Source organism: Dryobates pubescens, chromosome 8 (assembly GCF_014839835.1).
Source record: "Dryobates pubescens isolate bDryPub1 chromosome 8, bDryPub1.pri, whole genome shotgun sequence".
NCBI classification, from domain to species: Eukaryota; Metazoa; Chordata; class Aves; order Piciformes; family Picidae; genus Dryobates; species Dryobates pubescens.
In genome coordinates, this window is record NC_071619.1 from 1 (window position 1) to 60449 (window position 60449).

Below are 60449 nucleotides of genomic sequence, written 5' to 3' on the forward strand. Positions count from 1 at the left end.
TGAGCTTTGCTGCCTTTCTCTTCTCTCTTAAGAGCTGTTGCACAGCTCTGCATCTCCGAGAATGTCTCCCAGGACTGACAGCCCCGAGATTACTTTGCAGTCAGTGCATTTATCACTGGCAATCACCAATGTCTTCTGTCTGTTGCTCTCATCAATTAAACCCTTTGATGGTCTCAGTGTGTTCCCCCCCTTCATCCGGTGTCTTCAGTGGAATTCCGGGATCTTACATTTTGGGGTCTCGCAGCATCGGGGGGGGGTCTCACTCTGGTGTTCATTGTCCCCCCCCCCCACGTGAGGAAATGGCCTCAAGTTGTATCAGAGGATGTTCAGGTTGGCTACTAAAGAAACTTCTTCACCGAAAGCTTCTCAAACACCGGAATAGTTTCCCCAGGGAAGTGGTTGAATCCCCACCCCTGCAGCTGCTTAGAAGAGTTGTAGTGCTGAAGGACAGGGTTTGCCATGAGACTTGGTAGAGTTTGTGAGCTGTTGGACTCCAGAATCTGAAAGGCCTTTCCCAACCCAAACGGTTCTATCATTCTATAAAACACTCCCCTGCAGACAAGCTGAGGAGCAACTTCCCTCTGATGAAAAGCTTCCGGAGACGGCCACCACCCTCACTAAGTCAGCATATGAAAACCATGTCCCTGCTGAACGAGTGCTCCTGCAGCCTCACTGACACTGGCACAAAACTCTATTTATAGTGTCCGGGTACACGTGAGCAAAACCACACCAGCATGACAAAGAAATAAGAATTTCTTTCCCATTCACAGCTTCCATCAGCAGGGAAGGTGCATTCCCAGTTCCCCATTAAATGCAATCACCCTGACCAATCTTGTTTATCACAGCAGAAATGAATTATGAATTATACCCCCGGTGCCACCTCCCCTCCCACCTCCCCTCCCACCTCCCCTCCCACCTCCCCTCCCACCTCCCCCCTCTGCCCTCTCCCTTTCAGGGGTCCCTAAGGGACTGCAGGGGTCCTGAGGGGTCCCCAAGGGTCTGTAAGGGTCTGTGGGCGTCTGCAGGGTTCTGTGGAGTCCCCAGGGGGTTCCCAAGGGTCTGTAGGGGTCTGTAAGAGACCCCCTGGGGACCCCTAAGGACTCTTAGGGACCAGTGCAGACCCCTGAGGACCCCAGCAGAGCCCCACAGACCTTATGGATCCCTGCGGACCCCTACAGTCCCTTGGCGACCCCTGGGGACCCCTAAGGACCCCCACGGAGTCCTGAAGAGCTCAGCAGAGTCTGGCGAACGCCTGCAGATCCTTACGGACCCCCCCCACCCCAGGACCCCTGGGAGCCCCCCAGACCCTTCCCCCAGTTCCCATCCCATCCTTTTCTGCCCCTCTAGGATCCCCTTCAGACTCTCTCGAGACCCCTCCTGGACCCTCTCAAACCCTTTTGACCCCCCCCACACCATTACCCCTCCCCCCCCTCCCCTCGCTGGGGTCCTCAGGGGTCCCCATGGCTCAGAAGGGGTCCGCGGGGGTCTGCTGCAGCCAGCGAGCCAATGGGAGAGCTCCAGGGGCGGCACCCCTGCCCCACCCGACGGATCCCTGCCCCATAGCTCCTGGCCCCTTCCCCCTCCTAGCCCCACCCCTTCCGGCCTGGCCCCCGGTCCCCCGCCCCCCTCATTCACCAGCACCAGCCCTACTGGGAGGAGACTGCTCCGGACTGGAGCCCTACTGGTCCTTACTGTTCAAATATTCATCCTTATCGGTCCAGTACCGGCCCGTACCGGTCCATACCGGCCCTTACCGGGCCACTACCGACCCATACCGATCCTTACTGACCCTTACTGGTCCATACTGGTCCCTCAGGGCCATGCCCGATGCAGACCCCCGCCTGGACCCAGGCCGCTGGGTGGCTGCCAGCTTCCGGCCAGGTGCTGGAGAAGGAGGAGGAAGAGGCTCCAGCAGCAGGCGGCCGCGGGGGGCGCTGTGGAAGGGCCGGGGGGGGGGGGGCTGCTGCGGCTGCTGCTGGCCTGGGGCTGAGCCCAGCTGGGAACCGGCCCTGGGGGAGCTGCCGGGGGTCAGACCCCCCCCCCGCCCCAGGAGCTGCGCCCAGGTTGGGGGGGGGAAAGGGGTGTGTGGAGTCCTGGGGGGGGGTCTAGGGGGGTCCTGGGGGGGCCCTCCTGGGCCCAAGCTCAACCCTTCCCAGCCTAAGCTCAACCCTCCTGGGCTCAACCTTCCCCAGGCCCCACTGCAGCCTTTGCTTTCTCTCTCCCAGGGCCCCGCCCCCCCCGCAGGCCTATTGGTTCCCCGGGAGCTGGTGCTGGTTGGCCCGATTGGTTTTCCTTTGCAATCTGGGTCAAATTCCTCCAATTTTGGCTTAGTTTGGGTCGAATTTGTCCAAGTTTGGCTCTGCTTGAAGTTTTTACAATTTGGCTTAAATTCCAATTTTGGCTCAATTGGGGCCAAATTCCTCCCATTTTGGCCCAACTTGGTTCGTATTTCTCCTGTCCTCCCCCTTTTTGCCCCCAAACCTGTCCCTCCCCTGCCTGTGCCCCGCCCCAGAGGACCAGGTCTACATGGAGGACACCTCTGGCCTGGCCAAGTACGTCCCGAACAATCGCGGCACGATCTTCTATGGCACCGAGGAGCCGATCGCAGAGCGCTGCTGGAACTATGGACGGGTGGCACCCGAAACCGCCTCAAATCCACCCAAAACCCACCCCTGGGTGGCCTCCCCGGGGCCTTCTGCTGCTGCTGGGACCCCAAAACCCCCTCCCTTGTCCTCCAGTTTAAGCCTGGGGTCCTGGATGCCTCTCTCTACATATTGGACCAGAGGGGGATGCCCCACAGCGGCTGAGGAGACCCCGTGATGGTAGCCAGGGTGGTCTCAGCCATGGTGGGTCAGGGGGATGGCATCTTGGGGAGGGGTCCTGGGTGGTTCATGGTGGCATCTCAGCGGGGTTTGGAGGGGTCCTGGAGGTGGTTTTGGGGTCTCTGAGGCATCCTCATGGGATGTGAGGAAGGGTTGGGGCTCTGGTGGCAGCTCAGGAGGGGTCCTGAAGGTGGTTTTGGGGTCTCTGAGGGGTCCTGGGAGTATCTCAGTGGGGTTGGAGGGGTCCCAGTGGGTTCTGCTGCTCCCTACTGGTCCACACTGGTCCACATTGATCCCTGCTGCTCCCTGCTGGTTTACACTGGTCACTGCCGGTGCAAGTCCACTCCCTGGACGACAACGGGGTGCTGGTGGGCAACTGGACCGGGGACTACAGCCGTGGGACCAACCCCTCAGCCTGGGCAGGCTCCAGGGACATCCTCAAGGCCTACCACCGCCAGGGGGCACCGGTGCACTATGGCCAGTGCTGGGTGTTCGCCAGCGTTGTCACCACCGGTACTGGCAGGCGGCTGGGTCCATGCTTGCCCATTCTGGTTCCTACTGGTCCTGACTGGTCCCTATTGACCCCTACTGGTCCCTCTTAGCCCCTCTTGATCCCCACTGGTTCTGTCTGGTCCCTATCGATCCCTACTGGGCCTGACTGGCATGCAGTGGTCCTGACTGGTCCCCATCGGTCCCAACTGGTCCCTATTGATCCCTATTCAGTAAGTTTGCTGACAACACCAAGCTGGGGGCAGGAGTTGATCTGCTGGAGGGTAGAGAGGCTCTGCAGAGGGACCTCAACAGGCTGGACAGATGGGCAGAGTCCAAGGGCAGGAGATTGAACACATCCAAGTGCCGGGTTCTGCACACTTGCCACAGCAACCCCATGCAGAGCTACAGGCTGGGGTCAGAGTGGCTGGAGAGCAGTCAGGCGGAGAGGGACCTGGGCATGCTGGTTGATGGTAGGCTGAACATGAGCCTGCAGTGTGCCCAGGCAGCCAGGAGGGCCAAGGGCATCCTGGCCTGCATCAGGAACAGTGCGGCCAGCAGGAGCAAGGAGGTCATTCTGCCCCTGTACACTGCACTGGTTAGGCCACACCTTGAGTCCTGTGTCCAGTTCTGGGCCCCTCAGTTTAGGAAGGATGTTGACTTGCTGGAGCGTGTCCAGAAAAGGGCAACAAGGTTGGTGAGGGGCTTGGAGCACAAGCCCTATGAGGAGAGACTGAGCGAGCTGGGGTTGCTTAGCCTGGAGAGGAGGAGACTCAGGGGTGACCTTATTGCTCTCTACAACTACCTGAAGGGAGATTGTAGACAGGCAGAGGTTGGTCTCTTCTCCCAGGCAACCAGTACCAGAACAAGAGGACACAGTCTCAGGCTGTGCCAGGGGAGGTTTAGGCTGGAGGTTAGGAGGAAGTTTTACACAGACAGTGATTGTCCATTGGAATGGGCTGCCCGAGGAGGTGGTGCGGTCGCCGTCGCTGGGGGTGCTCAGGGCGAGGCTTGACAGGATGCTTGGTTCCATGGTTTAGTTGATTAGGTGGTGTTGGATGATAGGTTGGACACAATGATCTTGAAGGTCTCTTCCAACCTGGTCTGGTCTAGTCTAGTGGTCCCTATCGATCCCTAGTGGTCCCGACTGGTTTGTACTGGTCCTGACTGGTCCCTATCCATCCCTACTGGCCCTGACTGGTCCCTATGTGTCCCTATCGATCCCTAGTGGTCCCTATCAATCCCTACCGGTCCTGACTGGTCTGTACTGGTCAGTGCTGCGCTGTCTGGGGCTCCCCACCTGCACGGTCACCACCTACAACTCCGCCCACGACACCGACTCCTCCCTGATCACCGACATCTACTTCGATGAGAACATGAAGCCCCTGGAGCGCCTCAACACCGACTCCGTCTGGTACCGAGGTGCTGGGGGACACTGGGAGGGGATTGGGAGGGACAGGGAGGGATTCGGCTGCCTGCAGTCCCAGGTGCTGCTGCCAGAGGGAGCGGGGCAGTGGTGGGCGGGGAGTGGGCAGGGCTGGGTGGTCCACCCTGGTCAGCACTGGTGGGAACTGGCCCCCACTGGTGCCCAGGAACTTCCATGTGTGGAATGACTGCTGAATGAAGCGCCCAGACCTGCCCCAGGGCTACGACAGCTGGCAGGTGGTGGATGCCACCCCCCAGGAGACCAGCAGCGGTACTGGGCCGGGGGTTGGGGCCAGGCCTGCGTTGGGCAAGGTTGGGTTGGGCTGGGTTGGTTTGGGCCTGGTTTGGCCTGGGACTCCCTGGGCCTAAAAAAAACACAGCTGAAAAATCTCTCCTCTCTACGTAGATACTCAAGAATGCTATTAATGTGTACTTAGAAAGGCTTTATTACTCCCCTCACTCTCTTCCCTTACCTACAAACGTTTCTACAATGTGAAAACAAAGTCCAAGTAGAACAACACTGGACTCCCACTCGCTTCGTGGGTATTTTCTACATCTCAGTCATGCCCACAGTCAGCCACACACTGAAAACATCAAGAAGGCATCAAACATTGCAGGAACGACCCCTGCCTCCACACAAGCCATCCTACAATTCATTAAGCCCCTAAGGGATTCACTTCACTTCACAAACAGCACCTTCACTTCCCTTTGAACGCCATCATTTCATTTCATTTCTCACCACCATCTCATCTCGTCTCATTTCATTTCTCTCCACCATCTCGTCTCGTCTCATTTCATTTCATTTCTCTCCACCATCTCGTCTCGTCTCATTTCATTTCATTTCTCTCCACCATCTCGTCTCGTCTCATTTCATTTCATTTCTCTCCACCATCTCGTCTCGTTTCATTTCATTTCATTTCATTTCTCTCCACCATCCCGTCTCGTTTCATTTCATTTCATTTCATTTCTCTCCACCATCCCGTCTCGTTTCATTTCATTTCATTTCATTTCTCTCCACCATCCCGTCTCGTTTCATTTCATTTCATTTCATTTCTCTCCACCATCCCGTCTCGTTTCATTTCATTTCATTTCATTTCTCTCCACCATCCCGTCTCGTTTCATTTCATTTCATTTCATTTCTCTCCCCCATTTCATTTCATTTCTCTCCCCCATTTCATTTCATTTCTCTCCCCCATTTCATTTCATTTCTCTCCCCCATTTCATTTCATTTCTCTCCCCCATTTCATTTCATTTCTCTCCCCCATTTCATTTCATTTCTCTCCCCCATTTCATTTCATTTCTCTCCCCCATTTCATTTCATTTCTCTCCCCCATTTCATTTCATTTCTCTCCCCCATTTCATTTCATTTCTCTCCCCCATTTCATTTCATTTCTCTCCCCCATTTCATTTCATTTCTCTCCCCCATTTCATTTCATTTCTCTCCCCCATTTCATTTCATTTCTCTCCCCCATTTCATTTCATTTCTCTCCCCCATTTCATTTCATTTCTCTCCCCCATTTCATTTCATTTCTCTCCCCCATTTCATTTCATTTCTCTCCCCCATTTCATTTCATTTCTCTCCCCCATTTCATTTCATTTCTCTCCCCCATTTCATTTCATTTCTCTCCCCCATTTCATTTCATTTCTCTCCCCCATTTCATTTCATTTCTCTCCCCCATTTCATTTCATTTCTCTCCCCCATTTCATTTCATTTCTCTCCCCCATTTCATTTCATTTCTCTCCCCCATTTCATTTCTCTCCCCCATTTCATTTCTGTGGTGGTTTGAAAGGAAAGGCTCTACTTTCTCTCCCCCACTGAGAAAGAGACCATGGCTAAACCCAGTCGGAGAAATGAGAGTATATTTTACAAGGAAACAGATTATATGTAACACAACACAGGTATTTTACAATATATACAGGAATATACAGCAAATGAACTCAACCAGAAACCAGAGCCCCCACAGAGGGGGCTTCCCCCTGTGCCCCCTTCACCCCCCCACCTCCCTTCTCCCCCAAAAGAGGTAGAAAAGAGATGTGGACGGTTAACAGGGCAGGAAAGGAAGAAAGGCCTGGCACAGGAGTTAGTATCTTATCTTAGTTGGCCAGAATCCCAGAAGCAGATCCAGCCGAGAGGGACAGCGAAGGAAGGAAGACTGAGAGAAAGTTCCCAGCTCCCCCCGGGTCCAATCTGACCTCCCACAATCCTTGGCCAATGAAATTCGTTTAGAATACCAAAATATTTTACAAACATTTAGCCAGTGTGCCCCTTTCTTAAAGGCATAGCCTCAAACTGCCACAATTTCATTTCATTTCTCTCCCCCATTTCATTTCATTTCATTTCTCTCCCCCATTTCATTTCATTTCATTTCTCTCCCCCATTTCATTTCATTTCATTTCTCTCCCCCATTTCATTTCATTTCATTTCTCTCCCCCATTTCATTTCATTTCATTTCTCTCCCCCATTTCATTTCATTTCATTTCTTTTCATTTCTCTCCCCCATTTCATGTCATTTCATTTCTTTTCATTTCTCTCCCCCATTTCCTTTCATGTCATTTCCTTTCATTTCTTTTCATTTCTCTCCCCCATTTCATTTAATTTCTTTTCATTTCTCTCCCCCATTTCATTTAATTTCTTTTCATTTCATTTCTCTCCCCCATTTCATTTAATTTCTTTTCATTTCATTTCTCTCCCCCATTTCATTTAATTTCTTTTCATTTCATTTCTCTCCCCCATTTCATTTAATTTCTTTTCATTTCATTTCTCTCCCCCATTTCATTTCTTTTCATTTCATTTCTCTCCCCCATTTCATTTCTTTTCATTTCATTTCTCTCCCCCATTTCATTTCTTTTCATTTCATTTCATTTCTCTCCCCCATTTCATTTCTTTTCATTTCATTTCATTTCTCTCCCCCATTTCATTTCTTTTCTTTTCATTTCATTTCTCTCCCCCATTTCATTTATTTTCTTGTCATTTCATTTCTCTCCCCCATTTCATGTCATTTCATTTCTCTCCCCCATTTCATGTCATTTCATTTCTCTCCCCCATTTCATGTCATTTCATTTCTCTCCCCCATTTCATGTCATTTCATTTCTCTCCCCCATTTCATGTCATTTCATTTCTCTCCCCCATTTCATGTCATTTCATTTCTCTCCCCCATTTCATGTCATTTCATTTCTCTCCCCCATTTCATGTCATTTCATTTCTCTCCCCCATTTCATGTCATTTCATTTCTCTCCCCCATTTCATGTCATTTCTTGTCATTTCTCTCCCCCATTTCATGTCATTTCATTTCTTTTAATTTCTCTCCCCCATTTCATTTTTCTCTCCCCCATTTCATTTCATGTCTTTTCTTTTCATTTCTCTCCCCCATTTCATGTCTTTTCTTTTCATTTCTCTCCCCCATTTCATTTCATGTCTTTTCTTTTCATTTCTCTCCCCATTTCATGTCTTTTCTTTTCATTTCTCTCCCCCATTTCATTTCAATTCTTTTCTTTTCATTTCTCTCCCCCATTTCGTTTCTTTTCTTTTCATTTCTCTCCCCCATTTCGTTTCTTTTCTTTTCATTTCATTTCTCTCCCCCATTTCGTTTCTTTTCTTTTCATTTCATTTCTCTCCCCCATTTCGTTTCTTTTCTTTTCATTTCATTTCTCTCCCCCATTTCGTTTCTTTTCTTTTCATTTCTCTCCCCCATTTCGTTTCTTTTCTTTTCATTTCTCTCCCCCATTTCGTTTCATGTCATTTCATGTCACTTCATTTCATTTCTCTCCCCCATTTCATGTCATTTCATGTCACGTCATGTCATTTCTCTCCCCCATTTCATGTCACGTCCTGTCATTTCTCTCCCCCATTTCATGTCATGTCCTGTCATTTCTCTCCCCCATTTCCTTCCATGTCATGTCATGTCCTTTCATTTCTCTCCCCCATTTCCTTCCATGTCATGTCATGTCCTTTCATTTCTCTCCCCCATTTCCTTCCATGTCATGTCATGTCCTTTCATTTCTCTCCCCCATTTCCTTCCATGTCATGTCATGTCCTTTCATTTCACTTTTCACATTTCTCATTTGCCTTGTCACTTCATCTCTCCCCATTTCGCATTTCTCTCCCCATTTCGCATTTCTCTCCCCATTTCGCATTTCTCTCCCCATTTCGCATTTCTCTCCCCATTTCATCTCTTCTGCATATTGGCCACAACAACCCCATGCAGTGCTACAAGCTGGGGTCAGAGTGGCTGGAGAGCAGCCAGGCAGAGAGAGACCTGGGGGTGCTGGTTGATGGTAGACTGAACATGAGCCTGCAGTGCACCCAGGCAGCCAGGAGGGCCAATGGCATCCTGGCCTGTGTCAGGAACAGTGTGGCCAGCAGGAGCAGGGAGGTCATTCTGCCCCTGTACACTGCACTGGTTAGGCCGCACCTTGAGTCCTGTGTCCAGTTCTGGGCCCCTCAGTTTAGGAAGGAAGTTGACTTGCTGGAGCGTGTCCAGAAAAGGGCAACAAGGTTGGTGAGGGGCTTGGAGCACAAGCCCTATGAGGAGAGATTGAGGGAGCTGGGGTTGCTTAGTCTGGAGAAGAGGAGACTCAGGGGTGACCTTATTGCTCTCTACAACTACCTGAAGGGGGGTTGTAGTGAGGCGGAGGTTGGTCTCTTCTCCCAGGCAAGCAGTACCAGAACAAGAGGACACAGTCTCAGGCTGCATCAGGGGAGGTTTAGGCTGGAGGTTGGGAGGAAGTTTTACACAGAGAGAGTGATTGCCCACTGGAATGGGCTGCCTGGGGAGGTGGTGGGGTCGCCGTCGCTGGGGGTGTTCAGGGCAAGGCTTGACAGGATGGTTGTATGGTTTAGTTGATTAGGTGGTGTCGGATGATAGGTTGGACATTATGATCTCGAAGGTCTCTTCCAACCTGGTTAATTCTATTCTATTCTATCTCTTCTCATCGCATCTCATCCCATCTCTCTCCCCCATCTCTTCTCATCGCATCTCATCCCATTTCTCTCCCCCATTTCATTGCATTTCATTGCATTTCTCTCCCCCATTGCATTGCATCGCGCTGCATTTCACAGAGCGCACCATCATTGCATTGCATTTCACTGCACAGAGAGCCCCATCATTGCATTGCATCGCGTTGCACTTCACAGAGAGCCTCATCATTGCATTGCATTTCACTGCACAGAGAACCCCATCATTGCATGGCATCGCATTTCACTTCACAGAGAGCCCGATCTATTCACAAAGAGCCCCATCATTGCCTGCTGCCAGCCAACACCACCTAACCCTATCCATCCCACTCAGATACCCACAGGAGACCCTCCATTGGCCCCCACATGCCCCTAAATTCCCTATGGATAGCCCAAACACCAAACCAATCAGTATTAAATTAATTTTCTTTGGTTTTAATTTGAATGGAAAACCCTCTCAGAGCCTAGCAAAGCTGCTTCCCCCATGCACAAGGGCAAGAGAGGCCCCTAACAGGGCTGTGAGCACACCTTTTAAGGGGTTCTGATGACATCCGAGGTGGGTCTGGGGGTTATCAGAGGAGAATAGGGGGCATATGGAGGGATGCGGGGAGCCTCTACAGGGCCCCAAACGGATCTTTTAGTTGGACGCTTAGGGTTAGTTGGAGCCAACAACTACTATGGCACCCGCCACCAGCCACCACCGCCAACTACTACCGTGCCTGCCACCAGCCACGCACAACTAACCCTAACCGTCCAACTAAAACACCGAGAGGAGACCCTCCATTGGCATCCACACGCCCCTAAGTTCCCTTTGGGTGGTCCCACGCCCATCACAGATGCAAACACAGCCCCTTAGGAGGGGTGGCAACACTGACCAGTTAGGGGGGTGTCTCCTACCACTGTGCATGGGAAGGAGCTCAGCCAGTGGCTGGTCAGGTTTTCCATTCAAATTTGAAAACAAACATATACACACCCCCAAACCAATGATTATTTTAAAATGGCACAACACACAAAAAGTCAAATCCACTCTTTGTGTATTACAGATACATACCGTAAGTTTACATATTTCAGAACCCCATGTAGCTCAAAGCCTCTTTTTAGAGAGATTAAAACCACACTTCTACACCTAGTTAAACAGGAGAGCTATGGAGTTGGAGGGGAGGGGGGGTGTCAGGGTTTTCCTGCCTCCTAGGGGTCTTAATCCCCCCCCAAGAACAGGCAGGCATTTCAAACGTTCCCAGCTGATACAGAGGAACCCCAGAGAGCAGAAAAGGCTGGCACTTACCTGGAGAGGAGCCCAAGGAAACCAGAAAAAAGCTGAGCAAAGCACCAACCTCAGCAGAGCCGGGCACCACTGAGGGGATCTGAGCCCCACCAAGCCCAGTCTGAAGTAGCCCAGCTTGACAGAGCCACCATCCTTTTAGGGAAAGGAAATTCTCTCGCTTAGCTGACCAGTTCTAAACATACAGTTACTAGCCACACTCCCATTCGCAACATTCGCTTCGTCCGTCTCTGGCCACGCTCCTCGCGGAGCCGTGGAACCACAGATTGGGACTCCCGCTCACTTCATAGGTGTTTTCTACGTCTCAGTCATGCCCATGCTCCCCACACACTCAGATGATCAGCAAGGTTTCTAGCATTTTCAATTCTTGCAGGAGCTTCCCCTGCTTCCACACAGACAATACTACATTTTCTAAGTTCTTAAGTGATCCCACTCATCATTTTACATGTTGCCACTTTTTCCCCTTTTACATTTCATGTAATACAACATCGTACCACTTTTTTGCAAGGTACAGAACACAAAACAAATGTAATTACAATAACAATTACCGGTTCTAAACATTCCATGACTGGCCACACTCCCATTCACAACATTCGCTTCGTCCGTCTCTGGCCATGCTCCTCACGGAGGGATGGAACCGCAGATCGGGACTCCCGCTCGCTTTGTAGACATTTTCTACGTCTCAGTCGTGCCACACCCACCCGCACACTCAAAACATCAAGAGGGTGTCAAACATTTAAAGTTCTGTGAGGAACTTCCCCCGATCCCACACAAACCATCCAACAATTCATTAAGTTTAAGGGGCACCGTTATTTCACAGAGAGCACGTTATTTCACAGAGAGCACATTATTTCACGAAGCCAGCCAACAACAATGCCTGCTGCCAGCCAACACCACCTAACCCTATCCATCCCACTCAGATACCCACAGGAGACCCTCCATTGACCCCCACATGCCCCTAAATTCCCTATGGATAGCCCAAACACCAAACCAATCAGTATTAAAAAACCCTACCCCACACACAAAGGAAAAATCCATTCTTTGTGTATTACAGCTACACATTAAGTTTACATATTTCAGAACCCCATATAGGTCATCTCAAAGCCTTTCTTTTCAGACAAATTAATACCATGCTTCTACACCTAGTTAAACAGGAAAGCTATGGAGTTGGAGGAGGGGGGTCAGGGTTAGCTGTTCTCTTAGTAGCTTTAATCCTCTCCAAGAGCAGTCAGGCATTTCAAACATTCCAAGCTGATACAGAACACCCCCAGAGCCACGCCACCGAAGGGAGCCGAGCTGCCCCGCCCTGCCCTTTCACGGGAAGGAAACCCTCTCGGTTCGCTGAGAGAGCTAAGCCAACTCACCCTAAGACTAAAAATCCAACTAAAAATCTGTCCTGGTAACCTAGATATTGAAGAACAGTATTAATTCGTAAGTCAAAATGCTTTGAAGTCACCCCTACTGTATCTCTTCTGTTACATGCAAAGGCTTCTAGAATGCAAAAGCAAACTCTAGGTACAGCGAAACAGGGTTTGAAAGCATAAATACAAAATCTATATCACTTACTTAAAACCAGTTGTCCTTCTTTAGGATTTGTTGTTTCTCTTGCAGTGTGATGGTTTAACGCACGGACATCAACAAGAACTCGGCTGACTCCAGTCAGAGAAGCGAATGAAGCTGTATTTTACAAGCAAAAATGGAATGCAATGAATATGTACAGAATATACAGTATTATACAAGTATTTACAAAGGGGGACAAAAGCACCTTGCCTCTCCCACCACCCCCCCCCTCCCTTTTCCCTCTAGTTAATTAGAGGAAAAGAGAAGAGAAGAAGTGTTAGGGGAAATTTCAGTTCGCTCAAAGTGTTGTTAAGAAGTTAGTTTTGCTTATCTCAAGTCTGCTGATGAGCGGCGTCTGTCCAAGGGCAGCATGCGTGCGTTCCAGCAGAAAGAGACACCGTGAGAGTTTGAGTTTAGGATTGTAAAACTACATCCCACTCACCTACCAGTGAAATTTGTCTGGAGTTATTGCTCACTTGATTTCCCTTTTACACCAACTGTAGCTCCTAGCCTAAAGGCACAGCCTCAACTGTCACAGTTTCATCTGGGGCTTTTTGTTTCTTTGTTTTCAACACACATGGCAAAACCTCTGAAGAGAGCCCAGCTAAACTGCTTCCCATGCACAGAGAAGCCCCTGACTGGTCACTGTTGAGAGAGCAAAACAGATTTTGAAAACAAACCTATAGAGAGTATATCAATTACAAACAGGTTATCTTCCGTTGTGTGTATCAGGAAACATTTATCATCCTTTGATTGTTTAATTTGTTGTGGAATTATTTGGTCTTTGTTTCTTTGGTTTTAATTTGAATGGAAAACCCTCTCAGAGCCTAGCAAAGCTGCTTCCCCCATGCACAAGGGCAAGAGAGGCCCCTAACAGGGCTGTGAGCACACCTTTTAAGGGGTTCTGATGACATCCGAGGTGGGTCTGGGGGTTATCAGAGGAGAATAGGGGGCATATGGAGGGATGCGGGGAGCCTCTACAGGGCCCCAAACGGATCTTTTAGTTGGACGCTTAGGGTTAGTTGGAGCCAACAACTACTATGGCACCCGCCACCAGCCACCACCGCCAACTACTACCGTGCCTGCCACCAGCCACCCACAACTAACCCTAACCGTCCAACTAAAACACCGAGAGGAGACCCTCCGTTGGCATCCGCACGCCCCTAAATTCCCTTTGGGTGGTCCCACGCCCATCACAGATGCAAACACAGCCCCTTAGGAGGGGTGGCAACACTGACCAGTTAGGGGGGTGTCTCTTACCGCTGTGCATGGGAAGGAGCTCAGCCAGCCTCTGTTCAGGTTTCCCATTCAAATTAAATTAAAAAAGACCACCACAACACCCCAAAACCCCCCTACCCCCCCCCCCCCCCATCAATGAATATTTAAAAACCCTAGAACACACACAAAGGAAAAACCATTCTTCGTGTATCAGATATACACACTGTAAGTTTACATATTTCAGAACCCCATGTAGCTCATTTCAAAGCCTTTTTTCAGTCAGACGAATACCACACTTCTACACCTAGTTAAACAAGAGAGCTATGGTGTTGGAGGAGAGGGGTCAGGGTTAGCTGGCCTTCTAGGGGTTCTTGATCCTCCCCAAGAACATGCCGGCATTTCAAACGTTCCAAGCTGATACGGAAGAACCCCAGACAGCAGAAGAGGCTGGCACTTACCTGGAGGGGAGCCCAAGGAAGCCAGAAAAAAGCTGAGCAAAGAGCCATCCTCGGCAGAGCCGGGCACCGCCGAGCCCGGTCTTAAGTAGCCTGGCTTGATGGAGCCACCATCCCTTTAGGGAAAGAAAACTCTCGCTTTGCGGACCGGTCCTAAACATTCGGTTACTGGCCACGCTCACATTTACAATTTTCACTTCGTGCGTCTCTGGCCATGCTTGTCACAGAACCACAGATCAGGACTCCGACTCACTTCATGGATTTTTTTCCTACATCTCAATCGTGCCCACGCTCAGCTGCACGCTCCAAACAAACTATGTTTCTAACGTTTGAAGGTCTTTGAGGAACTTCCCCTGGTTCTACACAGACAACGCTGCAATACCTGAAGTTCTTGGGGGATCCCCCCGATCCCATACGCTTGGCCCCAGTTTCCATTTTCTGTAATGCAACACCGTACCGCCTTCTCACCGTACAGAATACGCCACAAAAAACCCCATTACACACACAAAGGAAAATCCACTCTGTGTTACAGAAGCACACTGTATACTTATATATTTCAGAACCCCACATAGCTCATTTCAAAGCCTTCTTTCATACAGATTAATACTATTCTTCTACATCTACTTGAACAGGAGCGCTATGGAGTTGGATTGAGACTCCCTCTCGCTTCATAGATTTTTTTTTCTCCTGTGTCTCAATCGTGCGCGCTCAGCCACACACTCTAAACAAACAAGGTTTCTAACATTAAGTTCCTTTGGGGACTATCCCGGGTTCCCCATAGACAACGCCTACAATACCTTAAGTTCTTAGAGGATCCCCCTGACCCCATACACTTCAAACAGAAATAACACCTGTAATACTTCAAGGTAAGCAGTACCTGTAATAAAAGAAACAATGCCTCTAATACTTTTGGCTCCTGAAGCCCTGTGTGCCAAACAACTTCACAAACTCAGTTTATTTCCGTAATACAGGAAGAGGCACTGTTTTAGTGCCAGAAATCTATTGCCTTTTTTCCCCATTTTCTGTGGGTTACTGCATATGTTTTTCATCCTTTTTTTTTTTTAAATCAGCCACTTAGCTATCCATTGTGGTTATTTTGCTCCTTTGACACTCACAGTTTAACATTCTTATTTCATATAAAAGGTTCATCTTTTCCCATGTTAATTCTTATTTTATACAAAAAGGTTAATTTTTCCCATATCAGGCTCAGCCAGCCTATGTTCAGAGGGTTTCCATTCAGATAAAAAACAACCAATCAACAAAATCAATACATTTTAAAAAGCCGCTCTTTGCATATTATAGATACACACTGTACATTTATATATTTGAGAACCCCATGTACCCCATTTCAAAGCCTCCTTTCATACAAATAATACTGTTGTAGTATAGATGTTTTAATTACTTCGAGCAGCACTTTCTGGACCAGAGGTAAGCAGCTGAAGACATTTATTACATTATACAGCAAAGTTATACAGTCTATCAGAAGGCACACATGGCACATCTCAATTGGCCATTTTCTACTGGCGTACGTGTAATTTAGGCATAAATAGATCGTAATAACAAAACTATTTTAACACATCCAACCAAATTCTGCCCGGTTTCTCTCCTTCGGTTCCCAAGTGTTTACATTACGTAAAAGCATAAAATCGCAATCACAAAAAAGGTAACACCTTAGGCCAATATCCCTGTGACTCTCAAACCAGCAGCACCTGAGAGAAAAAGGGAACTGCAGAACACTGCACAACACTGCACAACTGCTAGATGACATCAAGCCCTCTATTTGTCCTCCTTCATTGAAAAGACATCTTGTTACTTCATAGGATAGGGTACCTCTTTATCTCTGCTTGGTGATTTCACTAAGCTGTACTCCTGAGATCATGCTCTCAAAGACAAAACATAGCTTTCTCTAACTCGAGCAAAGGCAAATCTTCCCCATAGTCTAAAGCTATCCGAAAACACCCTCTTCCCACATCTCCTCCTTTCTGTGTACTAATAGAACAAGGCTTTTGATGGACCTTTCTAAAATTCTTTGCATACATAGAAGCAAGTTAAAAACCGTATAGCAAAAGCTACAGTTCTATGAACACGGCCTGTCTAATGGACTGATGTAACCCATAAAAGACACAATGCTCAGCTAATCAGAACATTCTAACAGAACTGGCATAACATATGGTTAAAGATAAAAAAACTCCCACCTACACCTCAGCAATTAGTTCACATTCTTTTCCATTTCTCTTACAAGGTCAGAACACAAACAGAACAGTTGCTTTTTTCAGACAAAGTTGCATCCTACTTACTCCCTTACTTCAAAGAACTCAATTCTTTGTCACCTGCTTAATCTGTAAAAGAACTTAGATCTTACTAGGTCAAGTTCTCACACTTCATTCCTCTTACCAACAGAGATGACTTGATTAGGCCTGAATACATCATACACATCGAGACACAATGACTTAAAAACACAGCAAACCCTATCCTCACCCCTGTCTTTGACAATATGCTTTAAAGGTACGTTACATCTTCTCTTGTCTAAGATGCTCAAAAATCGTAAGTTGTTTTATGTTAGCAAGATTCTCCTTGATCCGTAAAGATAAAGCTGGCCAGGCTCCATCTCCATACGTAAAGAAGAATCTTGCAGGTAAACAGCAAAAGTGAAAAGGCTTCTTTGCCGGGTCAAAGATGACACCTTGAATATTCACGGTTCTGCCTGATATAAAATTGACCGTAACGTAACAATCCATCCTTACTCATCCTAACAACGCTGATCTTCTGATACTTTGTTTTCGCTAAGGCACTGAGCCCTATTGATACTATCTGTGGCCTAATGTTGTTTGTTCTTCTTTCAAATTTCTCCTAGCTAAAACTTCAGAATTCTTATATCCTCCATAAACTTTGTTAAATCGCACTTGAAACCACACATAAAATGAAAGTTTGAAAATGTAATACACTTTAGCCTTTTTTTTGGTGATGTAACACCTGAATTATCCCTTTTTTTTTTTTAATAACCCAAAATGCAAATGTATTTTGTGTTACGATCAAACTTTAACTATTTAAAATTATGACAAACTGGTGAGTTAACATACAAGTCCGTGTCAACGTATTCTCTAATCACACAGCAATTAAGCAATCGTGATATTCAGTCCTAATAGACATAGATTTTTGGTACATTCTTCTGATTGACGCTTTTGATCTCAGATTATCTTAACAGACATTGTGATCGGTGTCAGGCAGATCTGCTGATTTTCAGCTTCATGTGAAATGCTCTTTGTCCCATCCTCTTGATTCTTGTGCTGCTGTTTGTTGAGATGATTGCAGTACTGCATTGCAGAAGTGATGTTTCCAGGTGTTGACATGGGTTAGCTATTTCTTGCTGGTATTACTAAAAACCTTCATTACAAGATATGCATCCTTTTTGTTTTTTAGTATATATAATCCCTATCTTAAAAGAATTTTGAATACAAAGAAAACAAAAAAATCATTCTATAATATCCCTATATCAAACTCTTATGCTAGCACCAAAAATCTCTACAGAACTGAAAGAACCGTGTTAAAATTAAATTATCAAATCAATGTCTAAAAAGAAACAAATAAAAACTTAGAGCTCTTTCAAAATGCCATGGCACCAAAAAAAAAAAGTTTGAAGCAAAAGAAAAAGTTAAAATTTGAACTCAGAAAAATGAAAGTTTGAACTCATTACTAAATGGTTATACCTAACTATAATTACTAAATACTTAAACACTAAATACTTACTATTCATTATGCTTACTGGTAAAACTTAACTATTGAAAACATGAAAAAAAAACCAAATCTCTAAAACATCACAATCTGAAATAATGAAATAATCATTGCTGCTTTAAATCGGAACACAACTTTCATAGACTAGAGAGGTTATCAGAAGAGGGGCGGGGAGGGGAGGTGGCTGGCCAGCAAAGGCACCATAGGTACAGAGAGGGGCAGGGGGAAAAAGGAGGGTGGGGAGAAGGCCACCGAATTCACAGCAGCTGCCCTTCCAGGCAGCCTCCAGGTCAAATGTAGGATCCCCTGAAGGCACGGAGAGTTCCATGGGAGGTGATAGCAGCAGTTTTGAGCTTAACTGATGTTTTTGAGCCTAAAACTCAAGGTGCCGGATGCCATTGTTTCTTCTCCACTCCGTATCGCTGGATGTTAGTGCATACAACTTACAGCACCCGTTCCTAAAGTACACAAAAGTTATCTGCCAATCAGTGTTTCTTACAGGCTTCTAGGACAGTCATCCTCTCCCAAGTCATGCTTTTTGCCTAAAGTGTCCCTTCTGTCCACAATTAAAACACATGGAAGAACTTTTAAGAGTTAGTGGGGGGGTGTCCGGGGGGGGGGGGGGGAGTGGGCTGCTGTTGCTATTGGCCAGGAGACAGTGACTGCAGCTCCAAGGGTGCGGGTGAGCTTAGTGGCCATGGTAGGGGAGGGGGGCTGGGGGGGCGTAGAAGTCAAAGAACAGCTTTGTTCTGGTGAAATGGCATTGATTACTATTGTAACAGCTTTATAAGGCTCTGCTAATTGATCTAAAGAATCTTTAATTAGTCCCCACGCTGTAAGGGAAGATGGAACAATTTTGTTTACTTTTGTTGCCACCCTGAACGACGCCATCCCTCCCCGCTCCCGTGTCTTCTCATCCTACGTTGTTGCCCTTTTTTTCCCTCCCAGATGTAAGTAATGACTCCCAGTATCAAGTTATCTTTTGTTATTTGATTACCCATACGTGCTCATCAAAAGGAGGCACCGACCCTCAGTTTCCCCAGTCGCTTACCTCTGGCCGGAGTGACCATTTGTTGAGGTATCGACGTTTTAATTACTTCGAGCAGCGCTTTCTGGGCCAGATGTAAGCAGCTGAAGACATTTATTACATTAAACAGCAAAGTTATATAGTCTATCAGAAGGCACATGTGGCACATCTCAATTGGGCATTTTCTACTGGCATACATGTAATTAAGGCATACAATAGGTCATAATAACTATTTTAACACATCCAACCAAATTCTGCCCAGTTTCTCTCCTTCAGTTCCCAAGGGTTTACACTACTCTCAGAGTCAAAGACAAAACACAGCTTTCTCTAACTCGAGCAAAGGCAAATCTTCCCTATAGTCTTCCAAAGCTATGCCAAAACAACTTCCCACATAATACTATTCCTCTACATCCAGTTAAACAGGAGAGCTTCTGGAATGTAAAAGCAAATTCTAGGGAGAGCAAAAGAGGGTTTCAAAGCATAAATATAACATGTGCATCAAGTAAAAACAGTGGACCTTCTTTTTTGTCTGCCATGGGAGGGGGGGTTGCCCTTCTTGGTTTCTTTGTTGTTTTTTTCTTTTTGTTTCTTTGTTTTAAATACAAATGGAAAAACCTTCAAAGAGGGCCCCACTCAGCTGCTCCCCACACACAGGGGCAAGAGAAGCCCATAACTGGTCAGCGGTGCCATCCCTCTTAAGGGGATCGGTTGACACCCAAGGTGCACCTGGGGGTATTCCAAGGGGAATTTGGGGGCACATAGAGGGATCAGGAGGGCCCCTGGAGAGTCTCCCAAAGGATCTTTTAGTTGGATATTTAGGGTTATTTGGACACACCACCCACCCCCCCCCCCCCCCAAAGGCCACTACTGCAAAGCTTACCACCACCACCACAACTAACCCTTACCATCCAACTAAAATACCCACAGGAGACCCTCCATTGGCCCCCACAAGCCTCTAAATTCCCCTTGACTTCTCATTCAAATTAAATAATTAAAAATAAAACCAGGGATGGTTCCTTTGTGTGTGTCTTGTGGGGGGTTTTAAATTTATAAATAAGAGTAATTTCAAAGCCTTTTTGCATCCACATTACTACTGCTCTGCAATCTCTCAATTAAGAGCACAGCTTTTTCTCTGCTGGAATACCTCACACTAATACTTTTTCCCATGGGTTTTCATCCCCTCTGAGAACATTAAGGCCTTCAAACAGCTTTTCTGGGCAGCTTCCCCCACCCCTCGCTCACCTACTCCTCTCCTGCATCACCCACCCCCATCGTGGAAGGAAGGAGAGACAGCTGAGGGGCTGCCCTGCTTTTTATCACCCCGACCCACGGGCGCCCTTCTCAGTAGGATTTGCGCCTTCGGCACACAGCTGAGTTTTTGCTGCGCTTCTCTGAGCGCTGCTGTGCGGGTCTGCGTCTCCAAGCGTGTTACGTGTTCTGGGATTTACTACCCCAAAAGTCACCTTGCAGTTGGTGCATTTCTTGCTGGCAATCAACCCATCTCTTCCATCTGTTGCTCTCATTGTTTTGTTTCAGCTTTCTGAGCCTGTGTTGGTACAAGTGCTTCTCAGGGCACCACAAACAGAGAGAGACAAAGCCTCCTATTCTCCAATAGTTCCAGGAAGATTTCCAGCAGCCCTAGACAAGCAGCAACAGAGTGACAGCTGTGAGGTGACATCAGCCTGGCACTGGAACTGGGCATTCTGAGCAGATGAGGCACCCTGGGGAACACCTGCAGAGAAATCTTGGTTCCTCTGTGGAGAAGCACTGGCCTTGGAGACAAAGCCGTCTTTGATCTGGGCACCAGCTGCAGCTCTCAGCAGTACCCAGCTGCAAAGCAACGCCCTGCACCTTCGTCCTGATCCAGGTGGAGAGAGAACTGCCAGGAACACAACTTCTCTGCTCTTGTTGCAGCATCCCCAGGAGCCGAGCGCAGCCTCGCTGTTAGCCTGTTGGAGTGGAACGCAGCCCCTGTGAGAAGCTCCTGGGGTCAGGGGACAAACAAGAGGTTTTCCACAATGGAAACAAGGGAAGTCTCTTTGCCACCCCCATTATACCCATCAGAGGACCTCTGCTTACCTACCTGTTTGGTTGGAGTCTACACTGGCAGAAATTTCATCTCCTCGGTCAAAGCGTGGACTGAACAATTTCCTTTTCAGCCTTTCCCTCCTGACTGACAGAGATCAAACCCTACCTGGAGCCCACACAAGCCAAGCAGAAGGAAATCCCCTGCTAGGCTGCAGGGCAAGGCTGCACCATCGCGACAGCCACAGCCCTTGTGCCAACCGTGTCGCTGCTGCACGTCTTGCTTGCTCGGTCAATGAAGTGGAAAGCAAAGTATCAATCTGTAAAGAGTAAAGCAAAAAGCAAAGAACAGATCTCAGTTGCTCTCAGTTGCTCACATTGTAAAGCAGTGAGGAGGTTGGCGTGCATCCAATAAAAATACTGCAAAATCATTTGTTTTTCATTCAGTGTTCATTTAACTCACAGAGCTGAGAACTGATGCCGTCCCAAAACACACAGTCAGCATCTGGTGGTACTTGGAGCACCAGATGCTGGGAGGACACTTCCCCACTGGGGGATAGATCTGGGGCCCCACTGGGAGAATATCTGGAGGTTACTGGGAGCACTGGGAGACTTAGAAAGGCACTAGGAGCACTAGAAAAGGATTTTGGAGTTACTGGGAGGAACAGGGAAAACACAGGGGCCATGCTGGGAAAGCAGAATAGAATACAGATTTAACCAGGCTGGAAAAGACCTTCAAGATCACTGAGCCCAACCTATCACCCACCACCATCTAATCAACCAAACCATGGTATTAAGTGCCTCATCCAGTCTTAGTTTAAATACTTACAGCCATGGCGACTCCATCACCTCCCAGGGCAGCCCATTCCTCATGAGTGTAACAAAAGGAGACTTACTTGTGGTCTTGTTCTCCAAAGCACAACGTACAGGCTGCCACTGATGTAGACATACACACAAATACAACATGTATAGAACAGCAAGAGTCCTGCAGACAAAACTCCTAAAAGGAGGGGGGAAACACTGGGTGTACCAGAAAGCAGGCAGAGACCCAACCCCCGAGCCGCCAGCCCCGGCAGCGGCGACCGCCAGCCCCGGCAGCGGCTCTAGAGAAACCCCAGAAAGCAGCAGAGGCTAGCACTCACCGGGCACACAGCAGAGAAGCGAAGAGCTGCACCAGCCATAGCCCTGCACTCACGCGTTTTAAGGCACCCGGCGCCATGTTGTTGAGGGCGGTGCCACCCTGGAGAGGGCGGTGCGTGCTTGGGTAGGGCGGTGCCAGCTCGGGTAGGGCGGTGCCGGCTCGGGAGGGCGGTGCCGGCTCGGGAGGGCGGTGCCGGCTCGGGAGGGCGGTGCCGGCTCGGGAGGGCGGTGCCGGCTCGGGGAGGGCGGTGCCGATCTTGGGCAGGGCAGCTGGGATAGGAAGGTCGCCGTCGTGCGGAGGGCAGCGCTGTCTTGGTGCCCCCCGACCCGTTTACGTGTCTCCAGACCCCCTCTGTCACCTCACAGGCTCAGCTTCCCATGGGTTTTATTCCTCTCCAAGACTGTTGAGTTCTGAGCAGCTGAGCCCTGGGGAACACCTGTACAGAAATGTGCCTCCAAGAGCTGTCAGAAAAACGTTCATGCCCCCAGCAGGCAGCTCTGGCTTCAGAGCAAAAGCCTTCTGTGATCATTCTGTTTAGCTCAGCACCAGCTGCAGCTGTCAGCATTACCAAACTACACAGGAATGGCCTCCTCCCAGTGCCCTCCCAGTCCCAACAGTTTCCTCCCACCAAAGGACTGGGAGAGAACTGGAAGCGACTGGGAAGAAACTGGGAGTGACTGGGAGGGCGCTAGGTGGAATCTGGGAGGGAAGGAGGAGGAAACTGTCAGAGACTGAAAGAAAACCGGGAGGAAACTGGCAGAGACTAAGAGGTAGTGGAGGCTCAGGTAGGAGGCACTGGGGAGAACTGTGAGAGAGCTCAGAGGGAACTGGAAGGGACTGGGAACAACTGGGAAAAAAGTCCCAAACAGGACCCTAAATTGGCCCAAATGGCCCCAAAGTAAACAGAGCCCAAACTGGGGTGATCTGGACCAATGGAGCCAGTGGAAGCACTTCCCACCTAAACTGCACTGATTGAAGAGAGCACAGCTCTGCTTTCCCACTCCAGGAAATCTGCCACGCTGCAAGATGAGAAGGAGACTGGGAGGGATTGAGAGGAACTGGGAAAGGACTAGGAGAGACTGGGAGGGGACCGGGAGGAACTGGGAGTGACTGGGAGTGACTGGGAGAGACTGGAAGAGGATTGGGAGGGATGGGGATGGGACTGGGAAGGGACTGGAAGGAGATTAGGAAGGACTGGGAGAGGAATGGGAGGGACTGCGCGGAACTGCAAAGAGAATGGGAGGAACTGGGATGGAAATTAGAGGGACTAGGACGGACTGGGGGTGACTGAGAAGAGCTGGGAAAGAACTGGGAGGGACTGGGATACCACTGGGACCCTCACAAGTCTATGGGACCAGATGGGATCCATCCCAGGGCAGAGAGCTCTGGCAGATGAGCTCCAAGCCACCGTCCAACAGTTGCCACCGGTCCTGCAGAGGTCCCAGGTGGCTGGAAGCTGCCAGTGTGATGCCATTCACAAGAAGGGCCGGAGGGAAGAACCTGGGAAGTCCAGGCCTGTAAGCCTGACCTCAGTGCCTGGCAAGACTATGGAGCAGATCATCCTGAGGGCAATCGCAGCAAACCTGCAGGATGGGCAAGGGCTCAGGCCCAGCCAGCAAAGATTTGGGAGGGGCAGGTCCTGCCTCACCAACCTGATCTCCTTCTATGCCCAGGTGACCGCCTGGTAGGTGTGGGGAAGGCTGTGGGTGTAGCCTGCCTGGACTTCAGCAAAGCCTTTGACACTGTCTGCCACAACAAACTGCTGGCCAAGCTGACACATCCTGGACAGGAGCACTCTGTGCTGGGTTAGGAACTGGCTGGAAGCTGAGCCCAGAAAGTGGCGGTGAATGGTGCCACATGCAGCTGGCAGCCAGGCGCTAGTGGTGTGCCCCAGGGATCAGTGCTGGGCCCCATCCTGTTCAATATCTTTATTGATGATCTGGATGAGGGCATTGAGTCCATCATCAATAACTTTACAGATGACACCAAGCTGGGGGCAGGAGCTGATCTGTTAGAGGGTGGGAGAGCTCTGCAGAGGGACCCTGACAGGCTGGGCAGATGGGCAGATTTTGGAAAGCACGCACGGACTCCCTGGTTGGTGAAGCAGGAAGTGTTTATTGGTACAGAACGAGCAGTTTATGTAGGAAAAATCAAGCAGGCTAAGCAATTCCCTGACATTCTTGCACCATTGCTGCTCATTGAGTTTTCTCCTTTGATATGCAGCTGTTCGTTATTATCTTCATCCCATATCAGGTTGAGCTTCTCCGGCGTGGAGGCAAGCGTCCTCCTGTCTCGCGCTTCAGGCTGGTTACTGCGGTCGGCTCTTCTTCGTCATCAGACCGTTCTTCTGTTGTCGGCAGCCTGTTGTTCTTTCCTGTCCTGAAGCCTTCCATAGATACTTTCTGCTTTCCTACAGGCAGAGTCCAAGGGGATGATACTTAACACATCCAAGTGCCAGGCTCTACACATTGGCCACAACAACCCCAGGCAGTGCTACAGGCTGGGGTCAGACTGGCTGGAGAGCAACCAGGCAGAAAGGGACCTGAGGATACTGGTTGATAGTAGGCTGAACATGAGACAGCAGTGTGCCCAGGTGGCCAAGAAGGCCAATGGCATCCTGGCTTGCCTCAGGAACAGTGTGGCCAGCAGGAGCAGGGAAGTCATTCTGACCCTGGACTCAGCACTGGTCAGGCCACACCTTGAATCCTGTGTCCAGTTCTGGGCCCCTCAGTTTAGGAAAGATGTTGAGATGCTGGAAGGTGTCCAGAGAAGGGCAACAAAGCTGGGGAGGGGTCTGGAGCATAGCCCTGGGAGGAGAGGCCGAGGGAGCTGGGCTTGCTTAGCCTGGAGAAGAGGAGGCTCAGGGGAGACCTTTTTGCTCTCCACAACTACCCGAGGGCAGGTTGTAGCCAGGTGGGGGTTCGTCTCTTCACCCAGGCAAGCAGCACCAGAACAAGAGGACACAGTCTCAAGCTGTGCCAGGAGAGGTTTAGGCTGGAGGTGAGGACAAAGTTCTTCCCAGAAAGAGTAATTGGCCATTGGAATGTGCTGCCCAGGGAGGTGGTGGAGTCACCATCCCTGGAGGTGTTCAAAAAAAGAACTGGATGTGGCACCTGGAGCCATGGTTTAATTCTCAGGAGGGATTAGGGGTGCAGTAATAGGTGGGAATTGATGAGCTCTGAGGTCTCTTCAAACCTGGGTGATTATGTGATTATGTGAGACTGGGAGGTACTAGGAGAAACTGGGGGGTACTGGGAAGTACTAGAAGGTACTGGGAAGTACTGGGAAGCTGTGGAAGGACTCGGGAGGGGGGGGGAGGAAGTGGGGAGGGATCAGGGGAGCACTGGGGCTTACTGGGAGGTAGTGGGCGGTACTGGGAGGCTGTGGAAGGACTCTGGGGGGGGGAGGGTTACTGGGGGGGGAGTGAGGGGGCACTGGTGAACTATAAGGGTTAACTGGGAGGTACTGGGAAGGGCTCTGAATGGCACTGGGAAGAACCCGGAGACTGTGGAAAGACTTTGGGGTGGTCTGGAGAGGCTCAGGGGGGGCACTGGGGGTTATGGGGAGATACTCCCAGTGCTCCCAGTGCTCTCCCAGTTGTCTCCCAGTTCCTCCCGGTGACATCTAGTGCTCCCAGTCGGGTTTCTGCTGCTTCCAGTTGTCTCCCAGGGCTCCAGAACTGACACCGCGTAATGCAGGTATGGCTCCCAGTCCCTCCCGGTGCTTCTCAGTCCCTACCAGCCTCCTCCCAGACTGGGAAAGGACTGGGAGGCACTGGGAAGGGCTCAGGACAGTACTGGGAAGGACTGGGAGGCTGTGGATGGACTCTGGGGGGAAGGGGGGGGGGGGGCAGGGTGCACTGGGGGTCACTGGCAGGTACTGGGTGGGCTCTGGGTGAAACCTTCTATGTTCAAGTTTGTCTCCATTGGTCCTTATTATTGTGCACCACTGAAAAGAGTTTGGCCCCCTCCACTTGACCCACACCCCTCACATATCGGTAGACATCGATCACATCTCCTCTCGGCCTTCTCCAGTCTGAACAGCCCCAGGACTCTCTCTCTCTCTCTCTCCAGGTGAGATGCTCAAGTCTCAAAATCATCCTTGTGGCTCTCTGTTGGACTCTCTACAGCAGGTCTCTGTCTCTTGAACTAGGGATTCCAAAGTACTGCAGGTGTGGTCTCAGCAGGGCAGAGCAAAGGGGGAGAAGAACTTCCCTAGCCCTGCTGGCCACACTTTTCTTGCTGTACTCCAGGATGCCATTGGCTCTCTTGGCCACAGGGGCACATGGCTGTCCCACGCAGAACTTGCTGTCCCCCAGCACTCCAAGGTCTTTCTCCGTGGAGCTGCTTTCCAGCAGGGCAGCCTCTAACCTGTCTTGGTGCCTGTTGTTATTCCTCCCCAGGTACAGAAAGCTGCACTTGTCATTTTTGAACTCCATGAGGTTTGCCTGCACCCAGCTCTCAGCCTGTCCAGGTCTCACTGGCTGTCAGCCACCCTCCCAGTTTTGTATCATCAGTAACTCGCTGAGGGTACTCTCAATCCCCTCATTCGGACCGTTGATAAAGATATTGAAGAAAACTGGGCCCTGTACTCCCCAGTTTCCCCTGGGGAACACCACTGGCCAAAGGCCTCCCAGTTCACTCTGTGCCACTGATGACAACCCTCTGAACTCTGTTGTGGAGCCAGTTTCCAATCCACCTCACTGACCAATCATCTATGCCACATTTCCTGAGCTTTTCTATGAGGATGTCAAGGGAAACTATGAAAAGCTTACTGAAGTCAAGGTAGAGGACATCCACTGCCCTTCGTCTACCTATTTGGTCATAATTTCATAGAAGGCCGGAGTGACATTTGCTTTGTTCCAGTCGTCAGGCACCCCTCCTGTTTTCCATGACTTTCCAAAGGTGATGGAGAGGCGCTCAGCAACATGTGCCAGCTCTCTCAGCACTTGTGGATGCACCCGCCCCGGGGCCCATGGATTGTGTTCACTTGCTACGAGTGATCTCTGACCCAGTCCTGACTCCCTTCACGGATGTATCATTTTGTGGACAAGGGTTCAATACTCAGTAAGAAACAGAAGAGGCTTCTGTACAGCTCAAGGAACAGCAACAGAGTACCAGATGAATGTTGTGGTGCTAGACCCTGCCATGTCCAGCAGGTCTACAGGGTGCTCAGGGAGCACCAGGCCACCCGCTGCACCTTGCTGGTTGGAGGCAGAGCCTCCCTTGCTGCTGTGCACCAAGGAAAGCTCTCTTCACATTCTCAGATTTATTTGGGAAAAGCCAAAGCAATACTACTTTAAGAGGAGGGATTATGGAAGGTTATGTTTTATATAAAACCAAAGAAAAATAAACCTTTGGTACAAGTAACAAAATTTATACAGTATACAGTTCTGTTATTTATCTACACTAGTCAGCAGTACAAAGACATGAAGATAGAAAAGGTTTCTTAATCAAAAGCTTACGAGGCGTTTTGAACATCTGTTCTCTTATCAAAAGTGATCAAATACAAAGAAAGTGTAAAGCTTTCCTGCTTTTAAGAGCTGCCCTGATCGCGACCGAAAGACACACGCACACAAAAAAAGCAACTATCAAGTTTGTTCCCCAAAACAGGTATTTGAATAAAACACTTAACAAGAAAAAAGAAAGCTCCGTGTCAGAGCATATCTGCTATAGGAAGCATTTTGGGGAAAAAAAAAAATTAAAATGCAGCAGATATCTAAGTCTTTAATTTTTTACCTTTATGTTTTGAAGAGGCCTGGAATCCTCTGGGAAAAGTGAGGTCAGTTTACAGGTATTAAGGAAACAAAGAAGGGGCGGGGGTAAACATCTTGGAAATGGGTTAATTTGGTATTCCTTGTACTGCGCAGTGACTGAGTTTCCTGAGGATGAAAACCAAACTCCCTGCCCAGAGAGTGCCCTATAGCCGGAACATCTTCAGAAACTACTTATACCCCAGTGTTCTTAGTTGGTATTTCTCTGAGGGAGGGGGAGGCTCTCATGAAGATACTTCATGGTCCCGTGCTCCGAGAAGTCAGAAACAACATGATTGTCCCCTCTCAGCAGCCACTTTGTCGTCAGGAGTCCTTCAATTCCCACTGGTCCACGGGCATGGATACGAGAAGTACTAATTCCCACTTCAGCACCTGCAGGAAACACAAGATAAAGGTAGTTTATCCTCAGAAGACATTCACTTCATACTAAGGAGCTTTGCACTTCGATGTGAGAACAGCTGCCTGCCTTTCAGTGAGCTGCCTTCCTCTGCTCCTCCCCACAAGCCAGAAGTCATGTTTACTTGATTTAAGAAGTTAGAGGACCCTAACTATGAATTGTAATGCTCAATACTTGTGGCTGCTCCATTTATTTTTAGAGAGAAAGAGAGGTGGGTATCTCTTAGATTTGTTTCCTGAGAGTTTCATGCTTACAAAAGGCAGCTGAACAAGCCAATTGTGATCTTATGTCCTTCCGTCTTTCTTTTTTTCCCCCCAATCACATTGAAGAGCTGCAGTTTTTAATCACATGGAACACTGAATGTTTCAGATGATACAGTAATAGCCTGCTGCAGAGATTTCCGAGTTTCAGGAAACAATGTTTCCCTCGTTTTCTGCAGTTCACAGCAGGTGTACCTGTTCATTTAAGTATGTGACATCCCATTTATTTCCTGCCTTTCATTCCTCAGCGCTGCAGGGCTGGCACACGTCGGCTCAGTGTGCCCCGCAGCAATAAAGCAGGGCACTCTTTATAGCATCAGCGGAAAGACAAAAGACAAACCGTTCACCAGAGCTGGGTGCCGAGTTGCATTTCCTATCATTACATGCATGCAGCATTTATTTCAACTGACTAGATCTGCAGAGGATTCAAACCATCTTTGCTCGCTGCTGTTAACCTGGGCAGTCTGAGCAGCAGCATTAGCTGCCTCTGCAGAGGAGCTATGCTGGACGGTCTGCTGACCTATGCGGATGGCATGTCTTGGCTTCAACTTCTACAATACCTTTCCTGAAAACCTTAGACAGTGAGATCAGAGATGAGCGTTGTCTTCCAGGGTTCAGAGTGCCACAGATCGCACACAACAGCAAATCCCGCAGTCATATCCCTGCAGTATTTTCTCTCTTACCAAGTCCAAATCTGTAGCCGTCAGAGAACCGGGTACTGGCATTCCAGAAAACACAAGCGCTATCCACATGCTGGAGGAAGAACTCTGCTGTTTCCTCTGGGGAAGAGGCAGAGAGAAAAATAAAATCTAGTGCATACAGAACAGTCAGGTGCTCCAATAATACATAGAATACATAGAATACATAGAATAAACCAGGTTGGAAGAGACCTTCAAGATCATCGCATCCAACCCATCAACCAATCCAACACTGCCCAAGCAACTAACTCACGGCACCAAGCACCCCGTCAAGTCTTCTCCTAAAAACCTCCAGTGATGGCGACTCCACCACCTCCCCAGGCAGCCCATTCCAATGTGCAATCACTCTTTCTGTATAGAACTTTTTTCTAACATCCAGCCTGAACCTCCCCTGGCGCAGCCTGAGACTGTGTCCTCTTGTTCTGGTACTGCTTGCCTGGGAGAAGAGACCAACATCCGCCTCACTACAACCTCCCTTCAGGTAGTTGTAGAGAGTAATAAGGTCACCCCTGAGTCTCCTCTTCTCCAGGCTAAGCAACCCCAGCTCCCTCAGCCTCTCCTCGTAGGGCTTATGTTCCAAACCCCTCACCAACTTTGTTGCTCTTCTCTGGACTCGTTCCAGCAAGTCAACCTCCTTCCTAAACTGAGGGGCCCAGAACTGGACACAGGACTCGAGGTGCGGCCTAACCAGTGCAGTGTACAGGGGCAGAATGACCTCCCTGCTCCTGCTGGCCACACTGTTCCTGATGCAGGCCAGGATGCCATTGGCCCTCTTAGCTGCCTGGGCACACTGCAGGCTCATGTTCAGTCTACCGTCGACCAGCACCCCCAGGTCCCTCTCAGCCTGACTGCTCTCCAGCCACTCTGACCCCAGCCTGTAGCTCTGCATGGGGTTGCTGTGGCCAATGTGCAGAACCCGGCACTTGGATGTGTTAAATCTCCTGCCCTTGGACTCTGCCCATCTGCCCAGCCTGTCCAGGTCCCTCTGCAGAGCCTCTCTACCCTCCAGCAGATCAACTCCTGCCCCCAGCTTGGTGTCATCAGCAAATTTACTGATGATGGACTCGATGCCCTCGTCCAGATCATCAATAAAGATGTTAAAGAGCAAGGGGCCCAGCACTGATCCCTGGGGCACACCACTGGTGACTGGCTGCCAGCTGGATGTGGCACCATTCACCACCACTCTCTGGGCTCGGCCCTCCAGCCAGTTCCTAACCCATCGCAGTGTGCTCCCATCCAAGCCATGGGCTGACAGCTTGGCCAGGAGTTTGCTATGGGGAACGGTGTCAAAGGCCTTGCTGAGGTCCAGGTAGACTACATCCACAGGCCTCCCCACATCCACCAGGCGGGTCACCTGATCATAGAAGGAGATCAGGTTGGTCAGGCAGGACCTGCCCTTCCTAAACCCATGCTGGCTGGGCCTGATCCCTTGGCCATCCTCTAAGTGTTGCGTGATTGCACTCAGGATGACCTGTTCCATGATCTTTCCTGGCACTGAGGTCAGGCTGACAGGCCTGTAATTCCCTGGCTCATCCAACCGGCCCTTCTTGTGGATGGGTACCACGTTGGCCAGCTTCCAGTCAGCTGGGATCTCTCCAGTGAGCCAGGACTGATGAAAAATAATGGAGAGTGGCTTGGCCAGCTCATCTGCCAGCTCTCTCAGCAAACACTACATAATACAGTGAGCAAACAGAACAACACAACTTTGACATGCAGAGTCATCAGACAGTACTTGTGAACAGTCTAGGTTACTGCTCACTCGTATCTTCTTCCCAGCACACTTATCATGTAGATGCAACTGCAAATGGTACAAGAAGCTTGCAAAGATTAGCATAGAGCAGAAAGCTCTCCTAATTCTAAATACATCCAAGGCTAACCTAGGAACAGGGATAGTTGCATGGCTAGGAAGAAAAGACAGCTCTCTCATGCAACATTTTGCAATCGGAGACTTAAACTACAGAGTCAGCTCTCTATTCATCTCAAACATGGAACTATTCCAGACAATTAAAAATTCTGAACCAAGCTGCTATTGCAGGTGATATTTGGGAAACACCATGCAGAAAAATACTACATGTGTCAGCTGACTCACCCAGTGTAACACAGAACATGAGAGACCTGAGCATGCTCAAGCAGTGATGCAAGTGTTAGTCCTCTGGAGGACTCCGTTCCCTGCAAGGCTGTGAGCTGCAGGTTACTCACTCTCAGCGGCAAGACGAACATTAAGTATCAGCTCTGTTTCCACTGAGGTACTATAGAAGCTCACTTCATCAGTCTTCAGTGGCCTAAACACATCTTCAGGAGATGTTCCTGCAAAACCCTCTGATGCACTAAGTCTGAAGAACAGAAGCAGACAGCAATTTGCCTGACAAGGGCCTGTGCTCACTTGGCTCTCAGCCAATCCCTTATGTCCATTCCTTAATCTCCTGGAACAAGGAGCCCACAGTGTGCCTTCTCTGAGGCTCCCTTGGCTCACATGCCTACTACAGACCCAAGAGAGCAACTACTGCAATGTAAGCAGTTACACTAACAAGAATCAGCAGCGAAACCAAAGCAGTAGCTTAAGGAGGCAGACTGATCACTAACCGTTCTCTGTGATGATAACATCCGTGTGAGAACTTCCATACTTATGGATATGTTCAATGGCTTCTTGGACACCATCCACCACCTCAATGCAGCACTCCAGGTCCCCATACTCTGTGCGCAGTGATTTCACTTCTGAAGGGCTGAATGTCAAGTAAGATGCAAACTTTGGGCCAGCATGAATCTTCACCTGTAATACCAGAAACATTTTATGCTGCTGACCATACCAAACCCTTCCAGGTGAGAGTAAAGCTTTCTGTGGCCTATGTGGGATGATGTTAATTTTCTTCACATCAGTCCCTACGATGCTGTGTCTTGGACTTGTGACTAAATGAGTTTTGAAAACAGACTAGTGTTTAGCCTGTTGCTGAACACAACTGGCAGCATGTCAAGGCTTTTCTCTTTTCCCCCAACTCTGTTCTGCTAGTGAGAAGGCTCACAGTGTGCCGGAAGCTGGTAGGGGACACAGCCATGACAGCAGACACAAACTGCCCAAAGGGATGTTCAATGTGCAACACCACTACCTGAGACAAGGTGGGTTTTGTAGAACACAGGCATCACTCAGGGACCGGCTGGGCACTGCTCTGCTTGTGACAGATGGTAAGCAATCAGCTTTGGCTCATTTGCAAAGGGTTTTAGGGCTTGAGTTTGGTTTTGGTGCAGTTGGGTTTTTTTAGTTTTTGTTGTTGTTGTTTTCTTGGTTTTGTGTGAGAGTGTGTGTGTGTGTGTTGTTTTTTCTTCCCTTTTTTCATTCCTCTGTCCTTCACTTAAAACTAATTTTCTTTCAACCCACAAAGTTCCTTGCTTTTGACTCCTTTTATGGTGCTTAGGGTGACTCCAATGCTCATTTTATGCAGTGTTAGGAAACATTAGCCTTTGGCAAACATTAGGCTTTGGCAAACTCAGCAGGTCGGTGAACTAGCAACGGCGTACAATAGCTGACATGCCAGCTCAGCTGCCTGCTATAACGCGCCCCTCGGTCAGGACTCACCGAAAAAGCGTCATGCAATCACATCACTTCATCATCCCGATGCAGCTCCTGCTACCTTTCCTGACAAAGCACGACCCATGTCAAGACAAGTAACTAGTGCACTGGCCATCCACTGTTCCTTTCATGTACCAGGAGGGAAAATGAGTGGGGAAAAAGGCCATACAAGGTTTTAAAAAAGTCACGGATGGAGTAGATTCAGAAAGGATTAAAAAAGAAGGGGAATTCACTTGGGTAAGAAGCTAAATTAATAGACTCAAGAAGAAGAGGCGGCTTTGCCTCTGGGAGGTTAACAGCAGCTAAAGTCAGAATTAAGAAGGGTAAAGAAAGAGCTGTGTACGTGCTCTTCTATGGCAGAAGATGATCTCTGAAATAAAAAAGGAACTACTTGTACCCCAATAATGACATGCAGCTGTCCTGAAGAAGCTGCCTTCAGATAATTTCTATGGAGCTTGTGATTGTGTGGATAAGTCGAGAAAGTTCTCTGTAAGTTCATTTACATGTACAAAGAAACACGGATAAGTTAAGTGTTATGCCATCATAAGCTTGCACCACCCAGACCAAATGCTTCTAAACACGCTAGGCAAAAACCCTCAAACGAAAACACGAGCAACTAACCTGTTCTACCCTCAACATGTCAATGATCTGATCGAATAGTGGGCTCCTCAGCAAGTCTCGGTGAATTAAGAGAGTTTCCAGAGCATTACAGGCAGCAGGATATTCACACTTGGAGTCTCTGACTGAGGTTTAAGAGTAGATAATTGGTTACTTAACATTCACGACCGAGATTTTGAACAGCATATGATTTATCAATTACCACAACCATATCGTTATATTCCGAAGATGAGAAATGGAAGTTGCAATTACACCGGTGAAATTCCAGACACCCTCTCCCAGCTTACTTATTCGTGTGACCTTCTCAACGCTGGCATCTGCGTCCACGTACACATGACAGATTCCTTCACTATGTCCCATCACTGGGATTCCCTTTGCAGCTTTCTGGATGTTCCTGACTAGCTGTGAGGAACCACGTGGAATGATTAGGTCTATCAGCTTATCCAAACGGCAGAGATCTTCTACATCCTCCCTTGTGTTCACCTGTGAGGGGTTGCAATACAAACAGTCTATGTTTTGAGCTCAGGTTCTGCCTGTGCTTTTTACATAAACCACAGCAAGGCAATTGCTGATTTCCTTCTAGGCACCTACTAGTTGCACCGCATCTTTTATTCCGTGAGTGGAGAGCGCTTCCTGTGTCAGATGATGAAGGATTTGATTGCTGTGTGCTGCCTCCTTCCCTCCTTTAAGCAGCAAGCCGTTTCCACTGGCTATGGCCAAAGCAGACACCTGTCACAGAAGGATTTCTTTTTAAAAATAGTTTTTAAAGAGCAGAGAAGTGTCATCTGTCTCGTCTGTCAGAGTAGCAACACCAGAGAGATTAAGAACAGGGTTTTTAATCTTACCAATGCACTCGGTGTCACTTACTAGTTTTTATGTTACAGCACCATAAACATCATGACAACGACGCAGCAGCACACCGAGCTCCAGTGATGCCAGGTGTTAGAGCTTCAGGAACAAACGTGTGTTCAGAGGAAACTGCAGTGGACAAGTCAGAGCAAACCCTGGACATAGGCTCTAGGATGAACTGGGAAGTTGTGTGAGCAATCACCCCAAGAATAATAATTTTAGGTGCAGGAACTCTTGTCCCTAACCATTCCAGCACAAACTGGCTAATGAGCATTTCCTGCGAGCAGGAAGAACATTTTCATTGTGCAGTTTAAAACCTGATTCATAAACAGAAAACAGTGGCCTTAAGTGTGGGGGAAAAGCCTTCCAGACAACAGGCTCAGCATCATCTGCATCATTTTGCTTTCATGTTTATCAGCAGAAGCAACAAAATTATATTATTGCCTTTCTGTTTAAGATGCCAGATTTCACACATTAGAGTCTAGCAACACAGACCATACTTAAAAAAAAACACTCTAAAGAAGCCACTGCTTTCTGCAAGTCAGATTAAAAGTTACTTGTGCTGTGCAAACACATGTCCAACTTGCTTAATCTTCACACAGTAATTCTTATTAGTGTTTCCCAACTAAACTGGAAACCTCCTTAACACAGGGGTAAAACTAAGGGGTTTGCTCTTTTCCACCTAGGAGTATGTCATGGGTGAGAAAGCTCTCCTTTTACTTTCTTATTTCTGCTTTCCTCACCCCAATCCCATTCACAGTGGCCTTACAATTTGTCTATTGGAAAGAAAGGAAAAAAACAAAAAAAAGTACATCCTCCCTTAGAAAACGAAATTGCCTCCCCTCCAGAATCTTTAAAACAAGTGAATTAAGCATTTTAAGTAGTTTCTGGGTTTGGTTGCGGTTTGTTTTTTAACACTGTACTACCATCCCCTGGGAAAGCTTGCACGCATCACTATCATCATCTGTATGCATCATCGCCAAACCTGCACTCAGTGTGTACCAGTGTGGATGCTGTCAGGATGTGGTCTCCGGAATCAGCTAGGCTCACGCCTATCGAGCAGTTATTTAGTAGCACACTTCGATGTTTTTCTGTATGAATCAGCATCTACATCTCCTCAGACCACTTCCTGCCCCCTTCTAAATCAAACAGGTAACAGGGTTTGATATTCTACCTCATCCTGCTGCCAGGATTGAAAAGAGGATCGAAAAAATAAAAAATACTTCAGAAAAATACACGGAGGTGTAATAGTCCAGAAAGCCTGCCTTAGAGACATTGTGTGTCCAGCTTATGACCTGGATACTAAAAAGCAGTCCGATTGTCTTTTCAAAATACCTTATACATATCTTGCTTCTCCAAAGGTCACTTTCATGGGAGAAGGTAATTTAAATAAAGAGTTCTCTTCTACAGACATAACAGCACGATTAGGAGCTCATTTGAGAAAATGAAAAGGAAAACACTAAGCAAGAATTAAGACACAGAAACATTTGTGACTGAAAGGAGAACAGAGGGTAAGTGGTTTCAGAACGGTTGAGCCCCTTCAGAGACCTGAAGAGCAAGACTACACTTCACAGCAACAACTGGACTTGGTGGCATCTACAGGAAAGAGTCTGTGAAAGACAATTGCAATCTGGCCTTGTAAGTATTAGAGGCAAAGTTATTTGTATATGCTTTTAGGAAGCCTATTAAATCTCAACCGGTGATCTTCAACTCTTTCACCTTTAGTGCAGCTCAAGGCCAAACTCTGAGCACTGACCTAACACTGGGAAAGCTACCTCCAGAGAGCAAACTGAACATGGTCTCTTCAAAAGCAAAGTCAATTTTCCCCTGTAATTGCTTACCCAAACAATCACGAGATGAAGCAGTAAACTGAGAGGAGGCAACTGCTCCTTGCACTCAGAGATCATCCTACTGTCAGCTACACCATGGGACAGAAACCATGCAATTGAAATGCAGAAGTATCAGAGATGATCCTCTGAAGCTGCATCAGAGAACCTGGTAAGAGTGTGATGACAGGAGGCTGGCAGGAAGAAAAGGAACTACTCAGACAAGCTGTTCCATGCCTGTAAAACAAAAGCCAGGGGAAAAGCCAACCAAGAGTCAGTCTGGTGTAAGTTTCAAGAGAAGATAAAGATGGAACAGAAAGAAGGAGACATCAGCTACAGAAGGCAAGAGACCAAGGCAGAAGTTCAGGAAGACAGGCTGCAATTCAACAAGGAAACACACCGGTCGTCTATGAAGAACAGAGCTAGCAGCACTAATAATGGTGGAGAAGGCAGACCAGTGGCTTTTTGTTTCAAGGGACCTTCACCTAGAGCATACTTCCTTTTGGTACAAAATGTGGAGGGACCACTCGCAAAATTCAGGCATGAAGAGCCAATCTGTGAAGCAGCTGAGTCTCACTTCCTCTTAAATTGCCTGTACCCATCCCTTTCTCTTCAAACAACTGCTCATACGTTAGAGAACTCCTCAATCAATCTTCTTCCTAGACACCTAATGTGAATTGTGGGAGACACTGTTGATAGTGAAGGGGGTTTTGTTTTCTTATTAAAACCCACTACAGTTGCTTAGTAAAGCAGTGAGGAGTTAAAAAGTAAGATCAAGGTTGCCTCTGCAATGTTAGTTCAGTCCCCATGTTTTCATGCGTTCTAGCAGCATTTACTCACAGCAATGCTCCCATACAGTGCTGCAGATGAAGGTATTTGCCTTTAAGATGCCTGCCTCACTCCTGGCGCAAGATAAATTACATCCTCTTATAGGACATTACTTGAGATTTTTCACTAGCCTTTCCAGCAACTTCAGTTCTTAAGAATTTAGAACATCACTCTTCCTCACACCCATCCCACTACAACCAGGTAAAAGCTACCATTCTGCCTCACCGCACACAAGCAGAATCAGGACAGGAGAAACCACTCAAAGCCTGGAAGTTTTCTGCTTTCTGTGCTCAGCCTTTTTTTTTTTTTTTTTTTTTTAATTATTTTCTTCTTTGTATTTCCCCCCCATATATTCCAAACAGTTACCAATTAATTACCAGCATCTGTATGAAAGAGTTCCTATTCCATCTCAGCCTTTAGCTGGCATGCAGCATGGACAGATAAAACAAGTGCTTACTGGTAGGAGCCTCCCAAGCCAGAAGGTAGTTCCTTGAACGCACACTCATAAGACAGTGGCAGGAGCTGCACCACCTGAACCTCAGAGAAGCCCTTTTGTACCTTGAGTTTAAACAACAAACCAACCAAACAGACTGAAACACCAGGCCTGAATGACTCAGAACACTGCACGAAAAAGTCCTGAGAATCTCCCTGCAGGAAAATGGGGATGCCAACGGAATCAAATTGGGAAGAGCCTGAGCAAGGCCCCTTGCAGCCTCAACTGCTCACCAACAGAGGTGACCAAAGAGCAGCCGCAGCGCCACCCGCCCTCCCCACGTACCTGCGGCAAGCAGTCAGGCCGGGACTCAAAGATGACGAGGAGGACGCCGATGGGCACTGTCACCTGCTCCAGCTCCAGGTCCTTGGCCACGCGCGTCCTGCGCAGCACGCGGCCCACGCTGTCCCGCGAGGAGGCTGCGATCTGCCGCAGGCCGATGGCCAGGCTGTTCAGCTTGGACGTGGACAGGCTCAGGCGTTTCAGCAACGGCAGCGCCAGCCTCCCTAGGAGACACAACGACTGCTGCAGACTGGCCTGGACAGGCTCAAGTAAAAGCTACTGAAGTGGTGAACCAAAGGTAAACTCAACTATTTCCCATTTGCCTCAGCAAATGAAAAATGCAGTCCAGTAGCCACAATAAAACCACTCAAAGGTGACAATAATTTCACCCACCATCACATTTTCATTTAATGTGGTTTAGGTGATTTGTACATGAAGTGACATCAACACCCACGAGAGTATTTGTCCTATTTCAAGAACTGCTTACATGTCTGAATCTCTTACAAGTGTCTAACTTTGCAGTGTTTCTGGAAGGCTTGGGGAGCAATTTCATCTTTTGATGTCACAGACAGAAATCCCAAAGCACAGGCACACACACAGCCCGTCTGTTCAGAATGTGCAAGCTGCCTCAATTTTCCAGTCCAAACACATTCAGACAGCAAGTTCATCCCCCTGGCAGGAAGAGACGGTTCCTCTGGCCCTCAACACAAAGCGTGACAATCCAGGATGCCTCGTTTTCATACACTGGACATCTCCGTATGGACACATCCCAGTCCCAGTCCCAGCCTCCCCAGGAACGCAGCAGTCCAGCATGGGAGAATGGGCTTAATCCGAACCTCCCAAAGAGAACCTTCCTCAGACAGAAGGGGACGTGGGGCTTTTTGGAGCGTAAGTAGAGAGACAACAGCCTTCCCTCAGGAGCCAAACATTATCTTCAACAGCCCAGAAAACGCTCACTTTATGCATGGCACTGACAGAGGTGGTGTTTGTTACAGCACGTTAACAAAGCCAGTGGCCTCTGGCAAAACACATCACTACTTCGGGTTGCTTTGGTTTTGGTTGGCTGTTTTTGTTGTTGCGGGGAAGAGGGGCAGGTTTGGGGGGGATTTTTTTGTTGTTGTTGTTCTGTTGGGTTTTTTACAATACACTGCTTACTGTTTTGCAAAGCCTAAGGATCTTCCCTGATGAAGGCACCTGTTTTGTGTAATTACAGATGCTGCACTGCTCACCCCGACAAGCTCTCAAGGTCCTAAAATCACTAATCTATGACAGCTAATCCCAGGTGACAGAAAATTCCAGTTCTGCTCATTTCCTTCAAGGCCTGGAGAGATTAAACACATTCATGACACGGAAGAACTTGAAACACTACCTTTGTTTTCAGCCTCTTCCAAGTCCTTTTTGTTTGCCAAGAGAATTTCTTCTCTCTGGTCAGTTAGTAAGTCGGCAAGACGATAAATGATCTCTGCTCTCTGAAACAGAAAAGCTTCTGAGCTAATTTCTTACACACAGCCCCTGCCATTTGACATCTGGTCCCCGCAGTACATGTATGTTGACCAAATCTTCTCACTGTCCTGACTCCCCTGATACCTGGAGCCAGCTGAGTTTTCCAGCCTGCATCACACTGAACAATAAGGCCAAACACTGTTTGGACCTTTACTTTGTTTTTCATTATCTTGCTTTGCACAACCAGTCTTCTTCACCACACTCAAAATGTTCTTCCTTTAAGACCCTTGTCTTCCTCACAACAGACACCACATTTTACCCACCCAGCATCGGAGCGGCAATTGATAGTCTACATCTCCTCTTTTGCATAGCCTACACACACAAAGGAGGGAATGGAGCAAGTTATTCCAGGTAATTCCGCGGCAGCTCTGATCTCAGCTTATCTCTGAGTGATATCTGATGCCATTACACTTTTCTATAATCCATGGAAGAAAGCATGCATTACTTCATACTCCCTAAGTACATTTTCTTTCTGCTTTCATCACCTCTTTCAGCATGCTACAATCCAAATGATGGACTGGGCACACAAAGAACAGATTCTTGTCCCAGGGGGCACGACTGTGTTATAAATCTGCATTGTAAACAAGCCATATGCAGCTTAACAAGTGGGACCATATTGTTCTGTCACCTGCTCAGGCTGTAGAGCTGCCAGGGTCCTGCCACCAGCCCGAGCCATTTCACCCTGCTGCTCCACTGTAGGACCTGCAAAAAACCCCAAGATATGCTCAGCAGACAAAGTAACAGCACACATGGAAGTCAACACCAGCCCTCTCATCTTCCAATGCTCTGCCCGAAGCAGGAAAGCAGCAGTTCTTAAACAGACATATTCAAGAAGTCTGTTGCAGGCCAAAACTGAAAATCTGTCACAAAATACTGCTACAGCCCCAGATGTGAAAAGGCTTCTCAGGGATTCTGAAAGGCCAGCGTGTCAGAGGCAAGAGTGCACCACGCATCAGAAAGACTCACAGGGCAGACAGGAAAGGAGGCAAACTGTCAAGCTCAAATACCCAACTGAGAAAACCAGAGAGGACAACAAAATAACAAGGGGATGTACAAGAGAAGCCAAAATCCCATCTAACAGCTTGCAGAAAAATTGCTTTCCTTCTGCTTCACTCTTTATGCATTTCAGAAGGGTTCCTGTAGAAGAAAGATGGTTTATTTGTTGGGTTTTTTTTGGCAGGATCTCAAAGAATATGTCTCAAAGTGCGATGATACAGAATGGGATACTTCTGTTTCACCAGGTTCGGGTAGCATTTCCCTGCTACCTGAAGCTACCTCACAAGCAGGTCATGGATAAACTAAGTTCTGATTTTTAACTAAAATTGCCTGTAAAGCAGATGACTTGACAGTGATAAATATGACTCTCTGATTTGAGAAGGGGCCCACAGAAATTGCCAGAGCAGGAATTCCAACATTACGGAAAATATCAAGAGGCAGAGTGGGAAGGGTAAGAAAGGAACCGGTGGACACGTGATCAATTAGACTTACTTAAGAAGCGTTACAAGGGCTTTTGTGAGCAAAGTCATGCCTTACTAAGTATGGCATGTTTGGTGCTCATCCAGAAAAGTGACAGGGATGTAAGCAGATACAGCTGATCTAAAAAACGTACGTGCATTTCCCAAGTGTGTTCTTTGGAAGACAGCAGACAACAACATTTTCCACAATAGCAGAAGAGAGTCTGTAAAATTCCACGGGGACTTTTGCTGTTTGCCATAGCAGAAAGTGACTCAGAATGGGGTCACAAGATGAAAATCTTTATGGCTGATGTAGAATAGAATAGAATAGAGTAGAATAGAATAGACCAGACCAGGTTGGAAGAGACCTTCGAGATCATCGTGTCCAACCTATCATCCAACACTACCCAATCAACTAAACCATGGAACCAAGCATCCTGTCAAGCCTCGCCCTGAACACCCCCAGCGACGGCGACCCCACCACCTCCTCGGGCAGCCCATTCCAATGGGCAATCACTCTCTCTGTGTAAAACCTCCTCCTAACCTCCAGCCTAAACCTCCCCTGGCGCAGCCTGAGACTGTGTCCTCTTGTTCCGGTGCTGGTTGCCTGGGAGAAGAGACCAACCTCCGCCTCACTACAACCCCCCTTCAGGTAGTTGTAGAGAGCAATAAGGTCACCCCTGAGTCTCCTCCTCTCCAGACTAAGCAACCCCAGCTCCCTCAATCTCTCCTCATAGGGCTTGTGCTCCAAACCCCTCACCAACTTTGTTGCCCTTTTCTGGACACGCTCCAGCAAGTCAACCTCCTTCCTAAACTGAGGGGCCCAGAACTGGACACAGGACTCGAGGTGTGGCCTAACCAGTGCAGTGTACAGGGGCAGAATGACCTCCCTGCTCCTGCTGGCCACACTGTTCCCGATGCAGGCCAGGATGCCATTGGCCCTCCTGGCTGCCTGGGCACACTGCAGGCTCATGTTCAGCCTACCATCAACCAGCACCCCCAGGTCCCTTTCCACCTGGCTGCTCTCCAGCCACTCTGACCCCAGCCTGTAGCTCTGCATGGGGTTGTTGTGGCCAATGTGCAGAACCCGGCACTTGGACGTGTTAAATCTCATGCCGTTGGACTCTGCCCATCTGTCCAGCCTGTCGAGGTCCCTCTGCAGAGCCTCTCTACCCTCCAGCAGATAGACTTATCACATTGGGGCTGACAGAGAAGTCGCCATTATCACACTTCTCCTGCAAAGCAGCTTTTCAGAAGAGGATCTGGGGGTCCCGGTGGACATCAAGCTGACCACAAAGCCAGCAAGCAGCATGCCCTTGCCACAAAGGCAACTGACCGTGTCCTGGGCTGCCTTAGGAAGGATGCTGCCAGCAGGTCAAAGGACGTGATCCATGCCCTCTACTCAGCACTGGAATACTGTGCCCAGTTCTGAGCTCCCCAGTACAAGAGTGACGTGGACACTGGGGAGCGAGTCCAAGGAAAGGCCACAAAAGATGGCAAAGGAACTGCAGCATCTCTCATCTGAGGAAAGGATGGATGAGATACTTCAGACTGTTTACTCTGGAAAAGAAAGCTCAGGAGGCATCTCATCAGTATGTACATATACCTGAAGGGATGGTGTATAGAAGATGGGGACAAGCTCTTTTCAGTGGCACCCAGTGATAAGGTAAGAGACACAAGCTTGCTACATGCCTCCAACCAGGCCCTGCACCACTGATCACAACCCTCTGTGCTCTGCCATTCAGACAGTTCTCAATCCACCTCACTGTCCACTCATCTAGTCCACACTTGCTAAGCTTACTTAAGAAGATTGTTATGGCAGACAGCGTCAAAAGCCTTGCTGAAGTTGAGGCAGACAGCACCCATGGCTCTCCCCTCAGCTACCTAGCTGGTCACACCTTCATAGAATTTATACAGAGAGAGTGATTGCCCATTGGAATGGGCTGCCTGAGGAGGTGGTGGGGTTGCCGTCACTGGGGGTGTTCAGGGTGAGGCTTGACAGGATGCTTGGTTGCATGGTTTAGTTGATTAGGTGGTGTTGGATGGTAGGTTTCTACCTTGAGTGCTACATGTAATTTTGGGTTTTGCTCATCTCAAAAAGACCACAATAGAATGAAATGTTTCGAGCAAGAGAAACAGAGACAAGTAGGTTTTTGGAACAAGTGACCTTTGGTACAAATGGAAGGGAAATAATGAAGGCAGAGATAGATGTTTCATGTCTTCAGAGCTGAACAGGGGTTGACCATCCATAAAGGCAGTAGGGGCATCAACTGAAGCTATTGGGAAGAAAAGTCAAAACCTTCCCCACCCCTGAAAATCCAAATTAAAACAAGTGGTTCTTCATAGTTCCAGTGCCAAGGTTTATACCCGGTATCTAGTTAGGGCTCGTGACTATTTTGACACAGAATCCCGGGGATGCTAGGTCTTTACGTGGGTTCAAATTCATACAAGCAATCCACTGAGGGATTTTATAGATCACGAAATTCAGCTCTGCTACATTGAAATTCTGCTCTGCCGAGGCCACAGATCATTAGTCTGACCTTCTCCAGCAGCTGTAACACCATGCCCATAATGCAGCAGCAGTAAAACATTTCTGCCTACCACAACAGAAGACTGAGGCGTCAAAGGAATTTGCGCTAAGAAATTAAACGCTATCTTAGTTCAGCTGCACGTTCCATGTCCACATTTTCATATCCCTATGGCTAAAAATGGGGGAAATTCTACTTGCTGCGTTCTTCAAATGCAAGTCTGATGCAGCAGTTTATCATCTGGAGGGAACCTCAGCAGAAAATTCAATGTTTTCTATTCCTGCTTTAGAAAATACCTTCCACAATCTGTTTTTCCAGAGGAGTGTGGTTTCCCAGTTATTACACAGATCTACCCAAATTTTGACTCCCACCTTTCAAGAAATCTCTACAACTCTTCATGTACACACAGACTCTGTACTCACCTGCAGGTTTTACCTCTGAAAAAAAGGTTCCAACTTTTTTCCCTTCCACAATATCTGTAATGACATGACCTGAGATCTTTGGGTGGGTTCCATTGGCAATCACTACAGAGGTGCCTCCTTGGAGGGCCCAGAGAGCTGCTTTCACCTACAGCAAAGGACAGAGCCAGTTCTAGGAAATTCACTTCTGGTTTGAACTGCCACTCTCAACAAGACTTTTCCCACCACTCTGGTAACTTATGCTTGTAAAGAGCACTCAACAGGCCACAGGAATGCCCACAGGTAGCCCCAGATGAGCCCAGGTATGTGTGCTTTGCCCTCCCTGAGCTGGCTACCGCTTTGGAAGGGCACCGCAGCTCTTCCCAACAGGCAGCTTCTTTTGAGGGCATCTGCGAGGGTGCCTTGCTCAAATGCTCTTCATCACCACTGCCTTGTGTTACAGGTTCCTCTTGTACTGGGTTTAAGGAAACCTAGGTGTCTGGGGCTTCTTTAAGAGATTCTGTTGCCCATTTCTGACACTGAAGAGCCCCTGATAACTAATACATTTCAAGTGACCATGGGATTTCACTTGTGCTGTGGAGCACTGCTCCAGCCATTACCACATCAGGTGAGAAAATGATGCAGTATCTTTAGCTGTTTGAATTACTCATTGGAGTTTGATCAGCCCAAGCACTCATTGAGAGCCTGGTTAAGATACAGAGGTATCCTCATTGATTATAACCCTTTGGTAAAGCTATCAAACTACTGGGCTGCAGTTAGTTTTCTTTTAAACTCCTATGTAACTAAGAGAGAAGCTAAAGGGACCCATACGTTGTTCCAGGGTATTCACACAGGAGTTACAGCTCGAAAGGATCTCTGGAGCTCACGTAGTCCAACTGCCTGCTCAAACAGCATCAACTAGAGCAAGTAACTCAAGAAGGTCCAGTCAGGTTTTGAACACATCCAAACACAGATTCCACAAGTTCTCTCATCAGTGTGCTCCAGTGCTTCAGCAAGCTCACTGCAAAATTCCTGCATTCCAGTTCAATTTCTTGTATTTCAGTCTGTGCCCACTGCATCTTGTCTGTTCCCTGGACACCACTGAGAAGTGTCTGGGTCTGCATTCTCTATATCCTGCCTTCAGATATTTATACACAAACCTCCTCTTCTCAGGGGTAAGCAGCCCTAGCTCTCAACCTCTCCTAAAGACAGAGGCTCCAATTCTTTAATCATATTCATGCCTCTTGGTTGGATTCCCTGTGGTATGCCATGTCCTTCTTGTACTGCAGCATCTAGAACCAGACATAGCTCTACAGACATGGTCTCACTAGAGCTGAAGAGAAAGAAGTAGTATTTTCTCTCAGCCTGCTGGCTATGTTCTTTTCTAATACAACTCAGGATGCTGTTGGCCTGCTTTGCCTAAAGGGCATACTGCTGGCTCACATTCCACATGGTGTCCACCAGGACCCTACGTCCTTTTCAGTGAACCTGCTTTCCCAGTCAGCTCTCCAGCCCATACCAGCACACAGAGTTGGTCCTCCCCAGAGGCAGGACTCAGCATTTCCCATTAGTGAACTCTGAAAGGTTCCTGTCTGCCCATTTCTGCAGCCTGTCAAGATCCACCTGAACTGCAGCACCACTATCTTCTCCATCTCCCTTTCTCACACCTCGCTTTCCTTCAGAATAAAAACCCCATAAATGTTCCATATTTCTACCTTGGCTTCCATGCCTCCCATTCCCACTCGGGATTTGGTTCCAAATGTTACAGACTGCTGGTCTCCTGGGTAGAATATGTCAATGAGCTTCGCATCATCGGAGCCCGGAGGGCTGTCAAAGAGTCCTGAAATAAAGAAAATCCATTAGTGTCATATACCCTCATCATATATATCCTCCTCACCCATGGGACAAAAAGATAAAAAACCAATACACCCCTGAGGCTGGAAAGCTGTAAGTCCACTTTACAGGGCTGGAAGCACTCAACGAACTCTGACTTCTGTGCGAGTAGAAGCAGGAAACATGTAGCAGGCAGGCGCAAGAACTGCAGCTTTACCAAAAGCATGATGAGTAAGAAACCGCTGCATCCATTCTTGCATGCAGAATGGCAGCCTGCAAGCTGGGTAGTAGTGACATTTGGTTGAGGTTACAGAAACAGTTCAAAGCTTTTCTATGTTCAAAATAAGAACTTTGGTATGCAAGCCCACAACTGAACAGGCAAAGGACAGTCCTCACCAAAATCTCAGCTACACCAACACTGGCAAGCTATTGCAGAATATTATTTGGCTTATACTCCTTGCTCCAAACACATATCCTTTAACCTGCATAGTACTCATGGAATTCTGCATGGTTTTCTGGAACAAGTCACAGTATCACAGTACAACCAAGGTTGGAAGAGACCCCAAGGATCATCAAGTCCAACCTGTCCCAGCAGACCCCATGACTAGACCATGGCACCAAGTGCCACGTCCAATCTCCCCTTGAACACCTCCAGGGACGGTGACTCCACCACCTCCCTGGGCAGCCCATTCCAATGACAAATGACTCGCTCGGCGAAGAACTTTTTCCTCACCTCGAGTCTAAACCTCCCCTGGCACAGCTTGAGACTGCGTCCCCTTGTTCTGGTGCTGGTTGCCTGGGAGAAGAGACCACCCCCCTCCTGTCTACAACCACCTTTCAGGTAGTTGTAGAGGGCAATGAGGTCATCCCTGAGCCTTCTCTTCTCCAGGCTAAACAATCCCAGCTCCCTCAGCCTCTCCTCATAGGGCTGTGCTCAAGGCCTCTCCCCAGCTTTGTTGCCCTTCTCTGGACACGTTTAAGTGTCTCGATGTCCTTCCTAAACTGAGGGGCCCAGAACTGGACAGAGGACTCAAGGTGTGGCCTAACCAATGCAGAGTACAGGGGCACAATGACCTCCCTGCTCCTGCAGGCCACATTATTCCTAGTACAGGCCAGGATGCCATTGGCCCTCTTGGCCACCTGGGCACACTGCTGGCTTATGTTTAGGCAGGTGTCAATCAGCACCCCCAGGTCCCTCTCCGTTTGGCAGCTCTCCAGCCACTCTGACCCCAGCCTGTAGCTCTGCATGGGGTTGCCGTGGCCAAAGTGCAGCACCCAGCACTTGGACTTATTAAATGCCATCCCACTGGACTCTGCCCATCTGTCCAGTTGGTCGAGGTCCCTCTGCAGAGCCCTTCTGCCCTCTAACTGACTAACATCCGTTCCCAACTTGGTGTCATCTGCAAACTTGCTGATGACTGACTCAACCCTCTCATCCGTATCATCAATGAAGATGTTAAAGAGGATGGGGCCCAGCACTGATCCCTGGGGGACGCCACTGGTGACTGGCCGCCAGCCGGATGTGGCACCATTCACCACCACTCTCTGGGCTCGGCCCTCCAGCCAATTCCTAACCCACCCAGATTCAGCATTCTCACCCACCCAGATTCAGCAGTGGGGCAGAGAGTCTTTGGCTTCAATAACAGCATCGGCATGGGGCGCATGCCTTCTGAGGCACATGGCAAATTGTCCCTGTACGAGACAGGAACTGAGGAGCTCAGTGAAGGCCAAACATAGATTCATTTGAGTATCTGACATTGTGGCCGTTTGACGCTGTGCCTTTAAGGAAGGGGCATGCTGGCTAAATGTTTATAAAATATTTTGGTATTCTAAACAAATTTCATTGGCCAAGTTAATGTGCGAGGTGAGGTTAGTCCCAGCGCAGCTGGAACTTTCTCTCAGTCTTCCTTCCTTCGCTGCCCTTTCAGCTGGATCTGCTTCTGGGCTTCTTGCCAAGAGATAAGAACTAACTAACTCCCTGTAACAGGCCTGTCCGCTTCTTTCCCCATCCTGCTAACCATCCTCGTCTCTTCTTCTACCTCTTTGGGGGAGAAGGGAGGTAGGGGGGTGAAGGGGGCACAGGGGGAAGCCCCCTCTGTGGGGTGTCTGGTTTCTGGTTGAGTTCATTTGCTGTATATTCCTGTATATATTGTAAAATACCTGTATTTGTTGTGTTACATATAATATGTTTCCTTGTAAAATATACTCTCATTTCTCCGACTGGGTTTAGCCGTGGTCTCTTTCTCAGTGGGGGAGGGAAAGCAGAGCCTTTCCTTTCAAACCACCACAGACATGCTTCAATCCAACAAGAAAGTAAAGCAATGACTCACAAACCTTCTACATCTGAGAGAACTATCAGGAGATCGGTTTTCATTTCCACAGCAAGTCGTGCTGCCAGACTGTCATTGTCCTTCACACTTATCACCTGCAATGCACATTCGTATCAGCAACATTGAACTGCAGGAGGCACCAGCAAACATATGGCTGCAACATACCAAAGCAAGCTACTGCAGCACTACCAGGTCCTTCTGAGCTCACCTGCTCACATGCACTGGAAACTCAGAGGTGATCTTTGTGTGAAATGATTTTGTAATGCAGTAAAACTTTTGGAATATGCTTTTGGAATGCAGTAAACCAGTACTAAAATGACAAGCAGCATGATCAGCACCTGCATCCTCCACCTCAGTGTCCAGTGACAGGACAAGAGGTACTAACTGACCCTGCTTTAAACAAGGGTGCTGTACCAGATGCCCTGCACAAGTCTCTGACAATTTCAGGTGGAAACCAAACTGGGCATGCTTGCTTTTGGCACAGCAGACATCATCTGCCCTGCTTTCACCCTACATTGCTGTCTCACGTCAGAAACAGACAGGTCAGCACAGTCTGCCAGTACCCTCTGCCCACAGTATTTTGTTTTTTGTTGCAGGCATCAGAGGTCCCCAGTCATGGCATTAGTGAAGTATACAGATAGTGTTGCACCATCTATAAGCAGGACCAACTCCCTTAGAATACTTTACCCACATTTACCCCCTGCAGATCACTGTTGGGCTCTGGAGGTGGAACAACAGCATCATTAGTGTTAATTATAGGGACAATATTCATTCTTAGTAGCTCGTGCAACGTTCCATTTAAGTTCCGACGTTTCTGTTCATCATGGAAATCCAGATTGGTGACTAAGATCTGAAAGAAGGAGGAAATCAACACATATTGAGTCCACCACACAACATCATGATGAACAAATGTGTTCACCCTCAGATCAGTAGGGAAACCTAAGCCAGGCTGAAGGAGAGAGAATCCAAGAGAGAAATGCTCTTTTCACAACACTTCCAGGTTTATATGCGTTACCTTCCACCAGAGTCTACAACGGCCATTCTCAAGCTGACAGATCATAGGCTCCAGGAATCAAATTGGAAACAAAAATATAAGCAGAATGGGGATGCTGATGGAAACTACTAAGACCCTAAACAATTTGACAGATTACTCAGAATACTGCATTTCCTGCCTTCCCTCTCAATGTAATGGTTCTACTGCCACAAGCAGAGGGGGATTTTGTCTCAAGTTTTCTCAGCTCCAGAGCTCACTTGTTTTTCTGAAAGAATCTTGGTCCTAAAGCCTCCTGTATGCAGACAGCATCCCTTTTTGTTATTTTCAGACAAGAAAAAAACAATACCTCAATGCTTGCTCTGAAGATGTTTGGGGTTTTTGTTTGTGGTTTTTTTCATTTTTACTTCGGTATTGGACAGTTGAGAACTAAGCAAACGACTGCCCCGCACAAACATTACAATAGCAGTGGGAGTCAATGTGTCCACTGACTTCACTGGCATGGGCAACTAACTCTTCTAAATCATAAGAATGGTGTTGTCTGCAGACCTGAACAAGATTGTGATCTAGTGCAAACCGCAGTAACCATCAGCTATCCTGCAAACATGTTAGTGATACCAGCTACACTGTACTACAGGGAGAAGTTCCTCCAAGTGAGGTCTCATACTAGGCTCCTACACTCATTAGAAGTGTCTCAATGAGCGAAGTCTCACAGCTGATGCAATTCTGTGTTCTCAGAGTATTTAAGATAAGCAAAGCCTGTTTATTCAGCAGAGGTGGAAGACCCAAGCTATGGATACAATCACTCACAAATTAGAAAGGCTTGAGGAACAGATGGACAGCAAGTTCTGAAATGTGGATGGGTGCTTCTGTCAGCTCTACAAACTGTGCGCAAGTTCAGCCACTCCTGATTTTTAACCTCTCACTTTGGATTGCCAACTTCAGCTTTTGTGGAGTCCTTAACAGAAACCACCCCCTCCCCACACACTGGAGCAGGACACACACAAACTCCAAAATGAAAAAGCGTATTTGCTCCACCTTGACAAGAGGTCACCCCCTTTCAGAATTACTTAGCAAGCCACTCTTGCACAAGCTGCTGTGTACACTACAATAATAAGCCCCCAAAGAGAATGACAGTAGAAATGCAAGACCACAATAACAGCATATACAACCATGAAAAAGAAATCCAAGAGCAATTCCATCACTAATTGAAGTAGTAAGTCAGTCTAGGAAAGACAAAATCCCTTACCTGAGCTGCACAGATGCTGTACTGTGTAAACATGGCCTCGTAGAGAGCCATTAGTCCACTCTGGCCAGCTGCTGCACAGGCTCGGGCCTCCAAGACTGGGATAGCCTACAAAGATAAAGACCAGCTGTCAGGCAGTGGCTGTAGGAGGCATTACCCAACGTTCAAGGAGGAGCAGGGGTGCCACCAGGCACTCACCATGTCTTTAAGCTGACTCTGGCCAGAGTGCAGTGCCTGCCTCACACTCTGAGAGAGCAGGATCTCGTGGCGCAGCCGCTGCTTGCCGAAAGCCACAGCACCACTGGTGACAATCATCATCTCCCGGCCCTGGTTCTGCAGCATTGACACCTGTGAGTGCAGACACGAGAAACAGGGCCTGCAGTAAGACCATTGCCAGCACAATAGCTCTGGCTATTACAGATAACTTTATGCTCAGCAGTTCTTGCTTAAGTGACTGTTGTGTTCCATCTGAGGATGCACAAGGCAAGGTGACCACCCTCCAAGATACTTCTGCACACCTTTCTAGCCACTTTGGAGCTAGGCAACGGCCTCCATGCAATCTGTACCTTCTGCCAAATCTGCTTTCCACACTACCCGTTTTTATGAGAGAGTCATGCTGGACTTTTCACAAGCTGTATTATAAGGTAACACTTCATACTCCTCACCCCTCCACCTCCATTGCTACAGATAAGGAGAGATAAGATACAAAAAAGCTGCAAAGTAGCAGCTGGACCTTCCACAAACTTCCTTAGTCACCATCCCTTCCCAAAGCTGCCACTGTATAATAATTTGCAATTCTAGGAGTGAAGAACCTAACTCTTAAAAGTATAGATTTAACTACTTCTTCCTTACGTGAATCTGACCAGATTCTTTTCTAAGCTCCCCAGCTAAATGCCTTAAGTTCATTTATTAACTTTTCTTCCCAGAGAAGATATGTCCAATCCTCACCAAAGCAGTAACTCCCCTTTGCAGAACCAGTCCATGGTTGATCCTACCAGCTTTTCCTGCAAGTAATGAGGTTTCAAGCTTTCTCCTGGAGAAAATCTGCAAATGCTCAGATAATCAAGATGAGTCTACTTTTCCTGCAGATTTCACAAACTTCAGTGCCACCTTCCTGCTAGGTATAGTTAATGCTCCAGTCATGTTACCTAGGCATAAAAATCTCACTGTGGAAATCTCCCCCTCAATACTAGATCTGGCTGACATGAAGTTAACTTCCTTCCCCGGTGCCCGTATAATGCTGCGTTCTGGGTTTCAGGACCACCACAGTGCTGGCAACATTCTGACGTCCTGCCTGTTGCTAAACAGTGTTTGCACAGTGTCAAAGCCTTCTCTTTTTCCCACGATAAGCAGTACTTGCATAGCTTTAAGGCTTTCTTTTTCCCACTAACTCCCATCACAGTAGGTATGCTAGGGGCTGTGCGAGAAGCTTCAGGAGGATACATTTGGGACAGGTAGTAAGAACTGGTCAAAGGGACATTCCATACCATGTTCAGTAATAAAACAGGAGAATAGGAAAGGGGAGGAGGGTCATCTTCCAAGGTGGCTGCCACTCAGTGACTGGCTGGGACTTGGTCTGCTTGTTTGAGGTAGTGAGTGATCACCTTAGCATCACGTGTTTCTTTTCCCCTTTCCTTCGCTTATTAAAACTTTATTTCAACCCATGACTTCCCACTTTCGCTCCTCCTGTTTCCTTCACAATTTGACTGGTGATGGGGCAGAGGTGTGGGGAGCAAGCATCTGTGTGGCTGCTCAGCTGCTGGTCAAGACCATCCCACTGCATCCTCAGGCACCAATTTACTGAGTTGCATGATTTATGCTACCACAGCACAGGGGCACAAAGCGGGGAAATCCCAACACCGCTTTCAGTGGCCACCACTGTTGCACAAGATCTTCCTACAGTCCTGTGTGTCATCCAACAGTCACCAAGCATCTGAAGTTAAAAACGAGCATTCCACAGCAGTCCCAGAATTACCTGCTCCACAATAGATGCCAGCCGGCCGAGGGCCAAACCACACTCATCCCCTCGGGTCACAACAGCACTGCCCAGCTTCACCACGATGCGCTTGGCATGCTTCAGCTCGCTGCGGTGTGCAAAGGACTTGCCGTGCGTGCGGCTTAGCGGCACGGTGATGAAGGGGATGTTGCTCCAGCAGCGCAGGGACTCGCTCCTCACTCTCTGGCTACGGCCAGGGAGATCTGTGATTGAAGAAAGGGAGAGACACAGAGAGAAAAAGGGCAGTTTTAAGTGTTTCCTTCAGACTTTAAGCCCCGTGAAGTGGTCAGGCGGTTGGACTAGATGATGGGTGCAGGTCTCCTCCAACTGATCCAAGTCTAGTTTAGTCACTCCTAAGCAACAGCTCATCTGAAGATGCAGAGACTTCTTCACAAATCAGTAAATTGAACCCTAAGGTGTGGTCAGAGAAATCTCATTTTATGTAATCTGTTCAATCTCTCTAACCTTGATGCTCTGCAATACAAAATAGATTAATTTGTAACCTAAAGTGGGTGTAACTTCTGCTGGAGAAAGAAGAATGAACAAGGTGCTACAGAAAAAAACGTCCTTTAGCAATGTTTTGAATGAATTCTTTTGTTCAGTATACACACAGAAGAAGCTTAAATGATCAATCATAATTGAGAGGGCTGCACTAACATGTCACATACGCAGAAGTAGAAAATGGGATTTGGAAACAAGTTTCAGTTGCCCCTCATTTTCACGAGGGCATACTTGTGAACCTATATAAGGCCTACGATACATACGAAAAAGTAAGTGAAGGAGTCAAATTTAACTGCTCTTTGTAGCCTTATACATCAGTATATGGATATTTGCTTATCCCACACACTGCAACTAGAAAGGTGTAAAAGCCATTTCCAGTTCTCTTGCCTACAGCTTCAGGGTTTAGGAGTTTCCAGGGAGGCAGCTGTTGAGGCATAACCAGTATCTGAAATCACTTTTTTTCCCAGAAAAACAAGGAAAAAAACAACAGTTCTAGAACAAAAAGAGAATCTGATTCATCTCCACTGAAGTACTAATTGCTAACTTTGCTCTGTGACTGTCAAAAGCTATCTATTTTAGGTATTTTACATTGGACTGAATTCGGCTCCCACATTACATAGGCAACACACTTCAGGTGAGGAAAGCGCATTAGCTTGCTTCACAGGTGGCTAGGGAGAAACTGATCCAGCCATGCAGACTATGTTTGGGACAGAAAGGTTTCCAGGTGTTGCAGTTTTGAAATCCAGAACCTTGTCAACAGCTTTGACTCCTTAATAAAAGAATGGAAACGTATGGAAAAGACTCAAGAGTTTGGCACTGCAGACCCTTCCAAGTAACCTGGGTGAAGGTTGCTTCCCAGGATTGAAGAAGCAAAATTTCACAGTGCACAAAAGCTGAACAGGATCCCAAGAGAAGCAACGAAGAACAAAAGAAAACTGTGATAAATGCTCAATTCAGCTTCAGAACACAACTGGTGAAATAACCAGACTTGCTTCAGTACTGAATAGTGACTGCTGTCAACAGGAAGGACTAACTCTCACAGTGTTAACTGGTTTACTGACTTTGAAAAATGTGGAATATTTAGAAGCACAACAAATGCAGAAGTCAACAGAGCTAGAGTCAGGAAAAAAGGTTTTGTATTATCAAGATCTTAACATTTGTGAATTCATATAAATATTAACAGAAGAACTGCTAACACACAGAGCAATGTTAAACTAATCTTGCATGCAGCAGTAGAGAGTCAATCTCCTGATCTAAGAGAGGCTATCTATATACACCTGCTGTACCACAGACCACTAATCAAAGAGACAGGGACTGCTTCTCTCAAGTCAGGATTTCAGGGAAGAGCTATTTACTGGGCACCTATGTATATAGAGTAGAATAGACCAGGTTGGAAGAGACCTTCAAGATCATCGTGTCCAACCTATCATCCAACACCACCTAATCAACTAAACCATGGCACCAAGCACCCCATCAAGTCTCCTCCTGAACACCGCCAGTGACGGTGACTCCACCACCTCCTCGGGCAGCCCATTCCAATGGGCAATCACTCTCTCTGTGTAAAACTTCCTCCTAACCTCCAGCCTAAACCTCCCCTGGTGCAGTCTGAGACTATGTTCTCTTGTTCTGGTGCTGGCTGCCTGGGAGAAGAGACCAACCTCTGCCTGTCTACAACCTCCCTTCAGGTAGTTGTAGAGAGCAATAAGGTCACCCCTGAGTCTCCTCCAGGCTAAGCAACCCCAGCTCCCTCAGTCTCTCCTCATAGGGCTTGTGTTCCAAGCCCCTCCCCAGCTTTGTGGCCCTTCTCTGGACACACTCCAGCAAGTCAACCTCCTTCCTAAACTGAGCAGCCCAGAACTGGACACAGGACTCGAGGTGTGGCCTAACCAGTGCAGTGTACAGGGGCAGAATGACCTCCCTGCTCCTGCTGGCCACACTGTTCCCGATGCAGGCCAGGATGCCATTGGCCCTCCTGGCTGCCTGGGCACACTGCAGGCTCACATTCAGTCTACCATCGACCAGCACTCCCAGGTCCCTCTCTGCCTGGCTGCTCTCCAGCCACTCTGACCCCAGCCTGTAGCTCTGCATGGGGTTGTTGTGGCCGATGTGCAGAACCCGGCACTTGGATGTGTTCAATCTCCTGCCCTTGGCCTCTGCCCATCTGCCCAGCCTGTCCAGGTCCCTCTGCAGAGCCTCTCTACCCTCCAGCAGATCAACTCCTGCCCCCAGCTTGGTGTCGTCAGCAAATTTACTGATGATGGACTCGATGTCCTCATCCAGATCATCAATGAAGATATTGAACAGGATGGGGCCCAGCACTGATCCCTGGGGCACACCACTGGTGACTGGCTGCCAGCTGGATGTGGCACCATTCACCACCACTCTCTGGGCTCAGCCTCCAGCCAGTTCCTAACCCATCGCAGTGTGCTCCCATCCAAGCCATGGGCTGACAGCTTGGCCAGGAGTTTGCTGTGGGGGATGGTGTCAAAGGCCTTGCTGAGGTCCAGGTAGACTACATCCACAGCCTGCCCCGCATCCACCAGGCAGTCACCTGATCATAGAAGGAGATCAGGTTGGTCAGGCAGGATCTGCCCTTCCTAAACCCATGCTGGCTGGGCCTGATCCCTTGGCCATCCTCTAAGTGCTGTGTGACTGCACTCAGGATGCCCTGTTCCATGATCTTGCCTGGCACTGAGGTCAGGCTGACAGGCCTGGAATTCCCTGGCTCATCCAACCGGCCCTGCTTGTGGATGGGCACCACGTTGGCCGCTTCCAATCCTCTGGGACCTCTCCAGTGAGCCAGGACTGCTGAAAAATGATGGAGAGCGGCTTGGCCAGCTCATCTGCCAGCTCGCTCAGCACCCTGGGATGGATCCCATCCGGTCCCATGGACTTGTGGGGATCCAAGCGGCTGATCTCCAACTGCCCCATTCTGGAGCAGAGGAAAACTATGCCCTGGCTCCTTCTGCCAGCTCTGCAGGCCAGCTGTCTGGAAGACATTCTGTCCTGCTAGCAAACACTCGGATTTCCTGCAAGCTTCTAATCCAAGTAATTTTGAATCACAGAATCAGTCAGGGTTGGAAGGAACCACAAGGACCATCTAGTTCCAACCCCCCTGCCTTAGGCAGGGACACCTCACACTAGATCAGGCTGGCCAAAGCCTCATCCAGCCTGGTCTTAAACACCTCCAGGGATGGGGCCCCAACCACCTCCCCGGACAACCCATTCCAGGGCTTCACCACTCTCATGGGGAAGAACTTCCTCCTCACCTCCAGCCTGAATCTCCCCACCTCCAGCTTCATTCCATTCCCCCTAGTCCTATCACTACCTGAGACCCTGAGAATTCCCTCCCCAGCCTTCTTGTAGCCCCCTTCAGATACTGGAAGGCCACAATGAGGTCACCTCAGAGCCTTCTCTTCTCCAGACTGAACAGCCCCAACTCCTTCAGTCTGTCCTCATAGGAGAGGTGCTCCAGCCCTCTGCTCATCCTCCTGGCCCTTCTCTGGACACCTTCCAGCACCTCCAGATCCCTCTTGAAATAGGGGCTCCAGAACTGGACACAGTAGTCCAGGTGGGGTCTCACCAGAGCGGAGTAGAGGGGGAGGATCACCTCCCTTGCCCTGCTGGCCACGTTTCTTGATGCAGCCCGGGATCTGATTGGCTTTCTGGGCTGCAAGTGCACACTGAGAGCTCATGTTGAGCTTTTCTTCCACCAGCACCCCCAAGTCTCTCTCCTCAGGGCTGCTTTCCAGCCAGTGACTGCCCAGCCTGGATTTGTGCCTGGGATTGCCTCGACCCAGATGCAGGACCCTGCACTTGGTCTTGTTGAACCTCCTGAGGCTGGCTTGTGCCCACCTCTCCAGCCTGTCAAGGTCCCTCTGGATGGCATCCCTTCCCTCCAGCTGTCTGCTGCACCACACAGCTTGGTGCCATCAGCAAACTTGCTGAGGGTGCACTCAATGCCACTGTCCGTGGCACCCACAAAGATGTTGAACAAGCCTGGTCCCAGGACTGATCCCTGAGGGACTGCGCTTGTCCCTGGCCTCCCCTGGGACATGGACCCATTGACAGCCACTCTTTGGGTGCAGCCATCAAGCCAGTTCTGTATCCACACAGTGGTCCACCCATCAAACCCCATGTGTCACCGGTGTGGAGACCAGGATGTGGTGCGGGGCAGTGTCGAAGGCTTTGCTCAGGTCCAGGGAAACGACATCAGTTGCTCGCCCCTCGTCTATCAATGTTGTCACCTGTTCATAGAAGGCCACCAGGTTTGTCAGGCAGGATTTGCTTTACTCAAGATGTCTGTGGGCTGAAAATGTAGATAGGGGAGCAGGCATTATCTAATCCTGTTGTCCAGGAATGTATGAGGTTGACAAAGAACTTCTACAATAGCAGTACTTTCCCAGCTGGCCTTTCTGTTTGGAATGCATGGCAGAATGAAAAATACATCCCCTCACACCCCCAGCTGAATCACTGAGGGAGAAAGTACCATTAAGAGAGCATAGCTTCAACCACAGCTCACTTCAGAGGCTGTAAGTTTTGAATGATGTTAATGAGATGATTCTCCTTTCAACAGAGGAAAGAGCACAGCATGCCCAGACACATACTGCCCAAGGTTATTAGAGATGTGTGCTTTCTCTCATACATACGTAGACAGGAGACAGCTGCGACGGCATGGGGCGAGAACACAAAGCACCACCCAGGGGAACGGACAAGAGGACTCAGTGCAGCTTGACACAACATTTTGAGATGCCTCTGCAAACCAAGGATATCTGTAAGTTAAAAGGAAGGGAGAAAGGGAGTAAAAAACATGGTATGGTTAAATATCAGTGAACATTCATCTCTATTTCTTTCCCCACTGCCTCCCCAACTTGTTTTTTTAGTACACTCTTAACCCAGTTTCCTTGTGCAAGCATCAGGCAGCCAACTCTCTCCACTTTGCAGAATTCTCACTGTGATTTAGAAGAACTGAAGGACTCTGCTCCATTCCTGCTGGCAGAAGATCATTATTAAAGATCAAGAACAAAATGTGGTTGCCCAAGAAGGGAAAAGACTATTAGTGAGTCTACAATGGAGAAAAGTCACAACTTTGTTCAGAGAACCAAGAAAAAGGGAAGAGGTTGTATCATCCAGAATCCCTTCTACCCCTGTTACCCTGAGTGGAACTGACAGTCTCCTCTTCACAGACCATCTCCCTTAGCAAACACAACCAGGCACTCCGCCTGAAGTTCTACCTGCCAGATATTTCCTGTGACAACCTCTCCTGTCAGGCCTTCAGCTCCCACTACAGCAATAATCCCGTCACTAAAATGCAGATCCATACTAGCTAGATCAAGCTGCATTACCTCCTTCCTTGCTCCTCTTGATTTATCAGGGAACCACTTCACATTATCACTACAGGGCTGCTTGCAACCAAACCCAACCTTGTCATGGAAGACTGCCTCGTTTCCCTTTGCCAGGTACAACTTTGCTAAGAGGAAGCAGCCAAGAAAGAATGAGAAGTGGTAGATGGTATCAATCTTTTGAAGGAAAAAGCACTACAAAGAAACAGCATGATTTTGAAACTAGCTTCAGAGAAAAAGCAAGGTGACTAAGTTAACAAGAAGACAGAAATGGGCATTTTAAAGCAGTAGCACAAAAGGAGATACGGGAAACGGGAATGATGGTGCCAGAAAGCACAGACAGAGCATGCGGCTGTGAATGACAAGCCAGTCCGAGGCTGCAGAGCAACTCCTTTCTCTCTTTTTACTCTAACAAGAACTTAAAATTAATTTCAATCCTCATTGTCTATTCCCAGCACTTCCACACCTGGTATAGTCAGGGTCTTTAGTAACAAGCCCCAAAGGGTGCCTAATTAAAATAATTAAAAAAATAAATTCCAAGTGTCTGCCTTACCTGGAAGGAGAGGTAAACATAAACACAAAATGCATTATTCAGGTATGTCTCTCCAAGACTCTAGTAGCAGCTTAATTTTTTATTTTTTTCCTTACCAGGTAAATGTACTCTTTCCAAACTAACCTCCAAAACTTATTTTAAAAAATATCATTCTGGCACATCTCTTTAAATATTAAAAGCTATGCTTAAATTACTGCTCACAGAAAGCAATACTATTGACTAGTTTTCACGGATTTATTATATTCATAGTATCAGTCAGGGTTGGAAGGGACCACAAGGATCATTTAGTTCCAAACCCCCTGCCATGGGCAGGGACACCTCACATTAGATCAGGCTGGCCAGAGCCTCATCCAGCCTGGGCTTAAACACCTCCCGGGATGGGGCCTCAACCACCTCCTTGGACAACCCATTCCAGGGCTCCACCGCTCTCATGGGGAAGAACTTTTTCCTCACGTCCAGCCTGAATCTCCCCACCTCCAGCTTCATTCCATTCCTCCTAGTCCTATCAGCAGTACAGTACATTTAGATTCTGGTGCAGACCAGTGCAAAACGCCTTAGTTAACTTCCCAAGCCATCAGTGGTCTCAAACCCAAAACTGGTGCCTTCTAACAACGATCCTCCACACTGCTTTTTCAGTAGGTTGGCTGCAGGCCCATGGGATCTCTGCAACAATCTGCAGTGAGCTGATAAAACAGAACTAAATAAACTGGGTTTATGGGTTTACATGTAATGGTCAACATCTCAACTAAGTGTTAGGAGACTCCACCAGTAAAACAAGTCTGGAAACCAAACTCCTACAAAAAGAGTTAGACTGTACTACAGCCAAGCAATTAAGCAGAGACAAACCAAGTTCCAAGGAAATGCACACAAGTTTAATGACATCTTTTACCATGACACAAATAAATCCGCTGTAACCTTCAGAGGGGTTGTTATTTAAACAGCTTTGCTATCTTACCAACTCAAATTTTGCAAGAAGAAAGTAAAACCCGTGCAGTTCTCGGTGCAAACTCGAAAGCAGGAAACTTTCCGAGGCAAGCCAGCTCATCAGAACTTACTAACATAAAGTAAAGCTTCAAATAAATTGTCTTTAGAGCAGTTTGCAAATATCATTACCCAGGCCCTGTGGAAGTTGTACACCGAGATAAGAGGCAATTCAAAGCGACAGCTGCCATGCAATTCTCCTCCCAGGAACCCATTCCAGGAGGACAGTGTGCTCGCAACAGCCTGCATCTACTGGCACTGCACTGTGCAGCGGCGTAAATCGTCACTGGCCTGTCAGAGCCACTCTCGCCACTCGACAACCTCAAGAGACAGAGGCCGCGGAAGCTCCGTGTTGCTCCCCCGCCTTGATCTGCAAGGAAGCTCGCAGCGCACGCAGGGTGATGCTGCACGGCGGCAGCTCTAGAGACGGGACTGGGACCCGCGCCTGCCTGCGCTGCAAAGGCCAATCTGAGGAGCGGAGCGGTTCGCCCTCGGGGCAAGCAGCAGAACCTACTCCAGCACAGGCTGCCGCAAAGCCCAACGGCAGACAAGTCACCTGTAGCACGTTTATCACGGACACCCTCCGCGTCACTCCTCGCCCCAGCGCTTGGACCACACCGCGCGAGCCTAACGCCGACTGTGATACAGAGCCCACAGCAGCGGCGCCGGCGAGGAAGCCCGGAGACGGCCCCCCTGGCCCGCCGCAGCCAATCCCCGGCCTCCCCAGGCGGCCGGCGACAGCCCCCCTGCCCCACCGCAGCCAATCCCCGGGCTGCCGCGGCAGGCCAGCTGACCCGCCGCAACCAATCCCCGGCCTCCCGCGGCGGAGGCCACATCAGCGGCGCAAGCGCGACCTGAGCTGCTGTGAGGCGCGGCGCTGTCCCAGCAGATGATGTAATTCTTCTCCACGTTGCAGCACAAAATCCAGGGCTTTGCGAGTCACGGCATCAGCAACTGTTTTCTGTCTAGCCCCAGACTAGTCCAGACAGCCCTGCCCACAGCACAGGCTGCCCCGCCAGTTCCCACATCAGCTTCCCCTGACCTTGATTCTCCTCTCTCAGATGTTTGCAGTCT

The 60449-nt window shown here is 48.4% G+C and overlaps 1 protein-coding gene across 1 annotated transcript; it reads right to left on the bottom strand.

Moving 5' to 3' along the window:
* Window positions 1–27942: 27942 nt before the first annotated feature.
* On the bottom strand, window positions 27943–60050 carry ALDH18A1 (aldehyde dehydrogenase 18 family member A1). The gene is made up of 18 exons (XM_009910404.2): window positions 59932–60050; window positions 57149–57271; window positions 51978–52201; window positions 50201–50350; window positions 50006–50110; window positions 48463–48615; window positions 47770–47860; window positions 45318–45442; window positions 43627–43771; window positions 39851–39924; window positions 39089–39188; window positions 37723–37943; window positions 34033–34170; window positions 33729–33924; window positions 33445–33566; window positions 31842–32028; window positions 29244–29339; window positions 27943–28275 (listed from the first exon to the last, which is right to left on the bottom strand). Exons 2-18 carry the CDS (start codon window positions 57240–57242, stop codon window positions 28094–28096), a joined length of 2403 nt encoding a protein of 800 aa, XP_009908706.1. The 5' UTR covers window positions 57243–57271; window positions 59932–60050; the 3' UTR covers window positions 27943–28093.
* Between the last annotated feature and the right edge of the window lie 399 nt (window positions 60051–60449).

Bases quoted from the DNA above. Each gene is read 5' to 3' on its own strand.
- ALDH18A1 (XM_009910404.2), bottom strand. From the start codon at position 57,242: ATGTTGTGTCAAGCTGCACTGAGTCCTCTTGTCCGTTCCCCTGGGTGG. The intron at 50,111-50,200 runs GTGAGTGCCTGG...TTATCTTTGTAG, and splicing joins AGAGTCAGCTTAAAGACATG to GCTATCCCAGTCTTGGAGGC. The intron at 43,772-45,317 runs GTAGAAATATGG...CCTTTGCTGTAG, and splicing joins TGGGAGGCATGGAAGCCAAG to GTGAAAGCAGCTCTCTGGGC.